Source organism: Papaver somniferum, chromosome 5 (assembly GCF_003573695.1).
Source record: "Papaver somniferum cultivar HN1 chromosome 5, ASM357369v1, whole genome shotgun sequence".
In the NCBI taxonomy this organism is placed as follows: Eukaryota; Viridiplantae; Streptophyta; class Magnoliopsida; order Ranunculales; family Papaveraceae; genus Papaver; species Papaver somniferum.
In genome coordinates, this window is record NC_039362.1 from 24,648,724 (window position 1) to 24,720,812 (window position 72,089).

At 37.7% G+C, this 72,089-nt stretch overlaps 2 protein-coding genes and 2 long non-coding RNA genes across 4 annotated transcripts; 2 read left to right on the top strand and 2 right to left on the bottom strand.

Moving 5' to 3' along the window:
- Nucleotides 1-32,527: 32,527 nt before the first annotated feature.
- Nucleotides 32,528-33,793, bottom strand: LOC113277338. The gene is made up of 3 exons (XR_003324863.1): nt 33,601-33,793; nt 33,350-33,459; nt 32,528-32,641 (listed from the first exon to the last, which is right to left on the bottom strand). It is a non-coding gene; the product is annotated as an uncharacterized LOC113277338 (long non-coding RNA).
- A 1,519-nt stretch (nt 33,794-35,312) lies between these two features.
- On the bottom strand, nt 35,313-37,669 carry LOC113277339. The gene is made up of 3 exons (XR_003324864.1): nt 37,573-37,669; nt 37,241-37,378; nt 35,313-36,246 (listed from the first exon to the last, which is right to left on the bottom strand). It is a non-coding gene; the product is annotated as an uncharacterized LOC113277339 (long non-coding RNA).
- A 2,412-nt stretch (nt 37,670-40,081) lies between these two features.
- LOC113278867 lies at nt 40,082-43,647 on the top strand. Its single transcript, XM_026527599.1, has 2 exons — nt 40,082-40,159; nt 40,249-43,647. Exons 1-2 carry the CDS (start codon nt 40,082-40,084, stop codon nt 43,645-43,647), a joined length of 3,477 nt encoding a protein of 1,158 aa, XP_026383384.1.
- Nucleotides 43,648-43,952: 305 nt separating this feature from the next.
- On the top strand, nt 43,953-46,492 carry LOC113277340 (B2 protein-like). Its single transcript, XM_026526465.1, has 4 exons — nt 43,953-44,045; nt 45,033-45,580; nt 45,836-45,949; nt 46,053-46,492. The coding sequence occupies exons 2-4, from the start codon at nt 45,041-45,043 to the stop codon at nt 46,269-46,271; spliced, it is 873 nt and encodes a 290-aa protein (XP_026382250.1). The 5' UTR covers nt 43,953-44,045; nt 45,033-45,040; the 3' UTR covers nt 46,272-46,492.
- The last annotated feature ends 25,597 nt before the right edge of the window (nt 46,493-72,089 follow it).

Sequence of the window (72,089 nt, forward strand, 5' to 3'; positions counted from 1 at the left end):
AGTTATGTTTTCAATATGCACGACTTGAAAGATACGTTAGGGAATGAAACAGTTCAAGTCAAATATTACTAACCTCAAGTGGAAGGATGATGTCGTCGTTCTAGCTCCTTACTTCTTCACTTCTTCAAGTCTTCACGTAATACTTGTAATGTCATATATCCTAATACTTTCAAGCTAATATACAAAGTTGACTCTAGTAAATAATCAAGCGACTCTTTAAATGAGTTTTGGTTCACTAAAATATGACAACCAAACTTGACATACCAACACTTGGTGGGTTCAACCGATCTATGCTCTAACAGAATCAAATTATCTGAGATTGATTCATGCCTTGATTCAGGTCCGCTCTTAATAATTTGAAGATAAAATTCTTGTTAGTAATAGCACGCTGACCAAAATGGTGTGATTTCACATAATATTGAACATGATCAGTCTTGAGTAAACATTCCAGATATACACAGACATCTCCTCATCGACCTGATTGGAAAATACACAAGAGAGCACCAACAATAATCTTAGTTATTAAGGGACTAGAAGGCGAAATTGATATTAAAAAAACAACAACGTAGATTACCTTTTTGCATCAGCTTTCAGGAAAAAATTTAGTGGAAGACCGATAATAAAAAAGAAATAAGATGAAATTAAGGAGATCCTAAAAAAAGCATGACCTAAATAAAAATTTTCAAATTACAATAACTTAATCTTGTTTCTAAAAAATAAATAAACCCGATTCATATCAGGCACACCAAAAAAATTGTTAACCATAAGAATTCCTAAAACACCAACATTGATAGGATCCTTAGAGAGCGATACGTATTACATTGACAGAACTCAGTCTCTTCAGCGTTATCATATAATAATGAGATGAAGAGAGATAAAATTCAGGTTGACCTTGAAAAGTACACAAGTAAACACCATTTAGTAATCTTAGTTTAAGGACTAGAAAGCGAAATTGAAAAGAAAAAAAAAACGTAAATTGCCTATTTGCATCAGCTTTAAGGAAAATTTTAATGGAAGACCGATAATAATGAAAAAGAAAGAACATGAATTTAAGGAGATCCTAGGAAAAACATTACCGAAATAAATTTACAAATTACAATAACTTAATCAAAAGAAAAGGTTAACCATAAGAACTCCTAAAGCACCATCATTAATAGGATTCCTGGAGGGCAATCCCCAAGTTACTCTGGAGGTACGTATTATATTGATAGAACTCAGTCTCTTCAGTGTTATTATATAATTAAATGAAGAGAGATCAAATTCAGGTTGACCTTGTCAGTTTTAAATACTCCCGACTCATCTTTGGATCAAACTCTCTTAGATTGATTTATGCCCTGATTTAGATCTGCTCCTTTTGTCAGTAGTAGCAGGCTGACCAAAATGTTATCGTTTCACATAATTTCAAACATGATCAGTCTTGAGTAAACATTCCACATACACACAAAGATATCCTTCTGGACCTATTTGCAAAGTACACAAGTAAGCACCGGCCGTAATCTTACTTATTTAGGGACTAGAAAGTGACAAGAATAAATAAATAAAGTTTACAAATTACAACAACATAATCTTGTTTCTAAAATAATAAATAAATCTGATTCATATCGGGCACACCATAGGAATTCCAAAAAAAGTATGTGATTTTTATTTATACTAATTATTACACTATGTATTTCATAAGTCTCACCATCTGTTCAATTTTTTAACAATACTGAAACAATAGATTTTAAAATATAAAACATTCTTTCTCTTGTAAAATTGGTCCATAAAATTATGATATTTGAAGCTTACACAATTATATATATGATACAATATTGACAATTTTGTACACAAGTAAGTTATACGACATATTATATGTGATACATGTGATTGACATATATCAAAAATATGTTTCTTTATGCGATACTATTAGTATCAAATGATATACTATATTATAACATATCAGCTTATTGGTTACCAAATATGAAATACTAGCTTCTGCAAAAAGAAAAATCATTTAAAGAAATAAATTGATGCAAGAAACATTACTTTTACGCAGTTGTTACCATAATTCAACATATTTCACCTATGTTAAATTTTTTCTATATAATAATATATTTATAGATGTTTGATGTTCCTCCTACATCCCCCATAAAATTTTAATACGACTTTGCTTTGATTAATTTATATTTGGTCGCCTAACTCATATGACGCCTGCTAATTGTTAGAGCATTGCTCGGTTAAACACATAACTCAAGCTTGTTGTCAATGTTAGTTGAAAAAAACTATATCTTGATTTCTAGTCTACTAAGTCAAGTTTCAGACTAGGTTAGAATTTGGTAGTTGAGTATCATACATCACCCTCGAAGACTGAAGATCGACGAAGAAATTTGGAGAACTTCATCAACAAGGTATGTGAAGACTCAACCATTATATTTACTCACTATCTTACCATTCTATCTTTATGAGACTATGTCGATCTTCTAGTAGATTTAGCGCAAAGAAAAATTGAATCTCAATCTAATACTGTTTCTAATACTATAGGTGTAGTTAATTGGAAATTTTTTGGAAACATAAATTGTAGCCCACGGTACTACATTTCTTGTGGAAATGCATACCTAAGTGCATTCCAACAGGTGATAGAACATGGATATATCATGGGAATAATGCTAATACTTGTCATTTTTTGTGGTTCTTATCTATAAACGACGCATCATATTTTCTTTGGATGCAGTACGACATGGAAATTAGCCGATAGTAATCTTTACAATGCTATTAACAATGTGAATTTTGATGATTGATTGATTAACTCTTTTGATGTTACTATTCCGAGAAATTTGCAGGGTACACTAAAAGGTTTACACAGGGCTGAAGTCATTGTATGGCATATCTGGAAAGCTAGGTTTTGCCTAGTCTTTGAAAAGATTCAGCAAAATGCAGGGAGTATTGCCAATAAAATATTTAAATACTTGATAGATTGAGAATCTTATTGTCCTGATCTTTATCTAAGTAACATTAATATTGTCGTTTCCCAGAATGTATGTTGGAAACCTCTCTTGCCTAATGTACTGAAAGTCAATTTTGATGTTGCTTTTGATAGAGATACTGGAAATGCAGGACTAGAACTAATCATTAGATATTTTGCAGGCGAGCAATATGAAACTCGATCTTGGTCAATACGAAAATGAATGCAGAGGAAGCAGATGCGGCTGAAGCTCTAATGGTTGTTCAATGGGCCCGGGAGGTAGGGATAAAAAGACTTCATTTAGAGGGAGATTGTCAAAATTTAATACGAGCAATCAACGGTGCAAGAAATTCAGTCAAATGGACCACCAACAACTGGATTGAGGATATCTTAGTTTATTTAAACGATAATTTTGAGTCTTGGGTATGTACTTTTGAACCAAGAGATGCAAATAATGCAACACATCAGCTAGCTAAGCATGCGATAAATACAAATAGTTGGTATAGTTGGTTTAATGATTATCTTGGATGGCTGAATACATTCAACAAGATTTGAAGAATTTTTCAATTTGATCTTAATTGAAATGAATATCTTTCTTACTAAAAATAATGTTACAGAATGATACCACTCCTACATAATGAACTACCATTATGAGTTCATTCTAAAATATGAACACATATCACGAGTTCATTCTACAATATGTACAACCATTATGAGTTTATTCTACAATATAAACACCGTTCACGCTAGATTTAGAATGAAGTACCATGCTTTAAAATAGTGTTCATTCTTAGATATGAACTACCATTATCTTGGAAAAAAATATATTAAAGTCTCGAAACATAGCATAATGGATCTCAATATGTATATCTCGTCGAGACCTTTCCGAATATACAAAATTTATTAGTTTTCGACTTATATATTGAAAGATATTTAATTTTTAATTTTTTTTTATGTTAAAGAGAAAATTAAGAAGAGAGAAAAATAAAAAATAAGATAATACAACTATATATCACGTGAGTAAGTGAAAAAAAATAAGAGAGAAAAAGGGTACTTGAGATGTTCTAATATTAAAGGAACAAACTAAACTCCCATTTTGTTGGTGGACCAAATTAACTTGGGACCACTTAAAATAGGACCAACTGAAATTCCCATGTTTTAATTAGCGAAGAACACCCATAATCGATGCATATTACTTATTACATAGCCCGATTGTAAGAATCAGTAAGCCTGATACACACATATAGACTGATTTCTAACACTGCACTAAAAGAATCCATCCATACAAGTGCACATAAAAAAACGATTTTAGGTTAAAAATTATATAGAAAAGTTGTGCATTTTTACACTAAGAATCGGTTAATGTGGACCTTTATATCAATTGATTATGGGCTCAGAAGTTAACAAATAAAACGCTATATAATCAGTTTGTGTGAACATTCACATAATTCGATTCTAGCAAAAAGAAACATATAAAAAACTGGGCATTTCTTCCATACCAGAATCGGGCGATACAGGCATGAGCATCAACCGATTCTGGTTAAATGTTCTTCAACCAGAAAACACATATAGCATAAATCGGGTGACGTGGTCATGGACATCGACCGATTATCGTAGGAATCGATCAATATGGACATGAACGTCTACCGATTATGGTTAAACACAGAAACCCAAAATTGTTTGTAATTTTCAATTCTTAATGTATAAATCAATCACAACTATAATTAAAAGTAATAGGTTCCACTCGACGATGTTTAGTTTGATTTTCTTTTTAAAGGGACGATGAAATTTCCTTTAAATTGATCAACGTAATTAGAGGCGACTGATGAAGTTACGTTGTAATTTTAGTTTGTGAGGGAAATTATTTGAATGGGTTTTAGTTCTAAAATGATACGAATAGATTTACAATCTAAAAGAATAAAGCTTAGAATTTGATTTTAGTAATAAAAATAATTTAGTACTTTTACCTAATTTAAACACCCTTTATCCCTTTCGCGTTAGGGGGTGAAGAAAATGATAGACCCCGAATATATCCAAATAGGGAATGCTTCAACAAAAAAATCAAAATACGGAGGTAAATAAACTCGTAACTTATAGAGGAGTACTTGTGTATATAAAACAAAATAATTCTTTCCAATCGAATTTCTTGATCGGTACCAAGCCCTACCGGTATTGGCACCTTTATGAACCTATTACATACTGTACTGGGGAAAATATGGTTTAGCCCAAAAACGCGTTAAAAAGTATAATTTAGTCCAGGTCGAGTCAACTAGGTACAAATTAGTCCAAAAGTTATTTAATATATGAAAAATACACAAATAACCTTCCTGTCCAAATATTTACAATTTAGTCCAAAGTGACTCATGATGGTATCAACAATTTTAAATAATATTGTAGATGGTGTATTTTCGACAAAGGGTTGAAATTGTAAAACTATACTCCAGATTCGGCAACCGGATGAGTATTGAGACTCATGTCTCTCATTAAAGCATGAAAGCTCATGTCATAAATCTCTGACTGAGAAGGATGTCCCTCAGAGTACGTGTAGATGTGTAGTCTCTCAGCTGAGGCCACGACACATCTCATGAATACTGAGCAATTTCAGTAATTATTCCGGATCCGGCAATCAGATGAGTATCGAGACTCATGTCTCTGTGCATGAAAGCTCATGCCACCTCTAATGGAGAAAGTCTCTCAGAGAAGATGAAGATGTGAAGTCTCTCAGCCGAGGCCACGACACATCTCATACTATATAGAATCAAAAGATTGGGCGGCTCCTAGACAGCATGTCTGCTAGTATAGAGCGACAACGTCATCGGGATGTAACCAGATTTTCCCCGACTATGCAAGAGGAATATGACACTCCAACAAGTTCATATTGCTCAACCCTCAGATAATTAATGCTCCTAGACAGGAAGCCCTTCTAGTATAAAGCCAGCAATTAATTATCTTAAATCGTCTGAATATCCAGCAATATTCTACGAGCCATCGTCTGAATATCCAACAATATTCTACGAGTCATCAATTAATCGCCTGAATATTCAGCAATATTCTACGATTCCTCGTTATATTTCGTTACTTCAATCGGTGGTTCTTCCCAGCAGAATTCCACAGGTTAGTAATAAATATTCAACGAAACAAACATCTGGGCATCGAATAAGCCCTGGCAAAATGGTGCAAGTGTAATTAGCAGATAATATACAGACCAGCATTTTGAATGCACGAACGAGCATTTTAAAAATACGAACGAACGAGGAACCTATGCAAAATAGGAAGGGAAAATAATAATAATAAAATACTAAATAAAAGCGTCAAGGGACTAGGCTCACCATCCGGCCAGTCATGCCATGACTAGTCACGCACCCAGTTTTATATTTTACCATATTTTTACTATTTTCACGATCTCATGAAAATCCTCTCGTTCGAGCAAATTTCCTTTATTTCAAAGAAATTATCTAAATCACATGATTTTATCAAAAAATAATAAAATTAGGGAAAGGTGTCGCGGGACCGCCGGCCGGCCGGTCATGCCTTGGTCGTGGACGGTCCCACACCTCACGTCCCATTATTTTATTATTCCTTCTCAAATCATGAAAATTCCTTGATTTTATGAATTTTCCCTAAAATTACCTAATTTCATGTATTTTCTCTAAAATCATGGAAAATATTAAAAAAATTAGGAAAACTTGTGGGACCGGACTCTAGCCGGCCGGCCATGCCCTAGTCGGTCCCACACGCCCATTATTTTATTATTATTTGGTGTTTGGTTTCCTGATTTCATGAAAACTCCCTGATTTCAACAAAATATCTTAGTTTTCAACTAATCCCTTTGATTTTATGAAAAATTATATAAAATCATCAAAATTACATAAAATTGGGAAGAGTGCCTTGGAGCTCGCGCCCATTGGCCGGTCGGCCACGCCACGGCCATTGCCGGTCCCACACTCCCATTCCCTATTTTATATTTTAATTTATGTCTCTCATCTCATGGAAGTTCCCTAATTTCGCTAAACTCTCCAGTTTCATGGAATTTCCCTGAAATCAGAGAAAAATACATAAAATCACATAAAACTGGGAAAAGCATGTGGGACCGCGTGTCAGCCGGCCGGCCATGCCCTAGTCGTGGCCGGTCCTACACCTTGTGATTCCTTGTTTATTTATTATTTCCATCATCTCATGTATTTTTGCCGGTTTCAGCAAAACCATGGATTTTGCATATTTTCTCCAAATGTTGCTCAAACGTGCATCAGAAAATACCAAAATTCTCAGGACTGAAGCACAGACACTATGGTGACACGAGCACATCCCCTTGACCGACCAAGGGTGACCCTGAGGCTTGCAAACAGCTGGTCCCGCATGTTTTAATGATTTTAACCTAATTTGCTCAGTTGCTCATATTAGGTTCGAACTCTTTCCAAACAATTGGAAGTTTGCTCAAACGACCATCTACTGGTCCCACGACCATCAAGAGCCGGTCTCATGACCTCTTGGTCGGCCCCTCATATTTTCTACATCAGGTTTTATGATTTGTTGCTCACACGAGCATTATTTCAGTAAATGATTAAGCCAACATTTAATCATTCTTTCACCAACTGGTCCTCAAGAGACTTTGGTATTTTTTGCTCATTCGAGCATATGGGCGTTATATGGTGAACCCGTCATCCCATGTAGCCGGTCCTGTGTTGATTTGCAATAAATCATCATTTCGGTAAAATTAGGGTTTTGAATCCAGAGCTCTGCAGAAACGTGATTCTGTGCAGATTCGAGCACTCTGATAATTTTATGTTGATTCCATGATTGATATTCATATTTATTTTTCTCGAACCAGCAGTCAGTAACTTAAATTAATATTTTATTTGGTCCAGCTACCAACAATTCATCAAAAGAACAATATTTTCTTGAACTAGCAATATTCGCTCGAACATGCAATATTTATTCAATTAGCAATATTCGCTCAGACTAGCAATATTTGCTCAAATCAAAGAATAAAGGTTCAACTACCAATATTCAACAATTTAGCAACACAGTTTTGCTCGTCTTAGGTTATAATGATACCTCGTCTCAGCAGACACATTAAATTCATGAGTTTCGAAACATTTGGTAATCATGTTCAACTCAGCGCTTCAGCAACTGACTCCACAATCACGAGATTTCAATCGTGTCACATGGGGGGATATTAACTATTTGGTCTGGCGGTCTACGACACGTGTGTTCACCCACGACGAGAATGTGAGCAAGTCATGCAATCAGTTGGAAGAGTCGGCAAAGTAGTGGGTGGAAAGTTAACCAAGTCTCCGCACGATGAGTAATTGGTTTTAACACGATTTCCCCATTTCCCACTCTCTGATTCCAGCAACTGTCACACTTCATGGGATCATGGTGTTTTCAACTCCGACATTATAAAATGTCTCTGAATCCTGATTGAAAAAGAGAGGTTTTCGAACAATCGAACAACATTCGTAAAAACGAGCAATTTCTCATCAAAGTTCATACAGACAATCTTTCGTCTACACGAACTCACAGAAATTACTCTCAATTGAGCAAAATTCAATCATTCAGAGCATTTTTACGCTGAATTCACAACACACCTACAATCTCAGATCACCATTGATTTCACGCATTTATCAGCTTCCCTCCTACAGATCAACCCATCCTCTCTTGTGACCGAATTGACTCTGGAACGACCGTTGTTCTTGGTTTAGGCCGGGGTCTTACAAATTGATCTATGGAACTTAAAGCACTCCCTTCTTGCAGTGCATTTGTGTGAGGTTCAACATTTTGCTCGGTTCAAGGAGTCTCCACACGGTCGACTCTTCAATTCCGTAAAAACCAGCAAATCGTTTTTCCCCATTCACAGACTGGTGACCACAGTGGGAGGTTAATCTCTCGGTTGCAATCTCACGATTTCGCAAGATGGTTGGTCTTAGGTCTGGGTTAGTTACAGGTTCCAACACAAACAACGCTAGTACTAGCAACAACAACAATGACAATCAGAATATCCCGGAAACGATTCCGGCCTCCAACACTGATGGTGGTGACATTACTCCTCCTCACGCTGAAGGTCATCCCTTGTTCGGTCGACACCCTGAAGAAGTCAGAGGAAACCCACCACCTACCATTGCTGATCTTATCAAAGTGAGGAGACTCTCGCAAAGAATCAGACTGATATGGATGCTACACAGAAGGAGCTTTGTAATTATCTCAAAACTCTTACTGATAAGATGACAGAGAAGACTCAAGAAAAGGGAAAAGATAAGGATAAATCCTCAGATGCTGCTGATCCTGAAGTAATCCCAATCCATACAGTGGATGATGATGAAACTGGCAAAGTTGAAGATTCGTCAGCAAAGGAACCATCAAATTTCATTACTCAGGAAGATGTGGAGAACCTTCTGGAGAACCGTGGAAAATACAAGACATCACATGTCCATCGTCACCAACCTCCTTATCATGCCGCTACGCAGAAGATTCCCCTTCCAAAAGGTTACATTTCTCCAACTTTTACTCTGTATGACGGAACTGGCAATGCTCGAGAACATGTCTCTCGTTTCCTCGAAGCCTTGGGAGAGCATGAACATAACCATGTTGTTCGCCTCAAGGAGTTTTCAAAATCCTTGAAAGGCAGAGCATACACCTGGTACAACAACATCGCACCGGGGACTATCAACAATTGGGGAGAAATGATCAACGCCTTCTACAGGAAGTACTTTTTCGTGTCAGAGCAAGTCACTCTCTCTGATCTTGGAAGAATGTTCCAGAGGGTCAGTGAAATCCCAATGATTACGTGAAAAGATTCAGAGTCCAGGCCCTGGACTGTCATGACCCAAATGTCACAGAGCAGCAGCTGGTAGATTTGTGTATCAACGGCATGCTCCCGGTTTACAGAGCTCTATTGGAGAATCTTCGATTCCAGACTTTCTCAGAGCTTCACGAAGCCGCGAAGAGATCAGCAACCACTGCACCTGCCCTGTTAGAAAGAGCAAAGTCCACAAAGACTGAGGAATCACGTGACACTCGAGGAAGCAGACGCCTGATCAACAAGCAGTACAACCTGCAGCCCTCTGCAAACGCTGCTGAAGGGAGCAAGCGCAAGGCAGAATCCCCGAACAAGCATATGCAGCTCCTCCAAAGACGCAAAAGAAGGACAAACAGCCAGAACAGGCTCCTGGCCACCGCACAGAAGCTCCTGATGATGCACCTGATTTTCCTCTCCCCATTGGAGAAGTGCTCGAACTATTAGACCTGGATCCAAGATGGTGCAATCAAATTGCCATATCAGGAGAGACCCAACTGAGGAAGACATGGAAAATCCTCGTTACTGCCGATTCCACAGGTTCGTCAATCACCCCACAAGTAGCTGCAAAGTTTTGAAACGCATATTCAGAGAAAAGTTGAGTCAGGAGAACTTAACCTTGGAGCCGAAGGAGTACACAGAGATCCTCTTCCTGTCAGGACTTTCTCCATTTCTGAAGCACCAGTCAAGGAAGCGGTTCAGTCATTGATAGAGCATGTCTGTGAATTGCTCTATCTGTCAAAAGCACAAAGGGGAGACATGTTCACAGCTTTGAACCACATAGTGACTGGGAAACGCCTATTGATTCCAGAAGTACCTCCTGAACCTTCATCCACCGACAAAGAAATGTATGACTGGGGACTGCTCACCACCGTGCATATTAAAGGAAATGAGTTCAAAAGAGCATTCGTTGATGTCGGCACCGCCGTCAACATCATCCCTTTGAAAACTCTCAGAGCTGCTGGCATTACTCGACAAGAGGCTACTCATGCTCCCATAGCAATCAGGGACCACGAAGGAATCTCCAGAGATGCATACGGCTTCATCATTCTCAAAGTCACAGAGAATTTGGTCTGCACTGAGACCAAGTTTTACATAATTCGAGAAGATCCTGGATATGATATGATCCTTGGAAGAACTTGGATTCATGCTGGAAGGGTAATTTCAAAGCTTTCAACACGCTCTGTCGTCGACAAAGACTCCAAGTTGGAAGAGGAAACAGAGGACACCCCACCGTTCGAGCATCTGGAGGAAGTAAAAACCTTGATGGGACTTACGCAAGAACCTGGGGAAAATCCACATACCTTTGTCAAAAGGTTTCGAGCTCAGGCAAGTCTTATTCCTTTTCGTGCTCCAATATTACCAATGTTCAAATATGATGCTTTGATTCAAGGACTTCTCCCTACAAACGATTTAGCAATTACCAAAAGTTATGAATGGACAACTTCACCCCGCCAATATTATACCCAATGGTTGGGTTCAGAGCTTCTCCAAGTCGGTCATTCTATCAAGAGGTTTATTGCTGAAGACCTGGCTAAGCACGACAGACAGTATGCTGGGTACTCTCCTCTACATGAGTGCCCATACGTGCCACAACCATGGAATCAACAAAAGATATTCAAGGCGCGAACTACTAAGCCGAACAAATTCGAGGAAGGGAATTTGGTTCTCAAGGCGGCTAAACGAGATCTCCACTGCAAGAGCTCCAATTGGGAAGGACCATTTATGGTTGCTAAGTCCATAACTTGGAGGATACTACAAATTGGTCAACACGGATGGCAGAACCCTGCCAGTAATTCACGAGAATTGGCTTAAGGCGTTTGTCTGAAATTATTGGGTATTTGAGGTACTGAGCGTTTGAGCACTCATGATGTCTGGATTTGGCATTTAGGATTTTCTTTCATTGTATTTCAATTCCTCCAAAACGTTTGCAATACTTGCAATCAGTATTTGAATTCAGCAATTTATCAAAAATTCAGTTCACTTTACTTAAAGGAAAATCTCAATCAAATCCAAAAGAAAATCCTTAACCATCTAGCAATCCAAAACCAGCTAATATCAAAACCCAAATGAAAACCTCACATCTCTCAGAAGTTCAGAAATTCATGGGATTATGGAAAGGAAACTAAAGAAAACCATCGAAGAAAGATTTCTGCTCCTCTGCCTCCTCCAAGACTTTCAGAGCCGCCTTTTCCACCTCCAGCTTCCTGGTTAGATCACAACTTCATTCATCTTCTTCAACACGGCATCACTGGTAGGGAAGGGAACATGCCCTTTACTGCTTTCCTGATAACTTCAAGTCTTTGACGGAGCCACTTCAGATTGAAGCCAAGATCTTCAGCATTCTTCAAGTTGTATTCCCAATCAAAGAGTACATCTTGAGTAACACATTTCTGGCAGTAATCCGGATATCATCTATGACACGCAAGATAGCCTCTTGTTTCGTCAGAAAATAACTGCGTTCTGGATCCCGAGTGACAACAATGTGTCCATACATTTCCCACAGTTCCTTGTACATAGCAGCATATCCGATAGGAACGCTAAATCCTCCAACAAGCTGGTGATACGGGAGTAACTCACCAAATTGAGGATCAAAGGAAATCCCTGCAGTCGGATACTCATGCACTATCATCTGGTTCTCAACTACTGGAGCAGCATCGGTGATCATAGAGACAATTTCAGAAGAAGTAGCTTCCGCTATTTCGGGTTCGGGTTCCACCGTCTGAGGCACAATTAGAGTTTCTTCTACCTCCACAGCATCAACGACTAGCGCTTCATCATATTGAGGCACAGATATGGAAGTCTTGTCACCGACAACTCCTGGATTTCCCAAACCATCATTACTGGATTCATAATTCCCAACTTCGTTATTCGGCACCTAATGCGAAGATTACATAAGATTAGAATGATTCAAGGATGGAAATTCAATACGATTATAAAATTAAGAAAGTAAGTGAACTAACATCATCTAAGTTCCTTATCATGCATCTAAGACGTGTACAAGTAGCATCAAAGTCATGAAATACGTTTTCAAAGAAACTCAGCTGAAGAAATTTTACACTGCCCTGTGTTCAATGACGAACTGGGAGCAATTGGTATGGATTCTAGAGTTGGGTCATATACCATTCTCTTAGTATGGAAGTCCTCTACAACATGTCAAAATTTCATGGAAATTGGGGGAACGAGCTAGGAGCTGTGGTCAAAACATCGGGCAACATGCAATCTGAAAAAAGTTCTGAAAGTCTCCTGGAAGTTTACTATTTCGTCTTTTTCAGGCCCTAAACGTGCTCAAAACTTAAGGATACATATGCAGATATTGAAAATCCGACTCCATATGAAGATTTTACGGCGTTTTTGGTAAAAAACTGGGTTCTGAATTTTCTGACGACGAAGTTCGACCAAGTTTTTTCATATATACACATAGATTCTCATTCATTCATTCACAAATCAGCACTTTCATACTTCTATGAAGAGGGTACAGGGTAGATACTTACTTCGGAGGTCTCCGAAGTACTCGAGGAATTATGATCGTCCGTATTAACGACAAGGGGTTCATTACTTCTATTTGGCTCTGAATCTTTGGAAGCGCCTTCATCTAAATTCTCAGAGGAAGGTCGAACATCAACACTTTCTGCCTCCATGATGACATCCTCCTGGACATATTATCAAGTAATTAGCATCTTCACATGAAAATTTTATGTCCGATGGTAAAGGAAATTACTCACGTCAACTTCTTCTTCAACGCTCAAATCAGAAGTCGTCTGCCCAACAGCAGAGAATCGAAGACCGTCAATACTAGATGGAGCAAAGTCCTATAACCAAATAAAAAATATTGGTTTTGATATCCTGATAATGCGGATGGAAGAAGTCACAGCGGAAAAATATCAACAACTCACCAAAAAGGCGACTGGGGACTTTATGGTGTTGGGCAACAACTTGCAATTCTTGCTCCTGTCTTCTCCACCGTGGGAAATTTCCTCTGCCTCTGAGAAATTTACTTCAATTCGAGGTCTCACAGCACGACCCTCCTGCAAAATAAATTGATGTAGTAATTAAAGACGATTATACGAGTTGTATGAGGAATATGCAAAAGAATACATACCGGTGAACCTCCTGGAGATATCTTTCGTTTGTCACCACCAGAAATATTCCTTAGTCTGGGACGAGAGGCACTCATCTCAGAAGAAGGGGGATCATTCACTAAAGGTTGGGAGGCCGTAACATAATCAAGCTACTGATCCCAGAATTCCATGTAACCTGGAGTCACGTACGTGGTTCGATCAATACAAGGGAACTAATAGGAGCTCCCTTCATCATGTATGTGATCTAAACAAGTCTTAAGTTTTTCCACTGATGGTCTTCTCCTTCTGAAGGTTGGAACACATTGGTCCATACCCATGTGACGGGCGGTTCTGTCAATATTATACTCCTCCACCGAAAAATCTCCATACGCTGCTGATATTATGTGACCGGGAGTACAACTCAGCATGAAAGATATTTCGCCATCACTCAAATCAGCACCGGATTTCAAATACTTACTTTATCCAGCATTTAAAGTCTTCAATTGAGAAACGTGAGGAGGAACCACCACCCAAGGACGGAAGTTGAACTCAGACTCGTCATCTAATACGTCGATGAAGCGTGTATTGGACTGAATTTGCTTCGTAGACCAGCGCATAATCATAGCGTTGTCTTTCTCATGGAAGATACGTCGAGCATCAGCAGAGTTCAAACTTTGTAAGACACGGGGAATGGGTGCATAGTTTCCGAAACGCTCCCACATCAGAGCTTGGATAAACATCGTATTGGCGTAGCATTCAATCTTCATGAAGCCGTTCAAAAAACTGGAGTCTACGACTAAAGAGTCCAGGTTAGAATATAAAGAACCCAAGAATAAGCTACCGAGCAGAAGTTGTTCACCTTGAGCCAATTTAATAGCGAAAGGAATTACAAACGGCTTCAACAAGGTACCAGCATCTTCAAACACATCTCTGGACAGCCATAAGCACAAGAAAGCAGCAATAAACAACATACCGTCGGGTTCATCAAGAGGGGCGTCTCGTGGCCACCAATGTGTCAACCAATGAGCGTAACAGCCTTTACCAAAAACCTTGTTGATTCTCTCCATCTCAGCTGTTAAAGTTTTGGAAATTGCTTTCTCTTCCGCCGTCCAAAGTTCTTCATGAAAGTTACCTGTAATTGGAAGATGCAACAAAGCAACTACATCTTCCAAGGTAATAGTGAACTCTCCCCAGTTGCATATAAACGTATGAGTTGGGATGCACCAGCGATCAAGAATAGCTAAAATACCTCGTGTGTCATGAAAGATATACAAATCTCCAGATGTTTGAACGGCCCTGGTAATTTGTGCTCTATCCAGCATACCTCTAACACGAGGAAATCCCAGCATGTGTCTAGACCAATGTAGTCAATATCGGCCGTATCGGCCGATATATCGGGGATATTTCGGATATCGGCCCAGAACGATACGATAAGAAGGATATCGGGGATACGATATTCGCCCGATAATATCGGCCGTATCGGTTGATGGTTTTTCAAATAGTAATTGTAGTAGTGGTAAAAACAGGGTCTTTTCAGACTTGTGAAGAAAACAATTTTTCTAGATTTAAATTAAACAGGCAAATAAATAAAATAGTTCAAACCTTTAGAGAAAATACCAAGACTAGGATTCCACCATTAACCAATTAAATAGTAAATTCTAAATAATATTCATGCAATTCTATCTTTAAAAATAATTCTAATATTTGCCTCAAATGTATTTTTGAAGTAATAATTGTAATCACAAAGTATAAAACATCAAAAGTTTTTAAAACCCAGCATGCTTCATCAAAATAATTCACAACTATTCAATAAAAACTAATATTTTAAATTCAATTCCATGCAAATAATCAAATAATAATATTGCAAATAAATAATAGAATTAGAATTATACCAATCAATATGGACCAATGGCTTCCTCCGTCGTCTCGGCTAATGGGTTTAGCTCCTCATCCCAAAGACACACTCACAAGATGAATTCATGGCTAAAATAGGTGTTTTTATTGATGAATATAAGATGAAACAGAAATTTGCAACGCTGTAATGGTGTTACAGCGCCACTGTTACAAAGGGGTATGGTAATTTAAGACTGCTGTAAACGATAACTACCTACTGCTGTGAAACAACAACAGTGGTCTGAAAATAAGTCTGCTGAAGAACGACTGACTCTGCGAGTCTGTTCTTCGTGTTCTTCAGAAGCTTTAATGGCAGCAGCAGCAGCGTTGTCTCCTCTATAATTGCTTCTCCTAGGCTCTCATCGACTCTAAACTCTCTCCTAAAGGTTTCTAACCTTTCTTTGATGTAAACCAACACTTATATAGCCTTCAGATTCCCTAGAAACTCGATCAAATTCGAGAATAAATCTCTTATTCTTCACGTGCAGTTTGAACAATAATTCCATCTGTCGATCTTTGTATGCGTCTGTGAGCTATTCTATTGCTCCCAAAATCTTCTCTGACTTGAACTCAACTGTTTTGAAGTATATCCCACGCAAGAATCTCTCCCAAATCTTTCAAACCAATTCAAAACCCTAAACAGGGACCGTGTGCACTGTCTTGACTTTGTGTGGATTTCTGACTTATCCAGCCCAATTAGATGGGTCTAATCGCTTCTAACAGGTCCCTTATGTCTTGTAGAGTCCGTGGGTACCAAATTTGCCCATTGAATCGCTGATAGGTCGCTCACATCCTTGATCCAAAACTGTTGACGATGCTGCCTTTTTTCCCGCCAAAATTTTCTTTTGAATTTGAGAAGTTGACTCCCCTTATCTGTGGCTGGTCTCCCTTTAGCAGATGCCTGGAAATGGGTCACCCCTTAGTAATTAGGTACCCCTTATCCAAATCAAGGGTCCGTATAGCAAGTGTCCTCTGGGCATTTTCCGCATTTTTTTTCGGGGTTCCTCCGGGGTATTTCTGGGATACTTCCGGTAACTTCTGAGGCGCTTCGGTACGTTATCAAACGGAGGTCCAAATGCCACATTTTTAGCCAAATTCGCCGCAAGAGATTATTTTCCAAAACACCTAAATACATAAACTAACCAAATAAGTAAATATCGAGTACAACTACATATATACAAATGACTATTAGATTAGAAAATGCGTCTATCAAATACCCCCAAACTTATTATTTGCTAGTCCCGAGCAAATCAAAACTACAAAATAAATCCTAACTCACTGTCGCAGCATCGTCGATTGCATTTAGCATATGCAATAAGCCTTTAAACCCCTAGGTGGCCCTAGTGGCCGAGTTATAGTCTCGGGAGGGCTTACCAGAGATATACCCACAAAACCTGTACTCCAGACCTTAGCTATCTACGCAGAACCTTGGAAGGCACTAAAGAATCTCCTTGGTTGGCATACTTATTGACTACAGGAAGAAGTACCCTGATGCGAAATTCCAATTGCTGTACACGAGTTTTGCACTCAAGCATACTAAAATTCATATAAAGTGACAGAGCTCTACTCAGAAGTTGCACTATGGACATCATCTTCGGAGTCAAACTAATCACATGGAAAGATTAAGAGATGGATATAGAAAAACATAGATGGTTTTGATGTTTACTAAGTGAACGGCGTTTCCCATATCTGTCTGAAGGCCTCCGCCAAAATGAACCTATCCTAATGGATTGAGATACTAGTCTGACTAATATCAATACACTGGCATATACAAGGGTACCAGTGGTCGATAACCTAACTCTAGGTCAACACAACTGGCATATACAAGGGTACCAGTGGTCGATTTTATTGAATTTATTCCTTTTGGTCAAATGGTCTGGTCTCAATTTCTTTCTTTCTTTCTTTCTTTTTTTTTCATCTTTTTTTTTTCATCTTTTTTTTTTCATCTCTTTTTCTTTTCAACTTTTTTTTTTTTTTTATTTTTTTTATTTTTTTCATGGTATCTCAATCACTCTAATTCACCCTACCATTGGTAACAACTTGAATCGTGGGCCCCACCTATCACTTAGAGAAACATAGTTTAAAAACAAAATAAAATAAAAATAGAAGTGAAAAGGACTCAACGAGATATGGTGAAACTATCATGTTATTTCTAACACCTGAGCTCTGTGCTTTATGAATAGACTCTTTTAGATGTTTCCATCATCAGATTGGTCCTCAAATCCTACAATCAAAATGCTTCCATCCACTTAGATTAGTTAGTGCAATCCTCAATAAGCATAAATTTCTAGGCTCTGGAGTTTATTTATTTATTGCAACTAAAAGCTAACAAAAAGTTTCTTCCCCACCCCCAAACTTAAATCTAACATTGTCCTCAATGTTTCTCATGAAAGAACAGTACCAAGAATATAAGTAACATGAGGAAATAGTAAAGAGAGAGTTCGGAAAGATAGTACCTGAGTGAAGTGAAACCAAAAACTGAATATAGAAATTATACAACATACAAATCACCTCGATGGTCAATCAAGGGTAAACAGGGTCCTCCAGAGGGACCTCCTCAACATCACCTGTAGGAAAAGGCTCTAAAAAGGGCTTCAATCGCTGACCGTTAACCTTTGAAGAACTACTACCATCCAGTGTCTCGATTCAACAGCTCCATGAGGAAAAACAGTACGGACCACAAAAGGACCGGTCCACCGAGAGCGCATTTCCCGGGGAATATGCAAACGAGTGTCATACAGAAGAACTTTTTGACCTGGAGAAAATGACTTCCGTAATATGTTTCTATCATGCACAAGTTTCATTTTGTTCTATACTCCTTCGCACTATCGTAAGCATCTATACGAATTCGTCCAACTCATTGAGCTGGAGTTTCCTATGGGCTCCTGCCTTGTCAAGTGAAAAATTTAGCTGCTTAACAGCCCAATAAGCTCTGTGTTCTAACTCAACAGGTAAGTGACATGCCTTGCCATAAACAAGCCGATAAGGCGACATTCCAATGGGGGTCTTAAACGCAGTACGGTAAGCCCATAAGGCATCAGTAAGCCTAGACGACCAGTCTTTCCGATTAGGATTAACTGTTTTCTCTAATATACGTTTTATCTCCCTATTGGAAACCTCTACCTGACCACTAGTCTGTGGATGATACGGGTAGCTATCTTATGTGTAATACCATATTTCTTCATCAGAAGTCTAAAAGTCCCATTACAAAAGTGCGACCCTCCATCACTAATTATAGCTCGCGGTGTACCAAAACGTGTAAGTATATTATTTTTCAAGAACTCAATCACAACCCTATGGTCATTGGTTTTACACGCAACCGCCTCAATCCACTTAGAGACATAGTCTACGGCGACAAGGATGTATAGTTACCAAAAGAATTAGGAAACGGACCCATAAAGTCAATACCCCACACATCAAAGACCTCAACAATTAAAATAGGGTTCAAGGGCATCATGTTCCTACGGGAAATGGTTCCTAATTTCTGGCATCGTTCACAAGTAACGCAGTAACTGTGGGAGTCTTTAAACAACGAAGGCCAATAGAATCCACACTGCAATATCTTAGCAGCAGTTTTCTTAGCACTAAAGTGACCCCCACAAGCATGATCATGACAAAAGGAAATAATACTGGACTGGTCACTCTCAGGTATACATCTCCTAATAATCTGGTCTGGGCAATACTTAACAAATAAGGATCATCCCAAAAGAAGTGCTTAACCTCAGCTAAAAATCTAGAACGATCTTGTTTACCCCAATGTTGGGGCATTCGACCAGTAACAAGATAGTTCACTATATTCGCATACCAAGGTAATTGGGTAACAAAGAACAATTGTTCATCAGGAAAGCTATCCCTTATAGGAAGGGAATCATCTGGGGAACTAACAACTAGCCTAGACAAGTGATCTGCTACAACATTTTCGGCACCCTTTTTGTCTCTAATGTCTGGAGAAAACTCTTGCAACAAAGATCCACCTAATCAATCTAGGTTTAGTATCCTTCTTAGACAAAAGATATTTTAAAGCAGCATGATCAGTATATATGATGATCTTAGAACCTAAGAGATAGGGTCTAAACTTGTCTAAGGCAAACACAATGGCTAATAGTTCCTTCTCGGTAGTGGTATAGTTCAACTGGGCATCATTCAGAGTTTTGCTAGCATAGTAAATCACATGAAGTAACTTATTTTCTCGCTGACCTAGCACAACACCAATAGCATAATCTGAAGCATCACACATGATCTCAAAGGGTAGGTTCCAGTTGGGTGCCTGGACTATGGGGGCGGTAGTGAGTAATGACTTAAGCTTCTCAAAAGCCTCTAAACAAGCATCATCAAAAACAAACTTAACATCTTTTGCAAGCAAATTGCAAAGAGGTCTAGACATCAAGCTAAAATCCTTAATGAAACGACGATAAAAACCAGCATGTCCTAAGAATGACCTAATATCTCTTACGGTTTTTGGGACCGGTAAAGTTTTAATAAGGTCAACTTTGGCTATCCACCTCTATACCCTTTGAAGATACAATATGCCCTAGAACAATTCCTGAACGAACCATAAAGTGACATTTCTCCCAATTAAGCACTAAATTCTTTTCCTTACACCTAGTCAAAACTAATGACAAATGATGCAAGCACTCATCGAAAGACGAACCAAACACTGAAAAATCATCCATAAAGACCTCTAAGAACCGTTCTACCATGTCAGAAAATATGCTCATCATGCAACGCTGAAAAGTCGCAGGGGCATTACATAGCCCGAAAGGCATGCGTCTATACGCAAAGGTACCAAAGGGACAGGTAAAAGTGGTTTTCTCCTGGTCTTCTGGGGCAATAACGATCTGATTATATCCAGAGTAGCCATCTAAAAAGCAGTAGTGACTATGTCCAGCTAATCTCTCTAGCATCTGGTCGATGAAGGGAAGGGGAAAGTGGTCCTTCCTAGTGACCTTGTTCAATTTCCTATAGTCAATACAAACACGCCAACCCGTGGTCATTCGGGTCGGGATTAACTCATTGTTATTATTCTGGACTACAGTAATACCAGATTTCTTGGGAACAACCTGAACGGGGCTGACCCACTTACTGTCTGAAATAGGGTAGATGATGCCTGCATCTAATAGCTTAAGAACCTCAGTTCGAACTACTTCTTTCATATTGGGGTTTAGTCGACGTTGCATCTCCCTAGAAGGTTTGGTGTCTTCCTCTAAATAGATCTGATGCATACAAACAGTAGGACTTATACCCTTAATGTCTGCTATGGTCCACCCTAAAGCTTCCTTGTTGTTTTGAATGACGGTTACTAGCCTACTTTCCTGATCTATATCCAAGTCGGAAGAAACAATCACAGGTAAAGTCTCAGACGGGCCTAAAAACACATACTTCAGGGTATCTGGCAATGGTTTTAGGTCCAACTTAGGAGGCTCTTCTAAAGAAGGAACTAGGGTAGACTTAGAAACTGGTAGTGGTTCGAACTTAGGTTTCCATCCATTACTAGTATCTAACAAAGGGGTTGAATCTAACAAAGCATTCACCTCATTAATTACATTATCATCATCAAAATCAATCCCAAAGTGAGCTAGGCATTTTTCTAATGGATCTTCTAACAAAGTGTTTGGTAATGACTCCTCGACTAATGTTCCTATCATGTTCACCTCTTCTACATTCGAGTCATCTAGTTCAGAGGGTAGCTTACTAATATTAAAAATGTTCAGCTCAATAGTCATATTACCAAAAGACAAATTCATAATACCATTTCGACAGTTAATGATCGCATTGGATGTAGCTAAAAACGGGCGACCTAAAATCACTGGTATTTGGTTCTCTGGGTCAGGGACAGGTTGGGTATCTAGGATAACAAAATCCACTGGATAAATAAACTTGTCAACCTCTATGAGAACATCCTCGATCACACCACGAGGAATTTTAACGGACCTATCAGCTAACTGAAGTGTCATCTGGGTAGGTTTCATCTCACCAAGTCCTAGCTTAAGGTACACATGATATGGAAGTAAATTTACACTGGCTCCTAAGTCAAGCAAAGCTTTCTCAACACGGTACTTACCTATTGTACAAGCAATGGTAGGGGACCCTGGGTCTTTATACTTAGGAGTAGTGGTATTCTGAATAATAGAACTCACATGACTAGCTATGAAGGCTTTCTTCTGGACACTGAGCTTACGCTTTCGCGTACACAAGTCCTTAAGGAACTTGGCATAAGAGGGAATCTGCCTAATTGCATCTAATAATGGAAGGTTGATATTAACCTGCTTAAAAACCTCCAATATATCATTAAAGTTGGACTCCCTCTTAGTCGGAACTAGCAGCTGGGGAAATGGGGCTCTGGAACAAAGCCGGGCTTAACAGGACCCTCATTGGTCTCTTTGGAGACTCTATCAGTCTCCTCATTTTCTGGCTCAGCAGGGTGAACTACAGCATGTTCACTATCAGGCATGGCGACCTTGTTGTCAACTTTCTTTCCACTCCTAAGGGTTGTGACAGCATTCACATGATTGTACGATTTCTCTCCTTTTGGGTTGGGATCAGTACGACTAGGGAACCTTCCATCTTCTCTCTCACTTATGAACTTAGCTATTTGTCCTACTTGAAGTTCTAATTTGGCAAGACTCTGGGAATTATTCTTCAATTCTTGCCTAGTTTCTTGTTGAAAGCTCATGTGGTTCTTTGTTAGCATTTCATGGTTATTTGCTAACATAGTGAGAGTATCCTCTAAGGTAGAGATCTTTTTCTCGGAAGTGTTGCTGAAACTGGGTTTGACCTGAAGAGTTCTTAAAACCAAAACCTGGGGGAGGCTGAGAATTGCTAGACTGGCCTTGACTCTGGCCCTTAGACCAAGAGAAATTAGGATGGTTTCTCCAACCAGGGTTGTAGGTTTCTGAGTATGGGTCAAACTTCTGACGGTTCTCAAACCTAGATTGTTATAGACAGCATGGGCTTGCTCTTCACTAACCTGACCTTCCCAAAATGAATTATCGGGCTCTATTCCACAACTAGAGACTTGAGAGGCTCTATTAGGTTCAACAAGGGACCTATTTTTAGACTGGCCCATTTCCAAAGCTTCTAACCTTCTAGATAAAGCAGCAAACTTAGCATCTGAACCAAAACTTGTATCTACCACATTGGTGCTACTTCTATTGACCAAGTCTTTTAGGGGGTTCAACACAAGATTCCCACTGTTGGGATTTTTCAGCGATAGCTCCTAAGAAGGTAAAAGCATCATCAGCATTTTTACTAGTGAACTCACCAGCGCACATAGACTCAACCATGGCTTTGGTCGAATAGTCTAAACCATCATAAATAATCTGTACAAGTTTCATATTATCAAATCCATGGTGAGGACACTGAGATAGGAGATCATTGAATCGCTCTAAAAACCTATAAAGAGACTCTCCCTCTTGTTGCACACTAGCACTAATTTTCTGCCTAACAGCTGCAGTTTTATGCTTAGGGTAGAATTTCATATAGAAGGCAGCGATAAGTTCCTGCCATGTTTCTATGGATTCAGACGGTAGGTTGTTAAGCCAGGTCTTGGCTTTATCTCTCAAGGAAAAGGGAAACATTTAAGTTTCAAGACTTCATCAGTAAGGTCTTTATTCTAATTGTCCCACAGATTTCCTCAAAGTCCCTAATATGAAAATAAGGGTTCTCATCATCTTTCCTAAGAATATAGGGATCATCTGAAGAATACTAGGTTTTATCTCGAAATTAGCCGTAGTGGCTGGCAATTTAATGCATGAAGCTCGGTTGGTCCTAGTTGGGAACATGTAATCTTTCAAAGTTGCCATCTTGGCACAACTGGAGTACTAGGGGTACTTTTGTCACTCAGAGATAATTCTCAAAACTGAAGTTTCCAAAAACAGGGCTCTCCAAAGAAGAGTCTTCGAGCTCCCTGCTTAAATCAGAAGAACTACTAGGTTTTTCGCTAATCAATCGACCTAGAGTATCTCTTTTCCAAGCCCTAAACAAAATCGGGCATACACTAAAAAAATTCAAAAAGAAATAAAAATCCTAACAGGAAGGTTCTAGCAATCACACAGCAGGCTGACTCGACTTTACCACAGCAAACCTAAAGATTTCTAGCAAACAACAAGCATGATGGCTCCACTTAGATTGTTTCTAGACCAGCTTCTAATCCTTCGAAAGGGAATTCGTTACAATTTGAGCAAACCCCTCTGGAATCAATCCGAGTTAAAGCAAGTTGAATCGAGGCGAGGGAAGCTCAGTGGAGCTTTGATACCCAAAACCTCACCGATCCAATGCGGCGCAGTCACGCATTCAACTCGCAGAAACCGTCAAGAACTTCGAGGTGTGCTTAAAAGAGTAACCAATATTTTTCGAATGATTGTCCTGTTAAGCTCGATACCCTATAGGTCTCTTTCTAGTCCAAATTTTAGGCTTAGGTTCGCTTTAGGTTTCGTTTTCCTAAGGCGGGCAAGAAGGGAGCGGTGATGAAATCCGAACCCTTATCTTAGGTCCAGTCCTTGCCCTTTACTAGGAATTAAAAACAGTCCATATTCAAGTCCTCAGCATATATTCACCTTAAGGAGTCCAGTAACCCGCTTGCAGGAGATTCGCGGGTGTTTAGAATTTTACCTCCCGTACCAGACGGGCGAAGAACCGCTGAAGTCGACTCGGGCCACGACTCCTATGCCGTGTGCGAACCCGAGGGGCCGAGACGATATCGTAATCGTCGTCCTTCCCTGCAAACAGTTATATTTAAGGATACCCTTCCGTAGGGTTTAAAAATAAAAATAAAAATGTCCCAAAATTAATGTCCAAAGTCCATAAAAAAAAAAAAAAAAAAGAAAGTCTAAAAAAATTACAAAAATAAAAATGTCTCTCTTTTTTTTTCTCTCTTTTATCAAAAAATAAAAAAATTCTTCTTCTTTCGCTCCTTTAGCTTTGCTTTTCGCTCCCAAACTTTAAGTAAATCACCACAAGCTTTGGCAAAATTGTCTTTCGCTCCAACTTCAAAATCTGCAAGGAAACAAAAAAAAAAAAAGTAAAGAAGAACAAAAATAATAAAAAAATCTAAAAAAAAATGCTAACTAAACACAGGTCCGCGTCGGCGGCGCCAAAAATTTGATGGTTTTCAAATAGTGATTGTAGTAGTGGTAAAAACGGGTCTTTTCAGACTTGTGAAGAAATTTTTTAGATTTAAATTAAACAGCAAATAAATAAAATAGTTCAAATTTAGAGAAAATACCAAGACTAGGATTCCACCATTGACCAATTAAATATAAACTCTAAATAATATTCATGCAATTCTATCTTTAAAAATAATTCTAATATTTGCCTCAAATATATTTTGAAGTAATAATTGTAATCACAAAGTATAAAACATCAAAAGTTTTCCCAGCATGCTTCATCAAATAATTCACAATATTCAATAAAACTAATATTTCAATTCAATTCCATGCAAATAATCAAATTAATATTGCAAATAATAATAAAATTAGAATTATACCAATCAATATGGACCAATGGCTTCCTCCGTCGTCTCGGCTAAGGGTTTAGCTCCTCATCCCAAAACACACTCACAAGATTCATGGCTAAAATAGGTGTTTTATTGATGAATATAAGATAAACAGAAATTTCAACGCTGTAAAGTGTTACAACGCACTGTTACAAAGGGGTATGTATTTAAGACTGCTTAAACGATACTATCCTACTGCGTGAAACACAACAGTGTCTGAAAATAAGTCTGCTGAAGAACGACTGACTCTGCGAGTCTGTTCTTCGTGTTTTCAGACTTTAATGGCAGCAGCAGCAAGCGTTGTCTCCTCTATAATTGCTTCTCCTAGGCTCTCAATCGACTCTAAACTCTCTCCTAAAGGTTTCTAACCTTTCTTTGATGTAAACCAACACTTATATAGCCTTCAGATTCCCTAGAAACTCGATCAAATTCGAGAATAAATCTCTTATTCTTCACGTGCAGTTTGAACAATAATTCCATCTGTCGATCTTTGTATGCGTCTGTGAGCTATTCTATTGCTCCCAAAATCTTCTCTGACTTGAACTCAACTGTTTTGAAGTATATCCCACGCAAGAATCTCTCCCAAATCTTTCAAACCAATTCAAAACCCTAAACAGGGACCGTGTGCACTGTCTTGACTTTGTGTGGATTTTCTGACTTATCCAGCCCAATTAGATGGGTCTAATCGCTTCTAACAGGTCCCTTATGTCTTGTAGAGTCCGTGGGTACCAAATTTGCCCATTGAATCGCCTGATAGGTCGCTCAAATCCTTGATCCAAAACTGTTGACGTTGCTGCCTTTTTTCCCGCCAAAATTTTCTTTTGAATTTGAGAAGTTGACCTCCCCTTATATGTGGCTGGTCTCCCTTTAGCAGATGCCTGGAAATGGGTCACCCCTTAGTAATTAGGTTACCCCTTATCCAAAATCAAGGGTCCGTATAGCAAGTGTCCTCTGGGGCATTTTCCGCATTTTTTTTTTCGGGGTTCCTCCGGGGTATTTCTGGGATACTTCCGGTACACTTCTGAGGCGCTTCCGGTACGTTATCAACGGAGGTCCAAATGCCACATTTTTAGCCAAATTCGCCGCAAGAGATTATTTTCCAAAAACACCTACAAATACATAAAATAACCAAATAAGTACAATATCGAGTACTAACAATATATACAAAGGAGCTATATTAGACACATAAATGCGTCTATCATCGGTCGAATATCGGCCGTTACGAAATTTTCCTACATTTCCCGATATGAGACGGTATTGGTCGTTTTCTATAAATTTTAAGGGTAATTTTGGCGAAGAAAGTCTTCCAGGTGGTAGTAGAGGTGCATGTAGCTCTCGAAGCAAGTTACTAAAGTTACTCTTTTGTATTTTTGATAAAATTGATGTTATCTATTATATCTTATCCGAAAATGTGTGGAGAAAATGTTAAATATAAAATTATAGTCTCTAAATCTAGAACCGATATTATACCGATATTTCAACGATAATATCCCCGATATAAAATCGTACCAGTGTATCGGTCCCGGCCGAGATGAACCGATATCCGATATTAACTACATTGGTCTAGACCATCCCGAGAACTTCTCTAAAGGGCGTCGAGAAAGCTTGAATTCAATCATTGAAGCCTGGAATAATCCTCGTTCAAGACAGAACCGAATAACAGCACGAGGAGCCACCAATTTCTTTTGAGTGACCGTCCTGGGATTGATCAGAAGTTGATATACCGGGGACGATTTTCGGGCTCCTGAACCTCAAAGAAAGCGCCATCTATGTTTGGGACATTCTTGACTCCATGTGTTTCGTCTTCCTCACTAACGGAAGTCTCATCCGTGCATGTTTCCTCTATGGAGATATCATCATCTGCACACCTTTCATCTCTGGAAGCGTCATTGGCTGGAGAATCAGGCATCCTTGCAAAGCTGCTATGAAATCCACACAATGTCTCAGTTATCCGCGAATTCAATAAGATGATGAAATCATGCAAATTAAAACGCCGGTGTCTACAAACGGTAAATCTTGAACTCTTACCTCTTTCAATTTCACTAACATTAGTGGTTGCAATACAAGAGTTAACACACGAAATCAATTCGTTCCTTGAAACCTGCAATAACGAACAACACTTCATTAGTTCATGGAAAATGATTTTCTCATAAAATCATGTACATAATTTTCATAATGTGAACATTCACACAACTGAACTATGATATTTACAATAAGACATGACTTCATCACAAATAAGTTGTATAGTTTGAAGGCTACTCAAAACCCATGTCTTGATTTTACAAAACAATAATTAATGCAATTTGTTCATATAAATTTTCAGAATTTATCTAATAAGAACAAATCCATGTGAATAAAATACGTCATCATGTTTCACATAAAATATGTCACGGCTACATGTAAAAAAAATATATTTTCCTTCGTACTAGTGTTTTATTAAAAACGAAGATTTATGCTAGTTTTGTGAAAGCTCACACCTATTGTGATAAAATACTAACTCTCATGAAAGCTTATAAATAAAATTTTATCACTGGACATAAGTTTACATACATAAAAATATATATATGTATATTTTCCTCGAATAAACATTATCCTTTAAAACGGAGTTTATTTCGGTATTATAAAAGCACACATCTATTAAGGTAAAATTTTGGTTCAAATGAAAGCTCATACACTAAGTTTTATCACTGGACAAAGGTCCACATATATACAAAAAATCTCTCATAAATCAGGTATTTTTATTAGTTTTCAAAACTAACGATCGAACGAACATATGTTTGATAAAACAAGGGTTTTATACAAAACTCACATCAACATATACACATGTATAGGATTTTGATATGGTGAAAGCATGAAACACTCATGGAATCATCAAACATCTAAAAAAAAAAATATTTGGACGCACCTGGTCGGTGCCGGCCGGAAGTTGGCCGGACGGTGCTAGCTCCGGTCGGACGGACGGTGACGCTCCGGCGAAAATCCTTCCTGCTCCTGTCAAGCTCGTACGTGAAGGTGATGAAGAGGATGGTGATCGTGGGAAGGAGAATAAAAAAAAGAGAGAAATAATCCTTTTTATACCTAATTTTATTTCCAAAACCTAATTCCATAAGGATTTACCTTTTGGGCCCGACCCGTGAATCCTAAACCAACCAAGGTTCCACCATCGAACCAGTGGTTCTACACTGTTTTATGTTCACTGGATGACGCTCTATTATGCCACAGAGGTTTTCGCTCAAACCATGGTTTGCTCATTCAGTCGAAATCCGGTAATATCTTATCTTATGACTAAGTTCAATTACTTATTTTTATTTATACCTGGAAAATCACCATTAAATGCTGACTTAGGAGCATGATTGTTCCTCACTAAGCAGGGGACTTAATGTAGATGGTGGATTTTCGACAAAGGGTAGAATTGTAAAACTATACTCCAGATTCGGCAACCAGATGAGTATTGAGACTCATGTCTCTCATTAAAGCATGAAAGCTCATGTCATAAATCTCTGACTGAGAAGGATGTCTCCCAGAGTACGTGCATATGTGTAGTCTCTCAGCTGAGGCCACGACACATCTCATGAATACTGAGAAATTTCAGTAATTACTCCGGATCCGGCAATCGGATGAGTATCGAGACTCATGTCTTTGTGCATGAAATCTCATGCCACCTCTGATGGAGAAAGTCTCTCAGAGAAGATGAAGATGTGAAGTCTCTCAGCTGAGGCCACAACACATCTCATACTGTATAGAATCGAAAGATTGGGCGGCTCCTAGACAACATGTCTGCTAGTATAGAGCGACAACGTCTTCGGGATGTAACCAGATTTTCCCCGACTATGCAAGAGGAATATGACACTCCAGGAAGTTCATATTGCTCAACCCTCAGATAATTAATGATCCTAGACAGGAAGCCCTTCTAGTACAGAGCCAACAATTAATTATCTTAAATCGTCTGAATATCCAGCAATATTCTACGAGTCGTCAATTAATCGCCTGAATATTCAACAATATTCTACGATTCCTCGTTATATTTCGTTACTTCAATTTGTGGTTCTTCCCAGCAGAATTCCACATGTTAGTAATAAATATTCAACGAAACAGGCATTTGGGCATCGAATAATCCCTGACAAAATGGTGCAAGTGTAATTAGCAGATAATACACAGACCATCATTTTGAGTGCACGAACGAGCATTTTAAAAATACGAACGAACGAGGAACCTATGCAAAATAGGAAGGGAAAATAATAATAATAATAATAATAAAATATTAAACAAAAGTGCCAGGAGACTAGGCTCACCAGCGGCCAGTCATGCCGTGACTAGTCCCGCGCCCAATTTTATATTTTACCATATTTTTACTATTTTCACGATCTCATGAAAATCCTCTCGTTTGAGCAAATTTCTTTTATTTCAAAGAAATTATCTAAATCACATGATTTTATAAAAAAATAATAAAATTAGGAAAACTTGTAGGACCGGGCTCTAGCGGGCCGGCCATGCCCTAACCGGTCCCACACGCCCATTATTTTATTATTATTTGGTGTTTGGTTTCCTGATTTCACGAAAACTCCCTGATTTCAACAAAATATCATGGTTTTCAACAAATCCCTTTGATTTTATGAAAAATTATCTAAAATCATCAAAATTACATAAAATTGGGAAGAGTGCCTTGGGGCCCGCGCCCATTGGACGGCCGGCCATGCCACGGCCATTGCCGGTCCCACACTCCCATTTCCTATTTTATATTTTAATTTATGTCTCTCATCTCATGGAAGTTCCCTAATTTCACCAAACTCTCCAGTTTCATGGAATTTCCCTTAAATCAGAGACAAATACATAAAATCACATAAAACTGGGAAAAGCATGCGGGACCGCGTGTCAGCCGGCCGGCCATGCCCTAGCCGTGGCCGGTCCCACACCTTGTGATTCCTTGTTTATTATTATTTTCATCATCTCATGTATTTTTGCCGGTTTCAGCAAAACCATGGATTTTGCATATTTTCTCCAAATGTTGCTCAAACGTGCATCAGAAAATACCAAAATTCTCAGGACTGAAGCACAGACACTATGGTGACACGAGCACATCCCCTTGACCAACCAAGGGTGACCCTGAGGCTTGCAAACAGCTGGTCCCGCATGTTTTAATGATTTTAACCTAATTTGCTCAGTTGCTCATATTAGGTTCGAACTCTTTCCAAACAATTGGAAGTTTGCTCAAACGACCATCTACTGGTCCCACGACCATCAAGAGCCGGTCTCATGACCTCTTGGTCGGCCCCTCATATTTTCTACATCAGGTTTTATGATTTGTTGCTCACATGAGCATTATTTCAGTAAATGATTAAGCCAACATTTAATCATTCTTTCACCAACTGGTCCTCAAGAGACTTTGGTATTTTTTGCTTATTCGAGCATATGGGCGTTATATGGTGAACCCGTCATCCCATGTAGCTGGTCCCGTGTTGATTTGCAATAAATCATCATTTCGGTAAAATTAGGGTTTTGAATCCAGAGCTCTGTAGAAACGTGATTCTGTGCAGATTCGAGCACTCTGATAATTTTATGTTGATTCCATGATTGATATTCATATTTATTTTGCTCGACCCAGCAGCCAGTAACTTAAATTAATATTTTATTTGGTCCAGCTACCAACAATTCATCAAAAGAACAATATTCGCTCGAACTAGCAATATTCACTCGAACCGGCAATATTTATTTTGCTCGAACTAGCAATATTTGCTCGAACTAGCAATATTCGTCCCATAAAGTCAGCAACTGACTCCACAATCACGAGATTTCAATCGTGTCACATGGGGGGATATTAACTATTTGGTCTGGCGGTCTACGACACGTATGTTCACCCACGACGAGAATGTGAGCAAGTCGTGCAATCAGTTGGAAGAGTCACCAAAGTAGTGGGTGGAAAGTTAACCAAGTCTCCGCACGATGAGTAATTGGTTTTAACACGATTTCCCCATTTCCCACTCTCTGATTCCAGCAACTGTCACACTTCATGGGATCATGGTGTTTTCAACTCCGGCATTATAAAATGTCTCTGAATCCTGATTAAAAAAGAGAGGTTTTTCGAACAATCGAACAACATTCGCAAAAACGAGCAATTTCTCATCAAAGTTCATACAAACAATCTTTCGTCTACACGAACTCACAGAAATTACTCTCAATTGATCAAAATTCAATCACTCAGAGCATTTTCACGCTGAATTCACAACACACCTACAATCTCAGATCACCATTGATCTCACGTATTTCTCAGCTTCCCTCCGACATATCAACCCATCCTCTCTTGTGACCGAATTGACTCTGGAACGAACATTGTTCTTGGTTTAGGCCGGGGTCTTAGGGATTGATCTCTCGAACTTAAAGCATTCCCTTCTTGCGGTGCATCTGTGTGAGGTTCAATATTTCGCTCGGTTCAAGGAGTCTCCACACGGTCGACTCTTCAATTTCGTAAAAACCAGCAAATCGTTTTTCCATATTCATAAATATAAAAATAATTAAAAACCAATTTATCTTTTAAACTGATCATCCAAAATTCACAAACTTTACATATTCGGAAAGCTCTTTCCGAGATCTACAAAAACAATACCAATATGACTATATAGTTTTCATTTTTTAAAAATGTTAATTTACACTAGTGCGTACAACTATGTTTGATAGGGAATATAGGCAGTGAGTTCGAAAATGATATACATCCCCCACTCATTTCCTCAGCCCATGTGTCAAGCATCTGTTGGTTAAATCCAATAATAATGGGACCCCCTGCTAATATCAATCTAGGGATCAAGGGCTAAGAACGATGACACCTAATGGGGGAAGGGAGTTGGGGAAGTGTAGCACTTCCGCAGTGAGTTAAAGTAATGCCTGCTGCATCAACTGCTACCTCTGCATGACCTGTAACGAAGATTCTATGAGACAACGATTCAATGAGACAGCGGTATCCTTGTTCAGGGGCGACAAGATGTAATTGGTAACCATCTTCTTCAATAATTATCTTTCACACGTTCTCCATCGCGAGTTTCTTATCAAATTTCAATTTTTTCAGAGCTGCAGGAAGTTGATTGTTGAAAATATTGTAGATTTTATCAGCACCTGGGCGTCTGCAGACAAATACGAACATTAAAAAAAAGAAGTAGGCACCACTTTGTACAAATAACAAAAACCAGAGAGTAAAGAAAAATTGCAGTTACATACATGTCGTCAAGATGTTCTTTGTAAATTTCATCAAAAAGAAACATATACAAAACAAGATTCAGGTTATGTCATCCCATAAGTCAGCCCCAATGTATGAGATTGAAGTCCAAATATTGAATATACTAACACTCTTACATACCTGAAATTGAAACACTAATGCAGCAATCAGACCAACATCAACTGAGTCGTTGGAGTTTAAATCGTTCATTACCACCTCCATGTAAGACCCCGTTACAATCCAATAAATGCTTCATCTGTAAGATGAGAATTCATCCACTATTCATTTTAGGGAATCATCACAAAGACCAGAAGTCCAAACCCGAAAACGAAAAAAGATTGTTCACTAAAATTAAGAGTCCAGGTGTGGGCTATATTATATACACATGTAATTTCTGTCACATGCGTACAATAATGTACACTTGTATTGTAGGTGTACTAATATGTACACATGTAATTTCTGTCATAACCAACAGTCAGTGACTCATATAAATCCAAGAAATGAAAAAAGATTGTTCACTAAAATTTGATTAAGGGTCCTAGAGTGGGCTATTATGTACACATGTAATTTCTGTAACATGTGTACATTGTACTTCAGCTGTCCAACCTAACTGTTATATTATAAGCCTTATATCTGATAGGAAATAAGAAATTCCAAGACATTCCACAAAGCAGATATGTATTCATATGAGATCGAAATTGAAAATAGATGAAATTCAAATTTGTTTGATGGGTAATAGAGACTAAGATGGATCGATCTCGAATCTGAAGTCCAATTTTGGATCGTAATCCTATATTGAAAACCAGATCAAGGTCTTCATAAATTCAAAAACTATGGTGAACTTCAAAAAGAATCAATATGTGCACAACTATGTACACATTAGCAATCATGTGTACAACTATGTACACATTAACAATCAACAGGTGTACAACAATGTACACGTTAATAATCAATATGAACTTACCGTAGTGGTTAAAGTTGCAAAAATAAGAGCTTGAATCCTGTCACCGACAACCTTATGCTCATTATCTGAAGGCCTCCAAAGAGAGGAAATCTTGTCGCTACGAAATATCTCTGGTGTGCCCACCAAAAAAAATGAGAACATTGTATTAACAACATGTATATGTCGATTGGGGACTTTACATCATGTACTGATGAAGGTTGATGTTTCTAATCTGCATTTAGTGCAGTAAGCAGAAACTCAAGGTCTCTTACCTGATTCCCGGGCGAATTATTAAAATCTTATCTTCAAGAAGATGGTAACAGTAATCAAGTTCACCTTCCCAACCGCCCAAGTCCTGAAGCGCCCAGTGGAAGAAACATGCCATCTTTCAATTTCATTAAGTTAAATTTCAATGGAGCTCCAAAGTTAAACACGACAAATGCTGAATGAACTTGAATACACATTCGCCAATAAAACTATTCCTCTTACAAGATAAAATTATATGGTCAATAATTTTCCATGAATGGGATAAAACAGAGGAGTACTGTTAGTGGAAAACTTAGCCCATTAATCTGCAACCCATCGCCTATGGCGCCTACATAAACTTACAATGGTTCATTAACTTTATCCAAACAATTAACTTTGTTCCTACCCAAACTCGGTTTATGTTAATCTCACTCAGAAGTTCATAATTCAAGTTCAAAATCAAATCTTAACAGAGTATACTAGATTACAAATATGTACACCTCTAGAAAACCTAGCTCTAGCATCAATACCCACATGATAGGACATCAATTCATCACAAAGCATACTAGTATGCAAATATATATACCTTAGTTATTTAGGCAAGCTTAATATGTTCATTTTCATGTTTTGGGCGTTGAAATCACCCTCGATCAAAAAATACTTTAGGTAGTCATACTAAAGAAGTTCTCAACAATAAAATATATGGCTTAAGGATGTTCAAAAGAGAGAACAAATTAAAACCAAACAATAAACCAGTTCTCAACATGTGTGTACAACTATGTACACACTTGCTTTCCCTAATTTCTTACACTTCAAAATGAATAACATGTGTACAAATATGTACACCTAAATAATTAACATGTGCACAAATATGTACACATTAATAATTTGGAAACCAAATGTGCACAGACTAGTAAAGCAAACATCCAACATTCTATGGTCCTTCTGTAAAAATTAATGTTCATCGATAGAAAGTAGAAGCCACTCTCATGTCGTAAGATATGGTATTCAAGCATCCTTTTCTTTTAAATGGGTCATAGAGTTATTATCCACACAGATGGAATCAAGACTACTAATCTACGATGATTTTCTTAAGATCTGACATATCTTTCATTAATCTAACAAAGAAATAATCAAGAATCCTACTAGGGAATTCAATATATCACATAGGATCTTAAACAAAATCTAGTTTTACAAAAACTAATACATTGGCATTAGACCACTCTAAATCAAGCAAAAACCAAAACCGACAAAAAAAAGGTTCGACACTCAAAATCTGAAAACCCCAAATGAAAAAGAAAAAAAAAACCGACCTTGACCAGAAGAGTCCTAAATCTGAGCTTTGATGACTATAATTTCAACTTTCAAACTCTGAGTGACCTGTTCTTATATGTTTCCTTCTTCGTTACTTTGGCCGCCAACATCTCAAAATTTTCTTGTGTTACAACCAAAACTTCAGAACCTAAAAAAAGAAACAAAGCAAAAATGGGAGAGTACTAACATCACTAAGCAACCAAACATGATCACCTAAAGAAGTTCTTGATTCACTAGTACCATGAAAATATTTTAAAATAAACTTTAAATGAAAGAAGTTTCTTAGAATCAAAACAGGTGTACAACTATGTACACGTTAACAATCAATAGGTGTACAACTATGTACACTTATACTTTGAAGAGAACGTGCAAACACCCACCAACACATTTTAATCAAATATAATGCCACATTTTATTTGCTGCATGCTCCATCACCTATAACACATACTTTGTCTATAAGCTACATAACACATGGACGCGATGTAAAAAAAAATGTAATGCTTGTAAAGGGAATCAAGAAATGTGGATTATTCACGTTGGGCTTCACATAATGAAAAAAGATGTGAAAGTGATTCACATCATGCTCTTAAATTTCAAGGAAACCCTCTGAGTGGGCAAACAACATAGCATGTCAGAGGATACAAAATTTGTAACAATAACGTTGGAAACAAAAGATAGCAAATTTAAAGCTTTTTAACTTCTTTGCTCTAGTGTTGAAAAACTATTGTTTTGGGGGTACCTGGAAAAACTATCGTTAAGATTGAAATGAACTTAAATTAAAAAGCTTTAAGGGAGGAGTGACCAGAAACATTTGTGGATGCTTCGAAGGGAGGAGTGGTATCTATGAAATTCAAAATAGATAATGTTGTGGAGTCAACAGTCAACAAACCAGGTGCTGCACTTGTTGGGACATCTATGCGTCGGGGCAACATCAAACTTATCCATATTCTCTTGTATAACAGATTCCTGGACCAGGAGACATGGGATGGAAGGCGTATCGTTGGATTTTGGTGGAGGCAGGTGCTCAGGTTTCTCAATACAAACTGTCTGTGTTTTAGAGGCAGAGGCAGCGATAAATTATGGAAACAAAATCCAAAATTCCAAACCGAGGAACATACCATTAAGTCATGAGAAACAACCGCGTTACCACCCATTCTGGACTTCAACTCCTCGGGCTCACAGTAAAAATGGTTTGCATCCTGGCAAAAGCGAGTTGCATCCTACCTAGAGCGAGTTGCATCATGCCAAAAGCATGCTGCATCCTACTGGTATCGAGCTAAATCTCAAACCATGTGAGTAATGACATCTCTCATACCCTGCACCGTACGTAGCGACGCTTGATAACCGCCAGAAATTAACTGAAAAAATGTAAGGAAGGTTCAGAGAAATCCAACACCATGGAAATTGTTTAAAAAGGCAACGAACATGTTGTTACCAAGTGGAAGACCAACCACAAGGTTACCCAATGGATGTGGGATATTCATCTGACGTGTCTTCCCACCAGCAAGAGTGACATTCCAGAGAGGAAATTTTCCTAGATCTAAAGGACGAATTTTATTATTGTCATGTGTGCAGGTGGTAAGCAAAGCCAGACACCTTGCATTCAAGGAATACATAAGGTCATGGAGGAGATCAACAATACATTGCATAAGGGACCGATAGCTCGCTTAACACCCTGAAACAAATGCAAACGGCCAGACCCTCGAAACGATAGTTTTGCCAGGTACCATAAAAACAAAATGAACTTAAATTAAAAAGCTTTTTAATTTTTTTACTTGTCTGAATGGTACTTTTAGGTGTCATCAAAATGCTTCAACTTCTATGTTAATTACATGAACTTAGATTCCAAATTAATTGATTCTAAATGGAAGGACATGAGGTATACAATGTCACTCAGTTGTTATATCGATAATGAAATGCTAAATTTCCTAATTGAATGCAATAATTAAATGTCGCTATTACCTTATCAAGGGGATTAAATCTGAATATTCTGGAACAGATAGCAAGTTATTTGAAGATGAATATTTTTTTTTTCCGTTCATTCTGTTGGGTAACCCTGTTCCTTAATCTCATCATGTCATTTCTCAATTTGTTTCCTATATCAATGAAATTAATATCTTAAAAGGAAATCTCAAAAATTCAAAATTACTAAAAGAGCTCTCCATTAAATCTTTGATATTCTTCAAATTGATTACTAAGATATTTGAAAAGTATTTTTCCTTCTTCAAGCATATATAAAAGCTAGTGAGAAGAAATTGAGCGGAAACGACACAAAAAAATCTAAATAACAACAAATTAGGGCATAATTATATGAACACACAAGCGAAAATGAAGATTATATATTACTATTACCTGTTGAGACAATCGTTCAATCTATTTAAAAAATTCCATTCATAAGCTTTTCCGTCTCTTGAGATACTGCTGCGAAAGTTTCAGCTTCTTTCATTACTAAACCGTCTTCATTTTTGTTCCTCTTCTGCCATCTAGCCCCTAAAAATAAGATCTAGAATAAGAAAATCTAACTAAAATTCTTCATCAACAGATCGCTAGAGACGAGAAATAAAGAGATATGAGAAAATATTGGATCATGATCATATCTAATCATAAAGCAAATATCCGGAATCGATAAAAAATCGAATGAGTAATCAAAATGAATAAAGAGTAGTCAAAGTTCAAATACTAACCCGAAATCTAACGGATGAACTGAAAATTGATTCATCTCATATAGAGATTCTGAATCTCCTCATTATTGTTGCAGAGATCTGTTGCTGGAGAAATGAAATGAAAAACTGGTTTACGATACGTTTTTGTGTGAGAGGGTTATTTTAGTCAGCAAAGAAATACAATTTGGACTGAATCGTTAAGATTTGGACCAACTCGTTCTAGATATGGTAAATTAGGAACGATTTTTTGGGGACCATGGTTTTTTTGGGGGACCATGGTTTTATTTTGGGTAAACGCATTAGAAGTAATTTTAGGTCACCCCATATCTAATTATTTATTTAATACTTAATCTACCCTCTTAATTAAATTTAGGTTATGATTAGTGAATGATTTAGTTAAAAACAATTAGTGAGATTAAATTAAAAGATGGGTTTATTATTAGTTGAGTAGAATTATTGAGAGAGTAGAGTTAGAGAAGATGAAGGAGAAAAACATGAAAAATAATTTTTTTTTCCAATTCACTAAGTTTGAGTATTCAAATGATGAAAACTCATCTGATTCTAAGTTTGATTCTTTATCGGATCGTAAAAACCCACTTTCCGAAGATCTCTGGGACAAATCTTTCACTCACGGAGACATGAAAACCTGTCACTATTTCGTCCTGAAGACTGATGCGACGGGAAGTTCATCTCCATCCTCTCCTAGAATATTTGTTAATCTTCAAAATGATCCGGATTTGAACTGGATTTTGAACAGTTCGGTTACTTTATATGAAGAACAAGTAACCGAACTCATCTGAAGCTGTAATTCGGTTGCCCCATGAGATGAACAAGTAACCGAACTCATTTGAAAGTGTAGTTTGGTTACTTGTTCCAAACACGCAGGTTACCGAACTCTCAAATAATAGAATTTTTAGGAGTTACAACGTTATGTTCGGTTGGTTCTCAACTAACCGAACTTTGGTGTACAAAGTTCGGTTGGTTCGCAAACTGCATGCACTTTTGATCTAACCGAACTTTACGTAATATAAGAGTATATAAGTTTACAAAGTTCGGTCTTTCGCAAACTTGAACCTAACAGCTAACCAACCGAACTCTGAGTTCGGTTTCTGCGATAAAATTGTGAAGTTACCGAACTTAACAAACAAGAAAAATGTGAAGTTCCAGCGTCTATTGGCTAAGTTCGGTTACTTTGTAGTTTTACAAGTTTTTGCGAACAAACCGAACTCTATTGGCTAAGTTCGGTTATTTTGGAACTCAACATAGTGGCCACAACAACACAGTTCGGTTAGACTGGATTTGTTTTTTTTCGGTTCTAAGGGTGGAGTTCGGTTACTTTATAGTTTTAAATTTTTTTGCGAAACAACCGAAGAGAGAGTTCGGTGACTTAGTTTTAAATCCAATAGAACCGAATTGTTCTTCGTGTTCTTCATTTTCAAGAAGTTCGGTTAGTAAATTAGGGTTTTTTGGAAAATCGGCCTAACCGAACATGGCTCTGTAACTCCTATTAAAACCCTATTTTGATGATTTCTATTCGATTGAAGCAATCAAAATCAAATTAAAGTGAAGGGTTTGTTGGAAAATACCTCTGGAATGGTCCCATGACAGAATCAGGTTGCGGCTGGCGTCTTTTATAATCGATAAAATTATTATGTAATCGAACTTAATTGTGATTGCATTGATGTTATTACATTTCTTAAATAGGCGGCGGCGGTGGTGGTGGTAATCGGTGGTTGGTGGTGGTGATAATCAGAGGTGGTGGTGGTGGTAATCGGCGGTGGTGGTGGTGGTGGTGGTAATCGGTGGTTGGTGGTGGTGATAATCGGAGGTGGTGGTGGTGGTAATCGGCGATGGTGGTGGGAGGAGGTGGTGGTTATATATATAGGTGGTTATTAGGTTGGTTTTAAATTAAATTAGGTTAAGAGTAAGTTAGTCATTTCAACGTTTTAGGACACCCCTTATCACTATAGGGAAGGTGGCCTAATAAAATCATGGTCCCCTTAAAAAAACCATGATCCCTAAAAAATCACCTCCCAATACTAGACTTTAGGTGGTTGGACTAGTCAGTCCTAAGCCCACTAAAAAAGGATTAAACGTCAATTTCTACTACTGTACTTGGCGCTGAAATCCAAAACATGCCCAGAGTTCACCTGTGTTGCGACTTCCAATCAAAAATATACACTGTCCCTCAAAAACCGGTCCGCCAACCAAAACCCACCTGGCAACCACTGCTTGACAAATTAAAAAACTATCAAGTTCGCTTGGCAACGATACTGGAATCCGGATTACAAACCGGAGGCTATATTATGATTGAACTAGTATATATCCTTCTCAATTTGTTTAGTAATGTTGATTAATTAATTAGAGCTCCAAGATCATTTCGTGACACTTGCCCAGATGTACCAAGTAAAACTGACACCTAGCTTAAGTTTAAGTTTTTTATGACTGTAAAGAATCGAATAACAGTAAAAGATAGCCTTAGAGCTGACTAAAAACTATCAGTTGTAAAGAATCCACGGCGATAATTACTATGGATGAGCTTTCACATTCGAAGAAGAGAAAAAACACTGAAGCAACAACAACTAACAGAATTGGAGCCAAAGTTGAGGTAATGTGACAAAATTTCTACTGCATGCAGCAGTTTTTCATTACTTTTTCTTCCTTCATTTCCTGAATGTGGAATTTGTTTGTATATAGGTTAGAAGAAGTGGTGTTGAACAAGGGTTAGCTGCAGGTTCATGGCATTGTGCTACAGTCATTGCATGTAGTCCTCTCAACTGCACTGTCAAGTATGATCATCACCTTTTAGATGGTATGACAGATACGATTAATGTTGACCATTGTTATAATCATCGATGTTTAATTAGGCCGATTCCTCCCTGTACAGTTAAATTTAGTCTGTGTTATGGACTTTGTGTTGATGCATTAGTTAATAAAGCATGGCGTGAAGGTGTGGTTTTCGATTACGAAGACGGGGTTTCAGAAAGATTAGTATTTTTTCCTGACATAGGTGATACACAAATGATGAGAATTGATGAGTTAAGGGTGACACAAGATTGGTATGAAGTTAGTGAAACTTGGAAGGTTAGAGGGAAATGGATATTACTTGATTTGATTGAGGATTATGAAATGGAGTTTCCAAATGTGGTTTCGGTTAGACAGATTTGGTATGACTTGAAACAAAAGAGTGGATTCAGGAATAAAGAGTGGACTTGTAATGAAAAATCAATGTGGGTTGATTTGTTGTGGGAGTGCATTTTGCAGAATTTGGATACATGTGTTGAGTATGCTCTTAATGTACTTGTTGGAGATTCGGTTGAAGAGCCAATTCAGAAGCTGAGGAGGAGTAGTAGAAAGAAGAACTGTGGGGGTGTTTTGGAAGCTGTGGAAGAAGGATACCAGTTTGCAAAATCTTTATGTGTTGACCCTGCTGAGAATTTGAGTGAAGCCGAAGATGATGAAGAATATTATCCAATTTCATTTAAGAGGAGGAGGAAAATCAAAGCCTCGGTTGCTGAGAATTTGAGTGAAGCCGAAGATGATGAAGAATATTATCCAATTTCATTCAAGAGGAGGAGGAAAATCAAAGCGTCGGTTCGTGTTGTTACGGAGGATTTAGTGAAGGAATCGGAACGAGTAGGGAACTCAATGTGGATACCTTTTACTGAAGCTAAGTTCTGCCCTGAAGCTTTAGAGAATTATTTAAAAGCAGGTGAAAAGCATTCCCAGTTAGAAGCCAGGATGCATCTCTGTTATATAGGTTGGAAGATTGAGTACAAAAGAGATAAGCGTGGTCAGGTTATGTTCCGTTATTTACCACCCAAGGGAGGAGTCTTGTATTCACTTCGTGTCGCATGCCAGGTCATGAGTTCAAGACTTCAGCAGGTTCCCTTATCTAGGACTCGCAGAAATGATTGTCGTCCTAGTGCGGTATCTGAACCACTTCACTCGGGAACTTATGAAAGTCAGGTAACACCTACAACTCATAGCAAATTGGATGTTATACCTGAGTATTGGCCTAAGCCGTTGAGAGATTATCTGGTGGCATATCGGGCTAAAAAGAAAAATGTTGAGTGCTTACGCAGAAAAGCAAAGGAGCACCTCTCAGGTGTTGGTTGGACTTTGTCTCCTGGTTATGTTTCTCCAAAGACCAAAGAGGTTCGCTATGTTTCACCAAGCAAGAATGCATATCGTTCTCTTTTGACTGCATGCTTAGTACATTGTAAAGAAGAAGAGTATTATAAACACCTGGAAGTCGGTAACATACAAGAAAAAAGACGCAGGAAGCAGCGGAAGAGACAAAAAAGCAGTTTTTTCCTTCATAATGGAAGTAAAATATGTGGCAAACTGAAGAAAAAGAAGGCCACTGAGTGCAAAACCCGTGTTCCACATTCGAGCAAAAGGGCACGGCAAGTTGTGGTACCTAGTTCTGCAGATCGCGTCCCTCGAACTGTTCTCTCTTGGTTGATAGAACATAATATGGTCATGCCAAGGGAAAAAGTACGTTACTTGAGTGTAAAAGACACATCTATAATTGGAGAAGGAGAAATTAACTGTAACGGAATTAAGTGCAATTGTTGCAAAGATGTTTTTGGTCTGTCTAACTTTGGACGTCATGTTGGTAGCTATTATACGCAACCATCAGCCAGGATTTTCTTGCAAGATGGAAGGTCTCTGTTAGACTGCCAGAAGCAACTACTGAAGAATCAGCTGAATGACATTGAAGTCGAACCTTGTCAGAGATTCAAAAGAGATCCGGTGGATAGAATGAATGATGACATATGCTCTGTTTGTCAGTATGGGGGTGAGCTGGTGCTTTGTGATCGATGCCCGTCCGCATTTCATTTGAATTGCCTAGGGATAAAAGATTTGCCGGATGGAAATTGGTTCTGCCCTTCTTGTCAGTGTGGAATATGTGGCCAGAGCGAGATCAGTGGCGACTCTGAACAGCACCCTGAAAAGGAAGTTATACGCTGTGATCAATGCAATCATGAATATCACGTGGGGTGTGTTACGAAAAGAGGGTTGGGTATGCTGGACTTTGAACCGAGCAGTAGTTGGTTTTGCGGTATAAGGTGTGAAAAGTTATCTGCAAGTCTCCACAGACTTTTGGGGAAGTCAGTTGCTGCGGGTGTTGATAGTTTATCATGGACTATTTTGCAGCCTAGAAGAGATGCATGCCACCCTTTTGCTCCATCTGATGCGGAGGCTGATATGGAGCTTCAGAGTAAGCTCAATGTAGCACTTGGCGTAATGCATGAGTGTTTCGAGCCCATTACAGAACCTTATACAAAGAGAGATCTCATAAAAGATATTATTTTCAACAATACGTCAGAGCTGAACCGGTTAAACTTCTGGGGATTTTATACGGTGCTCTTGGAGCGAGAGGACGAGCTCATCTCTGTCGCGACAGTCAGGATACATGACGTAAAGGTTGCAGAAGTACCCCTTGTTGGTACACGTGTCCAATATCGTAGGCAAGGGATGTGCCGTATTCTACTTGATGTTCTTGAGAACAAGCTCAGGGAATTAGAAGTAGAGAGGCTGATTTTACCTGCTGTTCCTCAAGTGCTACAAACATGGACTACTTCCTTTGGTTTCTCTAAAATGTCAGAATCTGAGAGATTAGAGTTTTTACGGTACACTTTCTTGGATTTCCAGGATACCACAATGTGCCAGAAAATCTTAAGGATGTCGCCTGCAGCAGAAGCAACAATGAGACCAAGAAGGAACCGACCTAAACATATAATCAAGTACAAACAAAGGAAAGAAAATACTGAGACAAATGGGAGCATCATCATTCCTGCATTAATTCAAGCAGAAAAAGCCGAATGGAGGCAACATGCCGAGCAACAGCAAGTAGAAGCTGACGCCGAAGATGTTTCTGACTCAGTTGTGACAGCTCTTCCACTACAGATGACAACAACATTGCAAGATGAGACTGACCAAAATTGGCATAGCAGTGAGCCCTCCATCTTTCAGGAGTTCCTGCCAAAAGATTCCTACGGCGAACGGCAGGATTACCAATGCTCACGCGAGACGACACCACCAGTTGAGAAGTTTGCATTAGTAGTTTACGGAGAAAACAAAAGCTGATACAATATCCCAGTTTGTATGGATGGAAGTGGAGATCTGTTTTTATGTTCAAGGAAAAGAAAGCTTTAAAAATTCAATGAAATATGATAATTTCTGTGCATAATTTAAGATTATCTATGTGTTAAAAATGCAAATGTTATGACAGTATATCTCCAGAAAATAGCAAAGCCACCAAACGTGGCCTTCCTATTTTCAGCATTCCTGACTTTATAAGGAGCAGCTAATTCCATGCATCTGGCACACCAGAGAAGTATTTTATTGCATGGCCAGAATTCAAAAATTCGTACATTCTAATAATTCCGTCAGCTGGACCGTCCATTTCCTGTACATCTGATTATTAAACGAATTCTTCAGGCTCTCACGAGAAACAGCAAAAACCAAGCTGGAGTCCTCCTGAGGTACGAATCTTCATTTTCTCGAATCTATTTTTCATTTTGTTCCAAATCCGCAAGTTCTAGTTGTGATTTTTCTTGAATTCATTCATCTTCTGTACTGAATTAGTTTGGAAATTAGGGTTTTTAGCTTAGGTAAGCAGGGATACTGAGACATTTGGTAGGTTGCATGTTATCAAAAATTTAGGGTTCGAATAAACTGTCCTCTCAAGGAACAACTTGTTTATAACTTCATTCTAGGGTTGTTAAAGTGTAGTTGTTAGTGTCAGCAATGCGTTTTAGTACCTTCAACTGATTTTGTGTATAAAGATTAGTGTTCCTCCGGCAATGAGTTTCATATATATATTGAGTTTTGTCTCTCCATAAAAGGGGGTTAAGGTTAGAACTGGCCTCAACTTTTCTTTTTCTTTTTTGAAGCATCAACTTTTGGAGCTATCAACTACTTAGTGACACCCTTTAGAGTATTGCGATTTACTTTACAGGTGGATTCTCTGAGGTGTATTATTAGTGCATATTGAAATTTCAGTAGTACTGAGTTTTTGAAAATGAAGTCCTAACCAGATAGTCCACTCTAAGAACGCTTCTGTGTTTTGATTTTGGTCTCGGCAATTAGGATATATAAAAAAACGTTGGTTCGGACTTGGGCTCTGGCTAACTTCCAATCTAGACAACATCTAGAGTCTATGTTTTTCTACTCGTGCTGAATCTCCTTGAATAAGTGTTCAATAGCAGAACGACCATCTATTGATCGACTTACCTTGGTCGTGGTCACTCATTTTACAAGTTTCTGCCTTGTTTCACTCCTCTCTAACATTCAGTATCCAGTAGTTACATTTGAAAGTGCTACCATTGCGTCAAAATCTCCTTGGTCGTGGTCACTCATTTTTCTTTTCTTTTTCATTTTTTTTTTATGGTGGGGGATTTTCCTTGTAAGTTTTCTTTGTTTCATTGAGTCTCACGTTCTAACTTACTCTCCATTTTCTTTCTGTAAAGTTCTGAAGATGGCAAGGGGAAAACGTACGAGTGCTACGCCTGATAACTCGAGAACTAATGGCCCATCTAGCAACCACCTGACTGCAAATAGGAGCATAGACAAGAAATCTACAAATATGAATCAGAAGAAGATTCTCTATGCTGCTCCTGCTCTTACTGTTCCAGATTCTACTTCTACTGCTACCACAAATGGAACTGGTACTACAACAGTTGAAGTAAATAAAGAAGAGGATGATAATAAAGTCCATGGAGTAGAAAAAGAACAAGAAGCTAGTAACGAGCAAATAGATAAGAGAGAGAAGGATGATGAGGAACATTCACTGGGTTTCATATTCATGTGCAGTAGGGAGACCAAACCAGAGTGCTTCGAACACTGTGTTTTTGGGCTCCCAGCCGGAAAACTGGCTATTGTACAGAACATTAAGCCTGGTGCAAATCTTTTTCTCTTTGATGTTAACCTGAAGCTTCTTTATGGTGTGTACAAAGCTACATCTAGAGGAGGATTTGGCCTGGAGCCAGCTGCTTTTGGAGGAAGATTTCCTGCTCAGGTATCTAGCTCATGAGTTTTGTGATTTTTAACATTCCAGGGGATGCCTATATGTTAGAATCAATGTGGATTTAGTAACTATTTCATGGAATGGGATATCGTATTTTTAGTGGATTTCCATATCTTGAAATGCAAATCTTCTATTGTACTCAATCTGGGTTATAGGCTGAAACCTGGTATTTGTTAATCTGTTTGAAAAAATGATTCACCCCTAGCCCACTTTGTGGACCTTCTTAGGTTTGCTTTCTTTTTGTAGGTGAGGTTCAGTATTTTCAAGGAAAGCTTACCTTTACCGGAGAGTGTCTTCAGACACGCCATTGAAGAAAACTATCATGGTTCCAAATTCCAACAGCAGCTCAGTAACCATCAGGTATGGTGTCGTCACTTAATTAATTGATTGTCCTATTTTGGTTTTGTTGCTGATATTGAAACTTAAATTTTCATTTTTGACGGATTTTGAAATTTAAGTGCAGGTAAAGAAGCTTTTTGCTTTGTTTCGTCTCCCTGGTGGGTCACCAGTGCCTGTTCTTGGGACTCCACCACTACATTTCCCCCCAGTTAATATCTATCAGAACCAACAACCACCCAGGTTGCCACCACCAAAGGATCCACATGCTTCAATGCCTCATCACAGTGGTCATCATACTCCACCTCCTGTGTCTGGGTATATTATGTCTATTGAGTTAACGTGATATACAAGTCCTTGTTATGTATAACTTGTAGAGTTTCCTTTCAATAGATTTCTTGTATTTTAGGAAATCCTGTAAACTAGGAATTGTTTGTATCTTAGTGTAGATGGGGCAAAACGATTTGTTGGTTTTCACGGAATTGAGGAGACGACCGTACGGAGGAGACTCCTTGAACCGAGCGAAATGTCCAACTTCACACAGATGCACTGCAAGAAGGGAGTGCTTTGAATTCGAGAGATCAATATGTAGTACTCCGGCCTAAACCAAGACAATGGCCGTTCCAGAGTAAATTCGGTCACAAGAGAGAATGGGTTGATCTGTAGGAGGGAAGCTGAGAAATGTGTAGAATCAATGGTAATCAAAGATTGTGTGTGTGTGTTGTGTATTCTGAATAAGATAAGTTCTGAATGATTGAAGTTGCTCAGTTGAGAGTAATTGCTCAATTGATGAGGTGTTGATCTCGTGTTGTCTGTGAGACGTGAGATTCTTGTATACTCAATCATGATTTCAGAGACTTATTTATATTGCTGGAATTGTAGACACCATGATCCCATGAAGTGTGACAGTTGATGGAATCAAAGAGTGGGGAAATGGAAATCGTGTTTGAAACCAGTTCATCGTGCGGAGACTTGGTCGATTTTCCATCCACTACTTTGTTAACTCCTTCAACTGATTGCACGACTTGCTCACATTCCATCGTGTGTATGAACACACGTGCCGTAGACCGCCAGACCAAAACCCTAGTTAATATCCCCCATGTGACACGGTTGACGTCTCGTGGTTAATTAGTCAGTTGTTGACTTCATGATTTTATGGGACGATGAGTCCATGTATTTGCTGAGTTGAACATGATTTTGCAAAATGTTCTGAAACTCATGAATTGAATGTGTCTGTTGAGACAGAGGTATAATTCTCACGTTCATAGTTGAGGCGAGCAAGTATTGCTCATTCGATGAATACTTGAATATTGATAGTTGAACCAATATTCCTTGATTTGAGCAAATATTGCTTATCTGAGCAAGTGTTGCTCGTCTGATGAATTATTGGTAGCGTGACCAAAATAAAATATTAATTAGAATATTGGTAGTTGAACCGAGCATAATTAATATAATACTGATCATGAGATCATCGTAAAGTTATTAGTGTTCGAATCTAGAATTATGATCCTTGGACTCAGAAACCCTAATTTTATCAATTGATGACCAATTGATGGTTTATTTCAAAATCAACCATGGAATGAAGGAGGGATCGGCTACATGGGATCATGGATCGACCATGTAGCGCCCATATGCTCATGTGAGCAAATGCCAAGGTCTCTTGAAGAGTTGGTGATTTGTTGATGAAAGAATGATTAAATGTTGGTTTAATCATTTATTCGAAAAATGCTCATCTGAGCCTTAGGTGATAAAACCTAATTAATTATGGAGAGGTGAGAAACCGACCAAGAGGTCATGAAACCAACCCTGGATCGACTGACGGTCACTCCATGAAATTCCAAAATTATTTGGAAGAGTTTTGGACCTAATACGTGCAATTGCGCAAATTAGGTCAAATCGTGAAAATACGTGGGACCGACTTCTTACAATCCAAAGAGCCAACCTTGGTCGGTCAAGGTAACATGCTCACGTCCGCGTCTCAGTCCTGAGAATTTTGATATTTTCTGCCGTGCGTTTGAGCAACCATTCGAGAAAATATGACAAAATCAGGGTTTTGCAGAAACTTAGGAAACTTCATGAGATGAAGGAAAATAATTATAAAATGATGGAATGTTGAAGCGTGGGACGGCTGAGGCAAAGGCATGGCCGGCCGGCTAGTGACCACGATCCCGTGGTGCTTTTCCTAATTTTATATTATTTTTCATGAATTTATGAAAATATCATGAAATAAAGGAATTTGTTGAAATTAAGGAGTTTCCTTGAAGTGAAAGAGTTTTCATGGGATCAAGGAAGCAAATAATATTAAAAATAATAAAATAAGGGCGTGTGGGACCGGCTGAGGCATGGCCGGCCGGCTGGGGCCAGGTCCCGTGCATTTTCCCTAATTTTATGTATTTTTTCCATGATTTGAAGGAATTTTCATAATTTGAGAGAAATACCATGAAATCAAGGAATTTCATGGGATCAAGGAAACCTTAAAATAATAATAATAAAATAAAGGGACGTGTGGGACCGATTAGGACATGGCCGGCAGGCTTGGGCCTGGTCCCACGGGTTTTCCTAATTTTATATCATATTTTTCATGGATTTATGAAAATACCATGAGATTAAGGAGTTTTCATGAGATTAGGAAAATAATAATAAAATAATGAGGAACCATGAGGTGTGGGGCCGGCCGGGATCAAGGCATGACCCAACAATATTTTTCCCAATTTTATATTTTTTCCTTGGTGCGAAGGAAACACCGTGAAACTGAGGAGTTTCCTCAAAACGAAGGATATTTGTTCAAATGAAAGGATTTTCAGAAGATCGAGGAACATAACAAAAAATATAGGATCTTAGTAATAGATTGGTTGCCAATTGGTATTTTCCATTGAAAATGAAAAAAATTGAAAAAAACAAAAATTCTAGAATATAACAACAAGCACGTCGCGAGGGCGTCTAGACCATAGAGATCATAAATGAAGTGATCATTGTATAGCTTCTAGCAAACTAACCAGTTAAAATATTATTTTGATTACGAGTCATTTTTTGAGCTTCGAAAGGGAATGACACTCGCATTGTGCGTGCGTATTTGCTAGTTGTAAAAAAGAATATTCTCTATTTGACCTAAAGGCTAAAGTATGAAAAAAATGTTTGTATCTGATCATCCCGTCGATTAATTATCGGTAATTTCATTACACAAAATGGTACTCATTATGGTAAGAGTGTTTGAATACTATAGCAGCATACAAAAGGTATCAAGATATTACCATTAATTTAGCAAAAACTATCGACTCACCCCAACTTAATGCCAAAATTCTTCGAATATGGAGACGGACAATATGTGTGATGGTCAAGTTTCTTATATGGCTTCCACGATAACCTGCACAATTGAGGTGTTAATGTAGTAATTTCAGTCCTAGTTTAACATGCCAGAAGAACAACTCACCATAGCATGACCTCAAGACGTGAGGCATACGAAGGTGTAGGAGAGTTTTTTTATCAAATAAATTTTGCTATACAAATTTTTCCCAAACTATAGAAGACATAATCCGGAAAATCTCAAACTTCATCCTGGTCAATACCAACCCTTCTCATTGTTCTCTACTCTCAGGTCTTAAACAAAATGTGGAAATTGATAAATATCTCATATTTTGATGGGCTTCACAACTATTGTTATCATACAATAAATATATCCCTTTCCATCTAAAAGCCCACTTAAATCCACTAATGCTTTTTGTTCTTTTCATATTTGCCCTCCCTACAATAGATTAAATCAGTAGTTTTCATTTCATGGTTAATTTTTTTTCTCTCTTTTTGCTCTCCAAACCCCCCACAACATCTGCAATCGCCACCATATTCGTCGTCGTCAACTGATTCTGGATTTAATCCACAATTGTCATCAACTGATCTTTCTGTTAGGATCCTAGTCCCACATTAGTTAGATGGGGTTTAATAGGGTAGTTTATAAGTCAATGGGATCCCTCATCTAGTCAACCGGTTTTCGAGTTGAGATTTACCCATGCGCTTATGACGAGTTGGGGTCGTTACCTTAACATTTGGTATCAGAGCCAACCACCACTACCCATGCCTGCTCTACGGAAGGGATGACCTATAGGCTAAATTAAGGTGTGGGTGAGCCTATGTATGGCATAATTGTGACCCCATGGAATACTGATAGTCGAGTGGAGCCGTCATAAGGAAAGGGCTACCGTCGGGTCAGTGTCAATAGAGTGGACCAACGAAGACGTTAGGTCTGGAAGCGTGGTGGTATGTTGGGACCTTAGTCCCACATTGGCTAGAAGGGCTTAATTGGGTAGTTTATAAGTCAATGAGATCTAAAAGGTAAATTCCTTAGTCGACATCTTATTGTTTAATTTAGACAAAGATATACCTTAACTAAATCATGGGTTGTGGTTCTCTGTGCCATCCCATACGACTCGCACGCATGGCATTAATTCCAATATTATAAATGAAAAATGAATATTCAAGTCAGGATATGGATTTTCAAAAAATATAACAGGGAGGTTCGAACTCATGACCTGTTGTGTCATAAGAGTGGCATCTAACCAGTGTTCCACCTTGGTCGGAATTAATAGAAAAGATAAATCAACAGTGGTGGTTTGTTCAGCTTAAATATCATAATTGCTTTATTAATTAGTGTTCCACTAATTTCACATAATAAATAATCTATTCATTATAAAGTGTTTTATTAATTAGTGTTTCACTAATTTCTCATAATAAATAACTAATCATTTTTTAATTATAAATGTTTTCTTAATTAATTATACTAATATTTATTTCTATTAATAAGTAATTTTGATAAATAATATCAATAGACATTTTTGGCGACAATGAGCAGTAGAAGAGGTGGAGGACGAAAGATTAGTGGTGGTTAAGGGTGGAGCCAAGCACAATTAAGATTAGTGTTGTTTGTTTTTTAACACTTTTGATAAATGGAGATACCATATATTTCAGGGATGATATCATACAAGACAATATTTTCATGATCGTAGTTGGATCACCCAAATGGTACCCCTGTTATCTTTGGTACTATGTCATACAAATCATGATTTTTTAATGTTAAAATAAAATTGATTGCAATACAAAAAAGAATATATACACGGAAAAAAAAATGAAACTAAGCAATTGACGACATTTTGTTCAATCTAAACCTCATATATGGCATTTGTGATTGAAAATTAGAATTGCGTCCAACAACCTACATGGGATGGGCGGCAGTGATGGTGGCAGTGGTGGAGTCAACAATTGACATTGAGGAGGCCTATTTTTATTTATTTTTAAAAAAGAAACATGTAAACTTTGGTGTACTAAACCATAAATATATATGGACAAAGTACTATTTATAAAATAAACTAAAAAATTTATGTAGTTATTAAAAATTTAAGGGGTTAGAGCCAGGTTAGTTAACCCTTGGCTCTGCCACTGGTGGATAAAAAAAATGGATTCATATGATTTTATGGTGGTGGAGGGTATTGGTGAACAAAAACATATATGCGAATTTCGTAACGCCATAAAATATGTAACGTTATAAAGTATAAAACGTGGTTGATCATTCTAATGTTAAAATAAACTCGATAAAACACATGTTCATTTTAAAAAATTGGTGCAATCAATTGCCATGTTATGTAATAACTAAACGAACGACACGAATCAAGATCAGAACATATGAAATTATTTATTATCGATTTGTCTATGTAAAGAGTGGTCAACATTTGTACTTGGAAAAGATAAATTTACCGCTGGGGTTTGTTCAACTTAACTATTTTTATATGTTTTATTAATTAGTGTCTCATTGATTGTTCATAATGATTAATTAAATTTCTATTATAAATGTCCCTTTAATAATCTAACATAAATACATAATTTTATTAATAAATAATTTTACTAAAAACTATATTAATTCTAATGGTGGTAGTGGAAGTAGGGTTAGTATAAACGGTGGCGGGTGTTTGTGAATGGTGGAGGCGGTAACATTAATATTGGTGGAAGAAATAGTGGCGGTGGATGGTTTTTATGGTGTTGGGTGTTGGTAATAGTAGTGGATATTAATAGTTTTTGATTTTTAGTGAGTTTTATTGACCGCGTAAAAAAAAATCTTCACAAAACATGCAACATTGTATTGTGAAAGATGCAATTGGTTGTGTTTAGCACGATTGGTAAGGACAAAAACAAATATTTCGAGGATGATACCGGAACGTATAAAACAATATGATCATGGCTGTTGGATCACCGAAACGGTATCCGTATTATATAAGGCAATTGGTGTACCCCCGTAAGAGAACATTATCGCTCTCTCAAGTACTATCACATTCTTTTTCATGAAAGACCATCAATGTCGAGTTGTTTCCGCGACGACTACCTACAAAGACAACAACTTTCACTCAATTCCCGATACAAAACCTTATTTACCGGGAATATGTATTTGCATTCTCAAATATTTGTTTGAAAATTATGTTTGTTCATCAAATTCATCATAAAAAACTCTAAATCATAAATCTAAATTTCGCCACCGATGTTTGTAGAAAAGTTTTTATATTTTACATTCTCAAATCATGCGACCTCTTGATTACAAATCAACAATATCAAATTACGGATCAATATGTAAAGGTTTCATTCATTGGGCTAGATTGTATAGTACATACAGATGGGTAGATCACACAAAGCTGAACATGATGGTATTTTCAATGATGTTGTAGTAAAGAGTTCTTTGAGGCTTGTGAAGGCAATGAATTCTAGACTTAATAGAACTTAAAAATATAGAAAAATTAACTCAAAATTGATTTCAAGTGATTGGAAAATAACCAAGACACTAGAATCCACTATTACACAGGAATGATGTCAAATATTTCATAACTCTAATTATACTTTTAATCCTTTATTTCTTAATCCACAAATAATCACACATATTCTCAAAAATTAATTGTATCCCCTAAGCATAGATTATCTAACCAAAGCATAACCTATCTAATTGAATCACAACTAATGAAGAAAATTATGTAAACTTTTAAGAACTCTGCAAAAGCAGTGATTGAGTAAATTATAATTAAATATTAGAGAAAATGAAATAGTTACCCATTGTTCATGTGCGAATAGCTTCATCCATTGCCTTGGTTACGAGATAATTAGCCGCTCATCATGTTGGAAACACGCTCAAAAGTTGATTTCATTTATGCTCAAAGGGTTACAAATGATGAATAAGGGAGAATTATAATAAAAATCGGGTTTGCAACGCTTATAACTGTTGCAAAAACCGTTACAAAGAGCCGTTATTGTTGTTGTTGCGTTTTTAAGTCTGCCTGTAAACTGCGACCCATAGAATGAGTTGCTGTCACTGTTCAAAAACGACTGCTGGTGCAGGTCCGTTCTTCGTGTTCTTCAGTTTTGCAGCAGCAGAAATGGCAGCTCTGCAAATTTGATTTTTCGCTATGTGGTGCTCTTTTTCTTTCCCAATCTCCCCGTCTCTCTTCTCTATGATCCCCTCACCCTATATATACTCAACAGCAGCAAAATATCACGCCATAACTGTCACAAATTTTCATTAAACTCGACAGTGAAGAAAAATATTCTGGGAATATTTTCTTCCCTGTTTTAGCTTCTCACGTGTTTCTACAGCTGCAAAATCTCCTCATTTATCTTCTTCACGGTCCAGAGTGTTGCTAGAGTCATCATACACGAGCAGAACACGCATAAATCTTCCAAAACCCGTGAACTATTCTTCTCATGCACGGGATGCCCTGATTCCTTGTCACGGATTTTCCAGCCAAGTTTGATCGAAACAAACACCCATACCAGCTCTTTTATGACATATCACAACTACCCATGAAGTTCCAGCCCTTTAGTCCACCTAGAATATCTTCAAATTTCGATCGAAACATTCTCAGAGAGCTGCCACATTTTTCCCACCAATTTTTAAGTTTCAAATGAAGAAGATGGTGTCCTCCTAACCAGCTGTGGGGTGCGAATAGCATCTGCCTTTTGGGGTGCCCCTTAGTAATTTAGGTGCCCCTTAACCAAATCTGGGCTCCGTATAACAAGTGTCCTCCGGGGGGTGTTCCGAGTGATTTTGCGAGCCGACTTTTCCAACAATATTTATTTTCCAAAAATACCTAAAAATACACAAAACACTATAATAAGGATGAAAACGAGTACCAACAATACGAAACATTGAGGACAAATTAGACACATAAATGCGTCTATCAAATACCCCCAAACTTATTATTTTCTAGTTCTCGAGAAAAACTAATAAAAAATAAATAAAACCGAGTTAATCTCGGGAGGGTTTACCAGAGGTGTGCCCACAAAACCATTACTCCAGACCCTAGCTATCTATGCAGAACCTTGGAAGGCACTAAAGAATCTCTTTGGTTGGCATACTTATTGACTACAGGAGGAAGTACCCTGATGCGAAATTCCAATTGTTGTACACAAGTTTGCGCTCAAGCATACTAAAATTCATATAAAGTGACAGAGCTCTACTCAGATAGTTTCTGGATATCATAAACCGGAGTCAACCAATCACATGGATAGATTAAGAAGATGGATGTAGAGAAAAATGTGGATGATGTTGACTAAGGTGAACCTATCCTAATGGACTGAGATACTGGTCTGGACTAATATCAACACACTGGCAAATACAAGGGAACCAGTGGTCGATAATCCTAACTATAGGTCAACTCAGATTGCATATACAAGGGTACCAGTGGTCGACTTTATTGTGTTTATTCCGGTTAGTCTGGTGGTCTGGTCTCAATTTTTTTTTTTCATCTCAGTCACTCTATTTCACCCTAGTAATGGTAAAAAGAAAAAAAAGAAGTGATCAGGATTCTTTCGATGTTTCCATCACGAGGATATGGCGAAACTACCATGTTTTCTTTTCTAACACCTGAGCTCTGTGCTTTTATGAATAGACTCTTCTAGATGTTTCCATCTAATCAGATTGGTTCCTCAACTCCTACAATCAAAATGTTCTCATCCACTTAAATCGGTTAGTGTTGACCTTAATAAACATAAATTTCTAGGCTCTGGAGTTTATTTATTGCAACTAAAAGCTAACAAAAAGTTTCTTCCCCACCCCCAAACTTAAATCTAACATTGTCCTCAATGTTTTTAATGAAAGAGCAATACCAAAAAGTAAAGTAACATGAGGAATCAGTAAAGAGAGAAGTCGGAAAGATAGTACCTGGGTGAAGAGAGAAATCAAAAACTAATATACAACATACAATCGCCTTGATGGTCAATCAAGGGTAAACAGGATCCTCCAGAGGGACCTCCTCAACATCACCTGTTAGAAAGGGCTCTAAAAAGGGTTTCAATCTCTGACCGTTAACCTTCGAAGAACTACTACCATCCGGTGTCTCGATCTCAATAGCTCCATGAGGAAAGACAGTGCGAACAATAAAAGGACCCGTCCACCGAGAACGTAACTTCCCAGGAAAAAGATGCAAGCGGGTATCATACAGAAGAACTTTTTGACCTGGAGAAAATGACTTCCTTAAAATATTTCTATCATGCACAAGTTTCATTTTGTTCATATACTCCTTCGCACTATCGTAAGCATCAATACGAATCTCGTCCAACTCATTGAGCTGGAGTTTCCTATGGGCTCCTGCCTTGTCAAGAGAAAAGTTTAGTTGCTTAACATCCCAATAAGCTCTATGTTCTAACTCGATAGGTAAATGACATGCCTTGCCATACACAAGCCGATAAGGCGACATTCCAATGGGGGTCTTCAACGCAGTACGGTAAGCCCATAAGGCATCAGTAAGCCTAGACGACCAGTCTTTCCGATTAGGATTAACTGTTTTCTCTAATATACGTTTTATCTCCCTATTGGAAACCTCAACCTGACCACTAGTCTGTGGATGATACGGGGTAGCTACCTTATTTGTAATACCATATTTCTTCATCAAAAGCCTAAAAGGTCCATTACAAAAGTGCGACCCACCATCACTAATTATAGCCCGCGGTGTACCAAAACGTGTAAGAAGAAATCAATCACAGCCCTATGATCATTGGTTTTACACGCAACCGCCTCAATCCACTTAGAGACATAGTCCACAGCGACAAGGATGTATAGGTTACCAAAAGAATTAGAAAACGGACCCATAAAGTCAATACCCCACACATCAAATACCTCGACAACTAAAATAGGGTTCAAGGTAGAGCTGGCAAACAAGCCAAAACCCGCGGATTAACCCGTGCCCGGCCCGTGAAAACCCGAACCCGGCTCGGCTTGTTTCAAAACAAGCCGGGTTCGGATTGGAGAAATGTCGACTTGTGAGTAAACGGGTTAACCCGTCCCGGCCCGTGAATCCGCGGGTATAACCCGTAAACCCGTGAAGAACAACATCATTATCACTTCAAGATGTTCATAAGTAACCTTCATTAACTCAATTGACAGTCATCCTTCCTGTAATTTCTCAACTCAAGAATGAGCTCTAACCTTCCCTGCAATCCATAACATCACCAAAAATTCGACAACTTCCTCACATTCACTCATCTAATTCCATTTTTCTAAACTCAGTCCATCACAAGCACATTCTAGTGTCCATTCAAATACTTGAAACACTAGTTCTATCATACATATATCTCAATTCTAAATTCAATTATCAAGCACATATATCCATTCAAAAAAAATGAATAACTTCACCAATTAATTTAGAAGCATAATTACCTCATTTACATGTATCTCAATTCTAAATTCAGTTATCAAGCACATATATCCATTCAACAAAACTGAATAACTTCACCAATTAATTTAGAAGCATAATTACCTCATTTACAAATCTCTGAGTTTGATTCAATTCTGAAGCATCACCAACATTATTTTCACCATAGAGGAACCCTAATTCACCAATTCTTCATCAACAATACTACAACTGATAAATTGACACAAAACCCACCTCTAACTCAATCTGTATCTTTCAAATCAAAACCCCTCTTTTAGAACTACAACTAATTCAATCATGGCAGAACCCTAGTTCTTAAATTTAATCATCATAACAACTCCATAGATTTAATTAACATCGACCCTCTTAATCCTCATCTATCAACAACCTCATTAACCCATTAATTTACCTCTTATCTCGAATTAATCTCAAAACCCTAACTTCCGATTCCTTCAAAAATCATCTCTTCTTCCTTCCTCCAGATCAATAAACATCGAACACCACCACCAGCCACCATCGACTAATCCATGATCCCCTCTACCTCCTGCCAGTCGCAAAACCTCCACTTGATCTTTCAATCACCCGCAGAAGAGAAAAAACATTGGAATAGAAGAAACAGGGAAGAAGTAGACGAAAGGGAAGAGCCGAGAGAGACATAAAGAACGAAAGGCGTGATTATATTATTACTTTTTTATTCCTCCATATCTTGTAAACCCTGTAACCCCTCAAACCCGTGAAACCGCGGGTTAAACCCGTTACGGGCACGGGTTGAAGAAATGACAACCCGTGAAGAATTTCAACCCGCGGGTTTCAACCCGTATTAACCCGAACCCGTGGAACCCGCAACGGGCAAGCCCCGGCCCGCCCGTTTGCCAGCTCTAGTTCAAGGGCATCATGTTCCTACGAGAAATGGTTCCTAATTTCTGGCAACGTTCACAAGTAACACAGTAACTGTGGGAGTCTTTAAACAACGAAGGCCAATAGAATCCACACTGCAATATCTTAGCAGCAGTATTCTTAACACTAAAGTGACCCCCACACGCATGATCATGACAAAAGAAAATAATACTGGACTGGTCACTCTCAGGTATACTTCTCCTAATAATCTGGTCTGGACAATACTTAAACAAATAAGGATCATCCCAAAAGAAGTGCTTAACCTCATATAAAAATATAGAACGCTCTTGTTTACCCCAATGTTGGGGCATTCGACCAGTAACAAGATAGTTCACTATATTCGCATACCAAGGTAATTGGGTGACAAAGAGCAATTGTTCATCAGGAAAGTTGTCCCTTATAGGAAGGGAATCATTAAGGGTATCCACAACAAGTCTAGACAAGTGGTCTGCTACTATATTTTCTGCACCCTTTTTGTCTCTAATGTCCGGAAAAAACTCTTGTAACAACAGGATCCACCTAATCAATCTAGGTTTCGTATCCTTCTTAGACAAAAGATATTTCAAAGAAGCATGATCAATATATATTACGATCTTAGAACCTAAGAGATAGGGTCTAAACTTTTCTAAGGCAAACACAATGGCTAACAGTTCCTTCTCCGTAGTGGTATATTTCAACTGGGCATCATTCAGAGTTTTGCTAGCATAGTAAATTACATGAAGTAACTTTTTTTCTCGCTGACCTAGCACAACACCAATAGCATAATCTGAAGCATCGCACATGATTTCAAAGGGTAGGTTCCAGTTGGGTGCCTGGACTATGGGGGCGGTAGTGAGTAAAGTTTTAAGCTTCTCGAAAGCCTCTAGACAAGCATCATCAAAGACAAACTTAACATATTTTGCAAGAAAATTGCAAAGAGGTCTAGAAATCAAGCTAAAATCCTTAATGAATCGACGATATAAAACCAGCATGCCCTAAGAATGACTTAATACCTTTTACGGTTTTTGGGACCGGTAAAGTTTTAATAAGGTCAACTTTGGCTCTATCTACCTCTATACCCTTTGAAGATACGATATGCCCTAGAACAATTCCTGAACGAACCATGAAGTGACATTTCTCCCAATTAAGCACTAAATTCTTTTCCTTACACCTAGTCAAAACTAATGATAAATGATGCAAGCACTCATCGAAAGACGAACCAAACACTGAAAAATCATCCATAAAGACCTCTAAGAACCGTTCTACCATGTTAGAAAATATGATCATCATACAACGCTGAAAGGTCGCAGGGGCATTACATAGGCCGAAAGGCATGCGTCTATACGCAAAGGTACCAAAGGGACAGGTAAAAGTGGTTTTCTCTTGGTCTTTTGGGGCAATAGGAACCTGATTATAACCGCAATATCCATCTAAAAAGCAATAATGGATACGTCCAGCTAATCTCTCTAGCATTTGGTCGATGAAGGGAAGGGGAAAGTGGTCCTTCCTAGTGACCTTGTTAAATTTTATATAGTTAATACAGACACGCCAACTCGTGGTCATTCGGGTTGGGATTAACTCATTGTTATCATTCTGGACTACAGTAATACCGGATTTCTTGAGAACAACCTGAACGGGGCTGACCCACTTACTGTCTGAAATGGGGTAGATAATGCCTGCATCTAACAGCTTCAGAACCTAGGTTCGAACAACTTCTTTCATATTAGGGTTCAGTCGACGTTGCATCTTCTTAGAAGGTTTGGTATCACTCTCTAAATAGATATGATGCATACAATCAATAGGACTTATACCCTTAATGTCTGCTATGGTCCACCCTAAAGCTTCCTTGTTATTCTGAAGGACAGTCACTAGCCTACTTTCCTGATCACTATCCAAGTCGGATGCTATAATCACAGGTAAAGTTTCAGAGGGGCCTAAAAACACATACTTCAGGGTATCTGGTAATGGTTTAAGGTCTAACTTGGGAGGCTTTTCCAACGAAGGAACTAGGGTAGACTCGGGAACGGGTAAAGGTTCGAACATAGGTTTCCATCCATTACTAGTGTCTAACAAAGGGGTTGAATCTAACAAAGCATTCACCTCATTAATCACATCATCATCATCAAAATCAATCCCAAAGTGAGCTAGGCATTTCTCTAATGGATCTTCTATCAAAGTGTTTGGTAATGACTCCTCTACTAAGGTGCCTATCATGTTCACCTCTTCTACGCTCGAGTCGTCCAGTTCCTGGGGTAGCTTACTAATGTGAAAGATGTTCAGCTCAATAGTCATATTACCAAAAGACAAATTCATAATACCAGTTCGACAGTTAATGATCGCATTGGATGTTGCTAAAAATGGGCGACCTAAAATCACCGGTATCTGGTTCTCTGGGTCAGGGACAGGTTGGGTATCTAGGATAACAAAATCCACTGGATAAATAAACTTGTCGACCTCAATAAGAACATCCTCGATCACACCACGAGGAATTTTAACGGACCTATCAGCTAACTGGAGTGTCATCTGGGTAGGTTTCATCTCACCAAGTCCTAGCTTAAGGTACACATGGTATGGAAGTAAATTCACACTGGCTCCTAAGTCAAGCAAAGCTTTCTCAACACGGTGTTTACCTATTGTGCAAGAAATGGTAGGGGACCCTGGGTCTTTATACTTAGGAGTAGTGGTATTCTGAATAATGGAACTCACGTGACTAGCTAGGAAGGCTTTCTTTTGGACACTAAGCTTACGCTTTCGTGTACACAAGTCCTTAAGGAACTTGGCATAAGCCGGAATCTGCTTAATCGCATCCAACAATGGTAGGTTGATAGTAACCTGCTTAAAAACCTCTAATATATCATTAAAGTTGGACTCCCTCTTAGTCGGAACTAGCAGCTGGGGAAACGGGGCTCTGGGAACAAAGCCGGGCTCAGCAGGACCCTCATTGGTCTCTTTGGAGACTCTATCAGTCTTCTCATTCTCTGGCTCAGAAGGGTGAACTACACATGTTCACTATTAGGCATGGAAACCTTGTTGTCTATCTCTCTACCGCTCCTAAGGGTTTTAATAGCATTTACATGATCGGATGGTCTTTCACCTATTTCATTAATTCCTCTAGGGTTTGGTTGAGTTTGACTAGGAAACTTACCTCTTTCTCTTAAAGACTCATTTATATGACTAACCTGGGTTTTCAACTCGGAAATAGCCTGAGAGTTAGCCTGACCTATTCTCTTATTTTCTTCTAAACCTTGAGCAACAGATTGCTGAAACTGCATAGTGTTACGAGTTAACAAAGCAAGAGACTCTTCTAAACTCATAATCTTCTTATCCGAAGGGTTCTGAAACTGTGCCGGGGCTGAAGGATTCTTAGGATAGCCAAAACCTGGGGGAGCTTGAGAGTTACTAGACTGACCTTGATTCTCCCTTAGACCAAGAAAGGTTGGGATGGTTTCTCCAGCCAGGGTTATAGGTTTCTGAATAAGGGTCAAACTTCTGACGGTTATCGAATCTAGTGTTGTTATAAAGAGCATTGGCTTGCTCTTCAACAGTATGGTCTTCCCAAAAAGGCTCTATTCTACCACTAGTACCACTAGAATGACCTAATTCCAACGCTTCTAACCTTTTGGCTATGGCTGCTATTTTAGCATCTGACTCATAGGATCCTTCTACCCTATTGACATTTCCTCTACTTAGAAGAATTTTTTCTGGGGTTCCCTATTATTTTCCCATTGTTGGGTCTTATTGGCGATTTCATTCAAAAATGTCATCGCCTCATCAACAGTTTTATTCTCAAACCCACCTGTGCATAAGGACTCAACCATGGTTGTTGTTGAATAATCTAAACCCTCGTAGAGGATCTGAACTAACCTAACCTTCTCTAAACCATGATGAGGACATTGAGATATTAAGTCATTGAACCTTTCTAAATACCTATATAAAGATTCTCCCTCTTGTTGAGCAAAAGTACAAATTTGTGTCCTAATAGACGATGTTTTGTGCCTTGGGAAAAACTTATGTATAAAGGCAGATGTAAGTTGTTCATAGGTTTCAATTGACTCAGAATCCAAACTATACAGCCAAGATTTGGCTTTATCTTTTAAGGAAAAGGGGAATAACCTAAGTTTCAGTGCATCATCACTAAGGTTTTTAATTTTCAGAGTACTACATACTTCCTCAAATTCCCTAACATGAAAATAGGGGTTCTCATTCTCTTTTCCTAAAAAGGTTGGGAGCATCTGTAAAGTCCCAGGTTTGAGTTCATAATTTGCCTCGGTTTCAGCTAACTTGATACAAGACGGACGAGAGGTCCTAGTTGGGTTCAATAAAGCTTTTAAAGTTGCCATTTCTGGCACTACCAAAGGACTAGGAGTACTTTCTTCACAAAGAAGCAGATTCTCAAAACTGAAGTTTCCAAAAACGGGGCTCTCTAAAGAAGAGTCTTCGAGCTCCCCGCCTTCACAAGAAGAACTACTAGGTTTATCACTAATCAGACGACCTAGAGTGTTTTTTTCCAAGCCCGTTCTCTAATGACCTCGGGCATACACTAGAAAAACAAAACTAAAACGAAAAGCCCTAAAAGGGAAGGGAAGTTCTATGCAAACACAAACAAGGCTGACTCCACCACAGCAAACCTACTGAATTCTAGCAAACAAAAAGCATGATGGCTCCACTTAGATTGTTTCTAGACCAGCTTCTAATCCTTCGAAAGGGAATTCGTTACAATTTAAGCAACCCTCTGGAATCAATCCGAGTCAAAGTAAGTTGAATTGAGGCGAGGGAAGCTCAGTGGAGCTTTGATACCCAAGGCCTCACCGCTATCACAAGGCGGCGCAGTCACGCATTCAACTCACAGAAACCATCATGAACTTCGAAGTATGCTAAAAGAGTAACCAATATTTTTCGAACGACTTTCCTACTAAGCTCGTTACCCTATAGGTCTCGTTCTATTCCAAATTTTAAAGCTTAGGTTCGCGTTTGGTTTCGTTTTCCTAAGGCGGGCAAGAAGAGAACGGTGATGAAATCCGAACCCTTATCTTGTATGGCCAGTCCTTGCCCTTTACTAGGAATTTAAAACAGCCGTTTTCAGTTCCTCAGCATATATGCAAACGAAGGAATACAGTAACTCGCTGACAAGGGATTCGCGAGTGTTTCGACAAACTTACCTCCCGTTCCAGACGGGGGATGAACCGTTGTCGTCGACTCGGGACATAACTCATATGTTGTGTACGAACCCGAGGGGTCTAGGTGATATCGTAATCACCGTCCTTCTCTGCAAACAGTTTAATATTTAATCTACCCTTCCGTAGGGTTTAAAAAAAATTAATGTCCAAATGTCCAAAGTCCAAAAGAAAGGTCCAAAAAATAAAGTGCAAAAAGAAAAAGAAAAATACAAAATAAAAAGAATTCCTAATACAATCTAATAAAATAACACTCTCTTTTTTTTTCTCTCTTTTTCTATAAAATAAAAAAAAATTCTTCTTCTTTAGCTCCTTTCGCTTTGCCTTTATTTCAAGTCTTTAAATATTCGCCAAAAGCTTTGGCAAAAATTTCTTTTGCTCCAAATTCCCAAAATCTGAAAGGAAAATACAAAAACCCAAAAATGTAAAGAAGAACAAAAAAAACTAAAAAATAAATAAATCTAAAAACTCTATCCTAAAGACAAGCCCGCGTCAGCGACGCCAAAAATTGATGGTATTTTCAATGATGTTGTAGTAAAGAGTTCGTTGAGGCTTGTGAAGGCAATGGATTCTAGACTTAATAGAACTTAAAAATATAGAAAACTTAACTCAAAATTGATTTCAAGTGATTGGAAAATAACCAAGACACTAGAATCCACTATTACACATGAACGATGTCAAATATTTCATAACTCTAATTATCCTTTTAATCATTTATTTCTTAATCCACAAATAATCAAACATATTCTCAAAAATTAATTGTATCCCCTAAGCATAAATTATCTAACCAAAGCATAACCTATCTAATTGAATCACAACTAATGAAGAAGATTATGTAAACTTTTAAGAACTCTGCAAAAGCAGTGATTGAGTGAATTATAATTAAATATTAGAAAAAATGAAATAGTTACCCATTGTTCATGTGCGAATAGCTTCATCCATTGCCTTGGTTACGAGAGAATTAGCCGCTCATCATGTTGGAAACACGCTCAAAAGTTGATTTCATTTATGCTCAAAGGGTTACAAATGATGAATAAGGGAGAATTATAATAAAAATCGGGTTTGCAACGCTTATAACTGTTGCAAAAACCGTTACAAAGAGCCGTTATTGTTGTTGTTGCGTTTTTAAGTCTACCTGTAAACTGCGACCCACAGAATGAGTTGTTGTCATTGTTCAAAAACGACTGCTGGTGCAGGTCCGTTCTTCGTGTTCTTCAGTTTTGCAGCAGCAGAAATGGCAGCTCTGCAAATTTGATTGTTCGCTATGTGGTGCTTTTTTTCTCTCCCAATCTCCCCATCTCTCTTCTCTATGATCCCCTCACCCTATATATACTCAACAGCAGCAAAATATCACGCCATAACTCTCACAAATTTTCATTAAACTCGACAGTGAAGAAAAATATTCTGGGAATATTTTCTTCCCTGTTTTAGCTTCTCACGTGTTTCTACAGCTGCAAAATCTCCTCATTTATCTTCTTCACGGTCCAGAGTGTTGCTAGAGTCATCATACACGACAAGAACACGCATAAATCTTCCAAAACCCGTGAACTATTCTTCTCATGCACGGGCTGCCCTGATTCCTTGTCACGGATTTTTCAGCCAAATTTGATCGAAACAAATACCCATACCAGCTCTTTTATGACATATCACAACTACCCATGAAGTTTCAGCCCTTTAGTCCACCTAGAACATCTTCAAATTTCGATCGAAACATTCTCAGAGAGATGCCACATTTTTCCCGCCAATTTTTAAGTTTCAAATGAAGAAGATGGTGTCCCCCTAACCAGCTGTGGGGTGCGAATAGCAGCTTCCTTTTTGGGGTGTCCCTTAGTAATTGAGGTGCCCCTTAACCAAATCTGGGCTCCGTATAACAAGTGTCCTCCGGGGGTGTTCCGAGTGATTTTTCGAGCCGATTTTTCCAACAATATTTATTTTCCAAAAATACCTAAAAAATACACAAAATACTATAATAAGGACGAAAACGAGTACCAACAATACGAAACATTGAGAACAAATTAGACACATAAATGCGTCTATCAGAACATGACTGAGAATACTTCAATAATTTGGTCAAGAAATAAGGTCAAAATTTTAAGATTAACTTTCTATAGGACTACTTAGATCGGATTGGATAGGAACCGACTAAAATATGGATTAATAATAATTTCCACGTAAGACAATTGCAAAACATAGTTTGACTAACTCTGCCTATGTAAAGAGTGGTCGAGATTTATCCTTCCTAAATTGCTAATGTTATGTGAGAAGAAGGTGATATCTAAGATTGAGGTACAATTAAAATCTATTAGATTCATACAATTTACAACTGGACGCCTTGAAAAAAATTGACGTGTTGTTATTATTATTACAGGTAAGGGATACATTGACCACAGATGCGCAAATAACTCACTTCACAAATGATTGGTGTTGCATTACTGTCTAGAATGCAACGAGGAATTTGAGGAAACAAGGCACCAGAAGCAGTGTCTGAAGTATTTTGGATATAGTAACTTAGACCCGATGTAATACTTATGTTCTTTTTTTTTAGTTTTTCCACAATCTATTTCTTTAAGAAAAATGAACATTGCAAATACATAACATCAACAAAAATTAGACAGATTACGTTTGACAATAATGGGAACTGATGGTCCGGAAACGACAAAAGAAATGAATTGTTGTAGAAGAATTATTGGGATATACAACGCATTACTTGATACGAATGAAAGAGGTATAACTATTTCGATTATGAAATCACATAAAGTTCACAGTAGAAGATGACATCAAGTTTAAAGTTAGTAACAAACATAATATGGCTAACTAAAATGTTAAAAACAAATAGGATATATAAACTTAAAAAGCCGTGGGACTTGAAAAGCCCAATTTTGAAAACTACAATATTAGAAAGCAACGATCCACAATACCATAATTTTTTTTTATAAATATTCGACGTAGAAGATATCAACTTTTGGTAAAGGATCTATTGGCAACCTATTAATTTGAAATATGATCAGGGAGTACAATATGTTTTCAAGGTTCTTTATGAGGTAATGTGTCGCCAGATTGTACTCCAAGTGAAGGTAGGAACATATGGAAGTGACAAAATGTCCAAGACTTTTGAAGTTACCAAAGCCTTCGTTAAAAAGAACTGTTGGGCACAATACTTTGTTGAAGATTTAATGTTAGAGGTTCGCATATATACAATCCCTTCGAAAAGGTAATGGGTACACATTTTAAACACTGTCATCTAATGGGAGTTGAAAAATTACAGGAAAATCGTGTCACATTGGATAGTTTGTATCATCCGTTCGGTGCAAAAAAATATTATTCTCTACCTATTTGGAGGATCGACAACATGACCATGATAGATGAGTCAGCTGGAGCAAAATAGGAGCATGGGGAGACTTTTATGGACGATATTGATTAGTTGATTTCACTGAGATGAGCGCCGCTGACGACATATTTCCAAAACAATATTTAAATTTCCATGTTCATGTAGAGCATTATCTCATAATAAACAATAAACCTAAATAAAAAAGTGTCTGGAAGTTAAGATTATATTTCTTTCGTTTGAACAAATCTCCGGTGGTAAAATATTAAAAGAAAAAAACAAGAAAAATGAAGAGGAAAATCTCAACTATTTTTATGACAAACCCATCTTCATGTACACAGAAAAAAATGTTCTCTTTTCTCTTTCGGATAAAATCAATTTCTCCCTCCTTTCATCCGCAGAAAAAATCAAGTTTGGCCGACGACATTTTTGTTTCTTTTTGTCTCTTCTTTAATGTCTCTCTTCTTCTTTTCTACTACCGAAAAAACCTATTTTCTTTTCTTACATATAAACTTGAAATTAATATACAACATGATTGAAATAAAATCCGAAATCAAAAATCAAAAATTTAGATACTTAATTTTACATTTACATTTCTTATTGTGAGAAGGACGCAGAAAAAAGACATAGGTAAACCACTATGACTCTCAAACTCCCACTATTAGTGCACCTCATTCAATCAAAAATTCATATCCTTCAACTATTGTAAGAAACCAGAAAACATACATACGATCAAAAAAGAAATGATAGCACCCCAAAAGTTTAAATTAGGATAACAAATGACGATATTCAAATATTTCTTTCAAGAAACAATACTATATACAGGTTTGATTGTATGAGCATGCATATATTACGCAAAGAGAGATGACCATATGAAGAGGTAGTAGTTATGATGAAAGTCACCATTGATGAGTACACTGGCCCACTGAAGAGAGAACCAAAGGCTGACCGCTGATCTAATTTTAACTGAAATCATGTGTTAAACATGTGTTCCCGTTAGTAGAGATAATGATGTGCCGGGATGTGCCGGCATATTCATGTGTTCCTTTTTTTCCCTAACTTCGTGAAAAGTCCTATGACTGGACTATTTATTTTTGAAGAATGTAAGATGGATAATGGTAAAATAGGAAGGCATTAGAAACCACTATTTTCATTTTCGGGTTTTACCTAACTGGACATCCTTTCTATGTATAAACTTTCGGGCTTTGCCTAACTGGACATTCTTTATATGTAGAAACATATTATCTCGATTTGAAAGAAAAAATAGATGGTTTAATGTACAAATTTATTTTGAGATGGAGTGAATTATTGATTACGACTTCATCAATTTACTTTGAAATTTTAGTGATCATCAGGCATTGGAACGGGACGGTGGGAGCATAGCGTGTGCATTCTTGCTAATGGTTGGCGCCAACATACAATGTTGTTTAGGCATGTTTAAATATTGTTTGAAACTAAATAAAAGATAATACAAAATGAAATTTTAGGAAATAATTTAGTTGCCGATATATAATTTTGATTGAAAGTGAAAAGTTGAGAAAAAAAATGGAACCAAACAAAAAATAAAAAATATACATATAGGATCTGAAATAGGTTGGTTGCCAACTTATATTTTCCATTGAAAATGTTTTTTTTTTTAAGTTCTAGAGTATAACAACATGCACATCGCGAGGGCGTCTACACCATAGAGATCATAGATGAAATTATCGCTATATAACTTCCAGCAAACTAACCAGTTAAAATCTTATTTTAATTATGAGTCACTTTTAAAGCTCCGAAAGGGATCGCATCGCGTGTGCGTATCTGCTAGTTGTAAAAAAAAATATTTTCTATTTAACCTAAAGTATGAAAAAAAAATGTTTGTATCTGATTTTCCTATCCATTAATTATCGGAAATTTCATTATACAAAATGGTACTCATTATCGTAAGAGTGTTTGAATATTATAGAAGCATACAAAATGTATCACGACATTACCATTAATTTAGCAAAAACCATTGACTCACCCTAACTTAATGCTAAAATTCTTCGAATCTGGATATGGGCAGTATGTGAATAGTCAAGTTTCTTATATGGCTTCCACGATAACCTGCAAAATTGAGGTGTTAATGTTGTAATTTCAGTCCTAGTATAGCATGCCAGAAGAACAACTCACCATAGCATGACCTCAAGACGTGAGGCATACGAAGGTGTAGGAGAGTTTTTCCATCAAATAACTTTTGCTATACAAATTTTTCCCAAACTAAAGAAGATATAATGAGGCAAATCTCAAACTTCATCATGGTCAACACCAAACCTCCTCATTTTTCTCTACTATCTGGTCTTAAACAAAATGTGGAAATTGAATAACTATCCCATATTTTGATGGGATTCACAAGTATTCTTATCATACAATAAATATACTCATTTCCATCTAGAAGCCCACTTGAATCCACTAATGTTGTTTGTTCTTTTCATATTTACCCTCCCTACAATAGATTAAATCAGTAGTTTTCTTTTCACGGTTAATTTTTCTCTCTTTTTTGCTCTCTAGATTCTCGACAACATCTGTAGCCACCCCCACATTCGCCGTCGTCAACTGATTGAGGATTTAATCCACAATTATCAACAACTGGTCTCTCTGTTGAGATCCTAGTCCCACATTGGTTAGACGGGGTTTAATTGAGTAGTTTATAAGTCAATGGGATCCCTCATATAGTCAACCGGTTTTCGAGTAGTTCTACTCATGGACTTATGACGAGTTAGGGTCGTTACCCTAAAACCCTCTTGTTCATCTTCTTCTTCGTTTAAGTATAAAATTTTAGATCAGATTCAATGAGATCGAGATCTGATTTTAGGTTTTGATTTTTGGTAATATTAGAGTTGAACTTCCTCGAATTATTGAACAGAGAAGTAACTATGATAATGACGATGGTGCTTATGGTGGCAACGGCGGTGTAGGAGGTATGATATTTCATCTTAGGTTTCAGAGTTTTTTCAAATTGATTTCGTGTTTATATATGATTTTATTCAGATTGAATCCGTGTTTTATCTCGATCTGATTGATTTCGGGATTATTGAATGATCTTTATCTTTAGGTTTTAAGTTTTGATTTCTGGTAATTTTTAGATTTCAAAAAGTAATGATGATGATGGTAGTGGTGCTGGCGGTGCTGGAGGAGGTATGATTTGTTGTTATGGCGATAGTGGAGGATAATCGGTGTTCGTGCACTTTTTTTTTCTTCTAAAGCAATGTACACTTAGAAATGTGGTTTGCAGTTTGTACCAATTCCACTTATCAAAGAATCTCTCAGTCCATTCTACAGATGTATTGTATATAAATCATGTTGTCATCCTCGGTTTCTTATTGTCATTTTTTGAGCTAGATTCTCACATGTTGCTCTGTTTATGTTTATTTCTTTATTTCTAAGGTGTCTTCCGGTGACAGTAACCTCTAATAATAAGAAGGCTATTATTGCGGCGTCACATCCCATTAGAGGGGTGTCACCTAATAGGACAAAAACGGATCACCCATAAGTAATATCAAAAACTCTTTATCTCAAATAATTTTGTAATGACCGAACAACCCTTTAGTTAATTTTAATTGTATTAGATAATAATTAATTCTACTGTTGGAATCAATCTAAACCTGGACGTAAAACCAATTTCTATGGTTGGAATCAATCAAAACCTGGACGTAAAATCAATTTCTACGGTTGGAATTAAAAGGAACCTGGATGTAAAATTGAAATTTACGGCTAGGTTGGCGAAAGGAAAATTTAGAAAACTAAACCTAGACGTAAAATTGAAAATTACGGTTGGAATTCAACTAAACCTGGACGTAAAATTGAAAATTACGGTTGGAATTCAACTAAGCCTAGACGTAATACAACATGCAAATCAAAGTTTACGGTTGAATTGAACTAAACCTAGACGTAAGTTCTTCAAAAACTAAGTTACGGTTGAAAAATCTAGTAACGTACCCAGACGTAACACTAGCAAAAAGTAACTAAAACCCTAATTTTACTTCGATTTCATTCAATCTACCTATTTTAAGCACAAAAACAAGTAAATAAAGATGGGTATGTTCGATTATTACCTTACATACACCATGTGTTTATTCGATGAAATGAATTCAAATGGATTTACGATGAAAAGGATGAAGAGAAAGAGGAGAGGAAGAAGAAGAGCAATTGAAATGTGAAGAATGAAGAATAGAAATTAGGTTTTGTTTCTGTTTTTAAGTTTTAATTTTAATTGAAGGGTAGTTTGGACAGTTGCTATTGAATCAAAAATAACCCATAACCAAATTTTTGGTCACTAAATATCCAAGTGAAGTCCCTCTATTGGATGGTGACGCCCCAATAATAGCTTCAATAATAAATATTTCATTAATTTTTTCTTTATTGGGAAACTATCTAAATGTATGTGTGCCATATTTTTGTATACTGCGTAAAAATTGGAGAAATGTAATGTCTGTCCTTGAGTATGCAATAATTACCCTATCTATCAATAATTATCTGAATATGCGTGTTTAATATGACATGATGCCAATAGATGGGGAGCGGATGATTTTGTAATAGCAGTATTAGTGACTTTAGTAGGAGTAATAGAAAGAGTTTATAAATCATTACTCTCTGGGACTAAATTATGTTTGGGATCAATAATCCGATTTCACCGCAAGGAGAGAAAGTAGCTTTGGTGACTTGGTCATGGAAACCTAGAGGTACTTCTTGAACCCGTGGTATAATGGTAGCACACCTGACTCTTGGTCAGAAGATGCATGTTCGATTCACGTCAGGTTCACTAATTTTAGTACATCAATTTTTGGGGGTCAATTTTAGTGTCAACACTAGATTTTGGGGTTAATTTTGGTTGTTTATACCATATTTTGGGATCAATTTTGGTTGTTGATACCATCAATAATTTGAACATTTTCTGAATTTTTAGTTTTGGGATCAACTTCGGTTATTGACACCATATAATTTATTTATTTTACAGTCTTATTTTTGTTTTGGGATCAACTTCGGTTGTTGATACCATTTTTTTTCTTCTTATTTAATGATTTTGCTTTAGGGACCAACTACATTTGTTGATACCATATTATGATGTCAGCTTGGGTTGTTGACACTATATAATAATAATAATTATTTTTTATAATTTCTATTTTTGGAATCAACTTCAGCTGTTGACCCCATATTATTATTATTATTATTTATTTTATAATTTTTGTTTTAGGGTTCAACTTCGGTTGTTGACACCATACTTTGGGGATCAACTTCGATTCTTGGCCCCAATTTATTTATTTTTTGGATCAACTTTGGTTGTTGACAGAAGCGGCGCTACTATGGTGGTGGTGGTGACGACGGTGATGTTCCAGTGGTGACGGTTAGTAGGTGATGTCCGTTGAGCGGTGGTGGTGGAATGGTAGTTGAATGTTGATGGTGGCGGTGGATATGTGGTGGTGTTAATGGTGGTGGCGGCAGCTGTGAAGTGGTAAAGAAAGAAATTTTTTGTATTTTGAAATAAAGAAAAATATTATATGAGTGAGGGTATTAAGGTAATATGTTTTTAAGTGGATAAGGTTTTTAAATGATAGGGGTGTATTTATCATTGTGTAAAGGTATATTTGTTGGGTGTCAAAATTAGGAACGCGCAATTGGGGGATATGAATTACTAACCCCATTCAATATTGTCCGCTAAGGGGTGCTTTTTTTTGGGGGGGGGGGGGGAGGGGGGAATACTAAAATACCCTTCCATCTAAATTAAATTTTGAAACTAATGTTTAAAATCAAAATCAACCCCTAATAAGTTCTTAAAGATATGTTAAATTGAATTATTGTTGAGTAAGAAGAAAAGAAGAAGAAGAAATGGATTTATTGAGAAGGCACATGATACCCAATCATATTTAAAGTGTTGTTGTTGTTTTAAATTGAATTCAGTTTCAATCCACTCCCGGCTTGCGTTCATGATGAATACCGTTTTTGTGCCGGCATGGTTTTTCAGGATGAATACCATGCCGAAATTTTCTATTTCAGACACATTTTCTATATGTTTTTGTCCTCAAACCGGCACGGTTCACTTGATAGTGCCGGCATTCTAGATAATGAACCTTTCTATGCCAGTAGTGTACTTACAA

Bases quoted from the DNA above. Each gene is read 5' to 3' on its own strand.
- LOC113278867 (XM_026527599.1), top strand. From the start codon at position 40,082: ATGGATGAGCTTTCACATTCGAAGAAGAGAAAAAACACTGAAGCAACA. The intron at 40,160-40,248 runs GTAATGTGACAA...GTTTGTATATAG, and splicing joins GAATTGGAGCCAAAGTTGAG to GTTAGAAGAAGTGGTGTTGA.
- LOC113277340 (XM_026526465.1), top strand. From the start codon at position 45,041: ATGGCAAGGGGAAAACGTACGAGTGCTACGCCTGATAACTCGAGAACT. The intron at 45,581-45,835 runs GTATCTAGCTCA...TTCTTTTTGTAG, and splicing joins GAGGAAGATTTCCTGCTCAG to GTGAGGTTCAGTATTTTCAA. The intron at 45,950-46,052 runs GTATGGTGTCGT...ATTTAAGTGCAG, and splicing joins AGCAGCTCAGTAACCATCAG to GTAAAGAAGCTTTTTGCTTT.